The sequence below is a fragment of the Ornithodoros turicata genome, chromosome 2 (assembly GCF_037126465.1).
Source record: "Ornithodoros turicata isolate Travis chromosome 2, ASM3712646v1, whole genome shotgun sequence".
NCBI classification, from domain to species: Eukaryota; Metazoa; Arthropoda; class Arachnida; order Ixodida; family Argasidae; genus Ornithodoros; species Ornithodoros turicata.
This window is the reverse complement of record NC_088202.1, coordinates 4,277,131-4,349,219: the sequence shown is the minus strand read 5'-3', so window position 1 is coordinate 4,349,219 and position 72,089 is coordinate 4,277,131. Positions and strand designations below refer to the sequence as shown.

The following is a 72,089-nucleotide window of genomic DNA, read 5'->3' as shown; positions in this document are numbered from 1 at the left end:
TAGTAGTAGTATTTGTGTGAAGCTACGCAATTCCTGTCCTGCAAATAATTTAAACCATACGCTTCATCTGCCAGCGTGATGATCCCCTGAAAAGCAATTCACACTTGGCGGGAACTACTGGTTCTGAAACCTATCCCTGCCATGTGTAGCCATCAGGGAGGAAACCCAAGGGCTGCGGTGGAAAAGACAAACACACAGGGCTATGTTCTCACTGTCTATCAGCTGCTCTGGCTACTAAGAAGAACGTGTTCCAAATTAATATAACATGGCTTGACATTTTACGCCGGCGAAAGCTAACCAATAAAATTGGTAGTTAAATGTACAATATGTAAACACTTGCCATAACACGACAGTTTCCTTCCTGCATTCATGCGCTACCATTCAACCCACAGTGTTCTGAATTTTTTTATAGCATTACACGTCGTTTGACAGAACTTGAACAAGATTATATGGCACACGATAAAAGTAGAGTGAACAATGTGCAGAAAAAATGGCTAGGAAGCAAGCGAGCTGGTGAAGATGATGCATATGTAAAACCCCGAGACTAGGGAACACAAAGTGACGTGTTTGTGTCTGTCCTGTGTGTGTGTGTCCTGTGTTTGTGTGCAGTAATGCATGAAGGCCACTGCTAAGTTGTGTTGAGATACACCACTTTATGTTTGCTATGTCTAAATGAAACGTATCTGACCTGATCCAAATTAACCGTTCTGAGTCTGGAACACACAAAGAGAAAAATGCAACACACGCCACAACATTAACAGATAGGCAAGTGAGCTGTGGCAACCTCAATCTTGATACAAAGTCAACAAGTAATTCACCAAAAGTCAATGAGCGCCTGAAACGTAACATCTCTGACTGGTAGCAGGATGGTCCACGTTCAATTCCTGTAGTAGCTAGTACTGACTGGCTTTTTCATGAATTATTTGTTGAATTTTCGATGTGCTTGAGAACCATTCGGCAACCATTGTATCCTCATGAGGTGATGAGGGTTTGTCATTCCAAAGAGACTCCCTTTCTGGCATGTGTCCTTCTGGATGCTCATCACTGCAGAAAAAAAAAAGCATTTAATGACTAGAAATGGATAGTCGTATTTACTGTATAATGATTGTGCACAGCAGAAAGAAGACTTTTGCACAAAAGGCTGTACTTCTTGACGTCTAACATCAAGTTACAAAATTCCAGAATATATAAGACATGTTGTAAGGTAGAGCATAAGTAGAGTTGTTGAGTTGTCGAGTTGAGTTGAGGGGGGAGTTGTACCCCCTTTTTATTTTATTATATATGATTGTATAATTATTTTTATGTCTGTACCAACCCTCACTCTCTACATTACAACATGTTTTATATATTCTGGGATTTTGTAACTTCATGTTAGACATTAACAAGAGCAGCCTTGTGCACGAAAGTCTCGTCTCATTAAAATTTAGATGCTCTCAACAGTCTTCTTTCTGTTGTGAATCTCTATCGCAGCATACCTGCACATTGCTGTTCTACGTACTGTGACTTTGCAGTAAGAGTATGGACATTGGGTAAAAAGACTACACAGCACTGCTCAGGTATTTTTGCCTATCGAACAGTATGTCTGTATGTATGCAGTATGCACACAGTATTTGTGCACCGGACCCACTAAAAATGTAGTGAATGTGGCATTGCCCACGGTAATGCACCAAGTTCAACACAATTATTGTAGAATCCAGGTATTTTAGCTTACATGTCAAGCAAGTACCACATCCAGTGTGAAGTTGTGACAAATAAATAGTTTTAATTTTTCTTAGCTCTCAGAACACAGACAGTGAATTAATAAGAGTAGACAATGGTAACATGAATTCTGAGCTATTCTTAATTAAAGATTCACAGATAGTAAAGGCACCTTCCTCAACGGACGTTGATGACACTGAAAATTCTAAAACGTTATCAGAGGCGACATCAGCTTCTGTGTGTCAAAGGATTGTATGTCCAACAGTAATCCAGTTAACAGCAACAAAAATATGCAAAAGACAAATTAACTGAACTAATGTAACGTACCTTCTATATCAGACAGTGAAGCTTGTAACACCCCATCCCCAGGAACCAGTGTCCAAACAGCAAAAGTGCTTGAACTGGGAGATAGCAGCTAATCGGAATGGCGACCTTCGTTTTCCACCCTGAAAGCACAAGTTGTAGCTTTGAGGGCAGATTTAAAAGTGGTGTCAAGATGTCTGCATGTGAGTGCACATGAAAAGTTGAACATAGGTGAATACTCAAATTATAACATCACATTGTCATACCTGTTGGTGGAGGTAGACTGCAACTAATGTGTCATCAATTTCTTCATGCACCAGATGAAAGCCAGATCATGCTTCATTTCCGCCTTCAGCGTGCACCTGTGATAATTCAGAAGTTAGATTATCAATATTATTGTGTTGCTAATCGTGGTCATATCAGAGTAAGCGCACAGCTGCACAATCGATCCATTAAGCTTGCTACTTTTTATATTGAACCTCGACTTACCTTTTTTGCTCTCGTTTTTTGCCTGGATCCTCCGTGGCACGTTCAAAATGTTGTGCGTCGGGCACCTCAGATTTTCATCAGACGATTTCGTGCCCAGATTCCAAATTGACTCTGGAGTCGCGCGTAACCTATGATAACATTCGTGAACGAAATCCTTGCAGCGGAAATTAGCAGGCACCACTGTCAGCCAAGAGCTTCGTACTGCTTGGTCTTTTGGCAGCTTATAATAGGTAACACTTGAATGCTCCGATGAATTGTTCTAACAGCGTAGCACCGTCGCATCTTCGACAACTTCGCCGTGGCATATCACGTATCATATCGCTCCAGCCCATAAAAGGCAAGGTCAGAACAAGGATGTGCACTTTCCAAACGACGTCATGCCAAAAAAAATATTCACATGCTTTGTTTCCGGCTTAGCAACAACATAACAGCTGTTCGCTTATGTACGATGCACAGAGGACGAAACGAAAGAAGCCAAGCGGCCAAGCCAAGAGTCCATGCCAAGCCAAAGACAGATAAACCGAGAGCAGTGACGTCGGTGCGCCCGTGCGCAGGGTTTGCCGGCGGTCTGACGGCCGGGCGTGGGAACTAAAAAAACTGTTTTCTAAAAAACTACGAACAGTCGGAGCAAGATATTTCGCACACATATTCAGTGTTCGGTAATGAACACACAGCGCGAGTATCGCTCCGTTCTGCGGCACTTCAAAATCGGCATATCTGACCTTTAAGTAACCAAGTAACTGCGAGTTACGTTTCAGGCTGAAGAACTTCGTTATTAACTTAGTTACATTTTTCACACGGTAACTTAACTTTTAACGAGTTCTTTTTGGCGGGTAACTTCTCAATCTATGTGTATTACATAAGCCTGGTGATGATGTTGAGTGGTCTCACTTATTATTTTGAAAGAGCAGTGGTAGTTTAATGGTGTTGTGATTCTAAGGACCATGATGACCCTTTGGGGTGAAAATCGCTAATATGCACGGTGCTTTTTTTGTTGAATTTTATTGTAAAAGTGAACGTCATTAAGAATCGGACAAAGGAAATAGTCTTGCGATTCTTAAATAATAGGAGTCTTTGTCTTTGCCGCTGTCTTCCTTCAGTCAGGATGTGATGACGTCACGCAGTCTGTAGCAATGCATTGACCGTTACTGGAAAAAAGTGTAGCAATAGAAAAATGGTGTGTATTGTCCTGGATGGATTTATGATGAGCACTGTTTTTGAATAAGAGGAGTGCGTGTGCTTAGAAATAGTTTGATGTTAGTTTTCTGCTTTGTTCAAGTGTTTCTCTTTGCTTTTTTCCCCCTTGTTGTCTGACAAACATGCGCTGACATGTCCTGACCTGTTCTGTCATGGTTTCCTTCTACATGTAGTTTTTTTTCTTTTTGACAAGGAACATTCTTCACGATGTCGCTGGTGCTGCCTTGAATGGGAGTAGTGCTATTCTTAATAATTTTGCGGTTCATTTAGTTCAGAGAGTAACCGCAAGGGGGACAGGTGCATGGCTTTATCCAGTCGAAGAACAAAGCGACATTATTCAGTTTGGTGCCTGGCTCTCGGAAGGGATGGACATGTCTCGATTAGCTCGTTGTATGTAGGCATTGAAGGTGTTAGGATATTTTGTTCTTTTGCAAGCCTAATTTAGTAAGGCTTTGGGAATGAAATGCTTAATTCCTACAATACCTCTCATTTATGGTGTTTTTCTGCAATAGTTCCCTATGCAATCATTATAGTAGGAAATAATCTTCGGATAGTGATTCAATAAATAAATAAATAACAGGTCCCCTGTCTAGAGCGTACGCGTCCTTGAGCCACGCAGCTGCATGATGACGTAATACCGCGACATTATTGTTTCAGGTGGACATTGTCCAGAGGAGCATTAGTGAAAAAAAAAACAGGGTAGCCCTGAGACAATAGGATGACGTCACGACCAATGAGCACAGCCTGCAGGGGGCGCAAGGATTCACTTCTTTCTTGGACACTGGTGGGTGTGGACACGTTAATTTTGCTCCTAGCAATTGCGTTGGCCGTCAGTGGAAGAGCGTAGCTTCGGTGGGGTTCCGTCTGCCTCTGACGGGGTGTGGATGTGTGGTTCGTCACTGGTGAATGGTGTGTAACGATTGTGGTGGACTTTGTGACGAACGGATTTACAATGAGGGAATGCAGTGAACGTGAAAAATGATGGTGAGTGTCTTTTTCACTCTGTTCAAGTGTATCTGTGTTTGTTTTCCTCTGTTGCCCTGCAGTCGTACGATTTGTCCTGACGTGTCCTGACATGCCCCGACATGCATGCTTTCCTTTGTTGACGCTTTGTTTTTTTTTTCTTTTTTGACAAGGAACATTCTTGTCTTGACGATGTCGATAGTGCTGCTCTGAATGGGAATAGTGCTAGAACAATTCTTAATAATTTAGCGATTAAATTAGTTCAGAAATCAACCGCAAGAGGGACACATGCATGACTTTATAGAGGAGAAAAGACATTAAGATTCAGTTCCGTGCCTGGCTGTCGGATGGAGTAGACGCATCGTTCTGCGCCCCTTGTTACCCGTACTCTGTGTTGATTTGTTGAGTGCCTAGTCCTCTTATTAGCCATTGATCTAGTTACGTGTTAGGATATTTTGTTCTTTTGCAAGTCTCATTTAGTAAGACTTTAGAATTCGCAATAGTTTCCTATGCAATCGTTATAGAAGAATAAAGGAAATAATCTTGGGATAGTGATTCAATAAATAATAGGTCCCCTGTCTAGAGCATACGCGTCCTTGAGCCACGCAGGTGCATGATGACGTCATGCCATGGCTTCATTGCAGATTGACCTTGTCCAGTTGTGTCGACCGACCGTGTGAAAAAAAATCGGTGTAGCCTTGGGACAACGGGATGACGTCACGACCAATGAGCAACGTAAGAGGAGGGCGCAGGAATGCTCTTCTCTCTTGGCCTCTCGCAGGTGGTCGCCCCAGTTACGCAGTCGCTCCGCAGTACCCGCGCGTAGTGATGGGCGATAGTCATCCAAACACTATCGATAGTACTATCGATAGTTGAGACGACTACTCATTTAGCTATCGATAGTTTTGCTCAAAGCTATCGATAGTTTAAACTATCGATAGTAAGTTGGACGCAGCCCAAACCCGCTTGCTGCAAAAATGTAGAAGTGACTGCTCCAAGTTGTATTATCATCTAATCAAATACCTTTATTTATAGTTGCACATTATTGATATTTTTAGATAGTTTCGGACCGTTAGCATGAAAAAACCGATTACATAAAACAGAGGAGCTGTTCCGAAAAACAGACTGGAGCCTCTGTTCTGCTTAAACCAACAAAGCAGAAAAAGAGGTGTCCGTGGATTGTTGTGCGCTATGCGTTTGGCTAACATTAATCAGAGCAGTAGCGTACGCTGTCAAACTATCATTACTTTATGTTACTGTCATGGTAATACGGGTTTGTGACAATTAACGACCACTAATTCCTCCTCAGAAGGGCCCACAATATAGCATTGCACATGTATAATACTCCGATATTTCATATTTCATGAACTTGATAATTTATTTCCCGTGATCATTTTTCTTTCTTTCTTTTCTTTCCCCCCCCCCCCCCCCCCCCCCGAGGGGTAACAACCAATCAAGAGGGAAACTCGATAGTCGAACTAAATGCGAAAACGAGAATTTAGAAGGTTTTGTTTCCGATGAAAATATGTTCATCTTTTAAACTGCGTGTGACTAAACTGTCGATAGTTTGCATGAGCGAAATGCGAATTGAGACGGTTTCGTTTTTAAAAGAAAGATTATAAATTTTTGAATTCGTAATGAACAAAGTATTGAGAGTTTGCAGGAGCAAGACGCGAATCCAGAAAGTTTGGTTTTCAAAAGAAACCTTTTCAAATTTTCAATTTGAATCGAACAAACTATTGATAGCTTACAGGAGTGAAAGCGAATTCAGAAGGTTTCGTTTTGAAAGAAACATGCTAACATTTTAAATTCGCAGTGAGCGAACTATAGATACTTTGCAGGAGCGAAACCCGAATTCAAAAAGTTTAGTTTCCAAAAGAAAGCTGCTCAAATTTTCAATTTGGAGTGAAGAAACTGTTGATTGTTCGCAGGAGCAACATTTCAATTTAATTTCGGATTGGGTAAACAATTGATAGTTTCCAGGAGCGAAACGCGAATTCAGATGATATCGCGTCTTCAAAACAAACATTTAAATTTTTAGTCAACAAACTATTGGTAGTTTACAGCAGCGAAACGTACATTTCGCAGAATGTTTAGTTTTCAAAAGAAACAAGCTGTTAAATTCGGAGTGAATATTTTGGAGTGAATTGGTAAATACATAAAACTCAAACTCAATAAAGTATTGATAGTGTGCAAGAGCGAAATGCGAATTCAGAAGGTGTGCTGGATTGGCTTGGCTCAAGCGACGTGAAGCTCTGTGAAGTCCTGTCACGACACTATCGATAGTCCGGAAAACTATCGCGATACTATTGAAATTCCGGTTCACTCGATAGTTGGACAATCGATAGTCCAAAACTATCGATAGTATCGAATGTTTCGATAGTATCGCCCATCACTACCCGCGCGGCTCAGTTTGTGTCACGCTGTCGGATGGAGCAGCCGCATTGGTCTGCGCTCCTGTTGTGGTGAGCTGATTTGTTGTGTAACTATATATTGCTTTCGCCAACTTTGTCCCCGCTTTGTTTGCCATTTTCATGCCCGTGCACGTCGGGCGCTGGTTGCTGTTGTCCGGGCATCCCCGCCATTTTCTATCTTCTTCTGCCTTGGGAATGAGAGTAGCGCAGGCGTGATTCTTAATAATTTTGTCGTGAGATTAGTTAAATAAGTAACCGCTAGGGGGTGCAGCTGCGGGACTTTATACAGGAGAAAAAACCATTACGAGTCAGTTCTCTGCCTGGCTGTCGGATGGAGCAGTCGCATCGTTCTGCACTCCTGTTATGGTGGGATGATTTGTTGTGTAACTAATTCTTTTTGTTGATTGCTATTGATGGTTAGCATACTCTTGCTTTCCCAGCCTCTGTATTACGAGTGTTTTTCTCTTCGCATGTCTAGAGCTGTCCTAACCTGCCCAGACATGTCATGATGACATCACAGCTGACGTCACAGGATGTCCGGAACTTGTGGTCACAGCTGCGATGCTTTGCAACCTGCCTCTGTGCTCCGGCGATGGTCAGCGGCCGTTCGGGACCGATTTCTGCAAGATGGCGTCGTTGATCTTCAACTAAACTCCTTCTCTCCACTCTATCTATTTCTTTTTCTTTTTTATTGACTCTCGTAGTGCACAACGCTCAGATGGTCTGGACACGAGTTAGACGCTCCCCAATTAGTGTGGTGACACCCTGGAGGGTGCTGATTAATGTGGGGGGTCTCAATTAGCTCTAATTGCTAATTAAATCGTATTCAGGACAGTTGAGCGTTGTGCACTATGAGAGTCCAGTCATTTCTACTGACGACAGGTAACATTCGCTCGCGTCGGACATGTTGACATCCAAATGCCTTGCAGAGCTTACAGATGACGGCAGAAAAGCGTCCGGGTCCAGATTCTGGAGGCCGTGCCCTGATTGGTTCTCAGATAAATACGTTTCCACGCTTCTTGGGAGAGCGATTAGCGGAATACGCACAACATCCGGCGTCTGCTCTTGTCGTGTATTCCATCGAATAAGAGCCGAACAACTGCCCTATTTCGTGTGGGGTTTTGGATGGCGTGTTCAGCAGTCCATAAGGAATAAAATAACACTAAAGTTTCGGAACCGCCCGAAACGGATGCGACTGTCACTTTAACGGAACCCTCGATTTATGAATTCCTCGACCTGTGAAGGATTGTTCTGGGAACCAAGGCTGTTCATAAATCGAGGGTTGACTGTATAGGACAAATGCCTAAACATCCGGGCCCTACTAATTACGGGTCTTGTCTACACTTTGGGAGAGGGGATGATGTCCCAAGTACTCCTCTAAACCGTTTCGAACTACGCTCTAAATCTCACGCGGCTTGACTACCACTTATTCAGGAATGACAAAATTGCAAAAATGTCGCCGCTGAATTAGGGTGTTTCTACGCAGCTTTGAACCATGTCCTCGGTGTTCGGCTACAGGCTGTTCCCAGGAGTTTCTATTTTCCCTCGCATTCTTTCACACCCTCTCCCATGCTATGTACCACCTTTCCCCCACTTCGCCCATCTACCACGGAGGGTTGCCCCGCACGGCTGACAAAAAGCAACAACTTTATTAGAAGATGATGACTGCGGAGCTCCATCGCCAGGGGCGATACTTTACCCCACTGCTGGTGGTGATGCAGGGAATTAAATAATGAGCCCCTTCACAATAAGGACCGAAGTCCTGACAAAAATGTGTCCTGATAAGTCCTGATCGAATAAAGATCGAAGTCAAAGTTGGTGACAAAATGTACACAATATACAAACCAAATATCCACTTTATCTTCCAGTGTCACACCCCCACAACACAGATCGGTCCTGCGATCGTCCCTAGGATGTCAACCCCGGACGACGATGACATCCTCAGGAAGTTATCAACTGGTCCTCCCAGTGTTACCTCCGTGTTAAAGTGGGACACCCGGTTATATCACCTGCACATCCTCAGGGTGTCAACCTGGAACACTCGCAGGACCTTGTGAGGACAACTTCACCTGCACCCACCTGTACCTCATTTTTCTGCGTATGATTTATACGAAACCAGACGCCGTCAACTTCTCTTTTTCCATACATCTTGATTAACTTCCGCAATGCAATCTCGCTGTTTGTTTCTAGTACAATTCATAACGAACAACGAGCGCAGCGGTTTAAAGAGAAAGCAGACAGAATTATAAAAGACGCAGAAAAATAAATAAAAACCTTGTCAGGGGCACGAAGTCCGAGAAACCAATTCCGAAAGGTACTTCGACAGTGGCACTGTCTTAGTCAAGACAAAAGATGCGCATGGGGTTACAGATTGCTTAAATAGGTTTGGTGTGTGACGTCATCATCGGTACAAGGCACGCCACAGGCGGTTGTCGGTGAGTCAGGTACGGGGATATTCCAGAAGGTCAAGTCCGGGTGGTGAGGTCATTCTCCTTTGGTCCCTCTCGGTATTTGGGGAAAAACATTCCTGGGCAGGGTGAGTGCTGCTTCGGACTATGCTGAAAAAAAAAAAGAAGGAAGAAAAAGGAAAGAAAGTAACGGAAAGAAAGAAGCTCAACTAGGCGGCCAGATTTCTTACCGTTGACAGTGCTCCGAGATCTTCGTTAATGGTTGATTGGAATATGTGAATGCGATAGGATTCGCGTTGTTCTCTGCACCGATCTGAGCTAAAATTTGACTGGAGAATGAAAAGTGACACATTATTTAGGGAATGACCTGTTTTTTTTAATGACGAGAGACCGGGAGGTTTGGCTTTTTTGTAACGTCAGACCGGTGGTTGTTGAACCTGATCCGAAATGATGTTTTGGTCTGACCTACGTATTAGAATAAGATTGAGAAATGTGGATAGGACACACGGATCGTGGGGGGTATCAGAATATTTTGTAAACGCCCTTTCAGCTGCAGCAATGCCATCTTCGTGGGGGATGTTGGTATACAGAGATGAAACGTCTAGCGTGACTAGCAGACTGGAAGGAGTGACTAGCAGACTCCTTCCAGTCTGTTAGTCACGCTAGACGTTTCATCTCTGTATACCAACATCCCCCACGAAGATGGCATTGCTGCAGCTGAAAGGGCGTTTTCAAAATATTCTGATACCCCCCACGATCCGTGTGTCCTATCCACATTTCTCAATCTTATTCTCAAAAATAACAACTTTGAATTCCACGGTAAGCACTACTTGCAAGTCAATGGCACGGCTATGGGTACAAAAATGGCACCAAACTACGCAAATATTTTTATGGGAGCTCTAGAGGAGGAATTTCTGTCCAAGCGCGTAAAGAAGCCCACGCTTTACAAGCGGTTCCTCGACGACATCTTCATGGTGTGGCCACACTCAGAAGATGACCTAATCACATTTATCGGCGACTTTAACCAAGCACATCCGGCCATCAAGTTCACCCATTCGTATTCCGCTCTCACTGTCAACGTCTTAGATGTCCAGGTAAAGTTAACCAACGGAGTCTTGTCCACAAACCTGTTCCGTAAACCTACGGACTCTCAACAGCACCTAGCATTTAAAGTAGCACAGAAGTCATTTTTAACACCCAGTTTTCTTCCTATGAAACTGTTCAGTAGGCCAGTAAGATGCACCATGCGAAGTAGTTTACACTACAGAGTCATAATTATCGCAGAAATTGAAGTTAAAATACGCCGCAAAAAGCGACCGTGCGCAACGGTGGTGAAGAGCAGTACCAGCCTGTGATCTGCCTGGAACCTCACACTGACGCTATAAGGAGAACGCTAGCTGATTGGCCTAGAGAAATGTTGTCTGCTACTCCGCTGTCGTCCGCTACTCGGCTGTTCGGGGTTCTGATAAAGCCTTTCTCTTTGCTCGGTAATGCTTCGGCCGCTCCTTCTATCCCCAATTCTCCGGGAGAACTGGCAAAACAGGTTTACGGCGGCAAAGGGACAAGGCGCTGACCTCCACTGACCGGTGAACCAGAACGAGTCCCCTTATACCGTCATCGGTGACGTGTCATCATACCTCCTCATCCTCGTTATAGCTGGAGTGGCGAGTTAAGGGTGAACGCCCGGAGCTATGTTTATGGGAGTTTTTTTCTGGGAAACAAATTGCACACATCAAAACCTTTCGCGCTATTCGGTATAATGACACACACACTTTCATCAGGTGTCTTAATCTGAAATTTTTTTGGATGGCCCTCTGTACTCCTTTAACAGTTGTCACCCGCGTCATACTAAACTTGCCATCCCTTACAGCCAGGCACTTCGGTACAGGCGTATCTGTTCCAGTGACGACGACCTGAGCAGCAATCTAGCTGAACTTAAACAAACATTCATCGATCGCCAATTTCCACCTAATTTGGTTGATGATGCACTAAACAGAGCCCACAAAGTAGATCGCAAAGCCCTGTTCCAAAACCACAAACGCATGATTGATAATAGTTCCGTAAACCTCATTTTAACATTTAGCCGCAATATTCCAAGCGTTAACAGTATACTAAACCGTCACCATAGCATGCTTCTCCAATCAGAGCGCATGGGACAAATTTTCCCTCAGCCACCGCGGGTTACGTACAGGCGCGCACGCAACCTGCACGATAATCTAGTTAGCTCTAAGGTTAGCCAGCCAGCACATCCAGGAACCGGTTGCTGCCCGTGCGATGGTCGCAGGTGTCAAATATGCAAATTAATGCAAAGCGCCCAAGTACTTAAAAGCACTAATTCTAATTTTTCCGTCAAAATTAATGGTGACTTTGACTGTAATTCATCTAACGTCATTTATGTCATTCAGTGCTACATGTGCCAAGCACAATACGTAGGTCAGACCAAAACATCATTTCGGATCAGGTTCAACAACCACCGGTCTGACGTTACAAAAAAGCCAAACCTCCCGGTCTCTCGTCATTTCAAACAACCAGGTCATTCCCTAAATAATGTGTCACTTTTCATTCTCCAGTCAAATTTTATCTCAGATTGGTGCAGAGAACAATGCGAATCCTATCTCATTCACAAATTCCAATCAACCATTAACGAAGATCTCGGAGCATCAGGGCTGGGCACGATACTTCAAAAAGTATCTTCGATACCGATACTCGATACCCTCAAAAATTGTGTTTCCGATACCGATACAAAATACAGAACCGAAATTGATTTTCGATACAGATACGCGATACTGTATCGTCGATACTTCCATACATCCCTGGAATACCGAATATAATAAAGCTGGTAATATGATTAGGGAAGGAAATAAAATTTAGCCGTTATTTCTCGAACATTCAGTGTATTTTTATAGTGGACTGTTTCTCAAAGGGCTAAAACGTATCCCACCGCACGGATTTAATGAAGCTACTCTGTCTGATCAGCTAGCCTTGTTCGAACTTTAGATTGGGCTGAAGCCATGGGTATGTTGAAACGATCGCTTCCATAAGCAGCCTATAGCAAAAAACAATTCTTTAGGATAATCTTCATGCGTACCGGTCTGTGAGCACTAGACTATACATACGAATAAACCTGCAATTTTTTTCTGTTGCTTTTCGTTTGGTGCTGCAGTACTTACCCGGTAGCCTCTGACGTTGCTTTGTGCTAGAAGGTGCAAGCTCCGTGCGCTTGGGGAACGGAACTGCTATTTTGCCACCACTAGGATCATAGACGTTTGAAGTTGAACATTCTTCGTGAAAAGCTAGAAAGAAAACAACAAAAAGTAAAAGGGTTGATCGTTTTTATTCGGCAAAACATATCTGTTCCTTTTACTTGAAGGTTTTAAGTAAGAGCATTTGCTCAAACCGCCGGTCCGAAAGAGACCCGCGATGTGGGCGTGCTATAAGCGAGGCAAATGAGAAAAGCCTCTCTACAGGAGCAGACGAGCACGTCGCAGTGTTGTACTTTATGAAAGCGGATTTTATCAACGGATAAGAGTGAAGCATAGCCGCATCGACTCGAGGATCCTGGAGGTAGTTAAGAAACTCCAGTTTCACTAGCGCCTCTCGAGAACTACGGCTGGTAGTAGTGCTTGTCTCTCCAAATGAAAAGAGTGCATCTGTAGATGCATTTGACGCTGCCGGCGCTGATGACCCACTGACTCACGTGTGGAAGAATGCGGGGCCTTAGTCGTGCTGACGAAGTCAACAACAGCTTGTTCTGTAAGCTCCTGTGCATGCCGGCGGAGGTCTTCCATTTCTGCTGGCAACCACCGCAACTTAAAAAGGGGGTGAAGAACAGCAGCAACCGTTGCTTCCTTTGCACTGGGTTTCATGTGCAAAAGATGGTCGAACCTGCGGGTAAATCCATCCGTAACTGCATCCAAAAGTGGCTTGCAGTAGACGAGGTCTACATCAGCTTTTTCGTTAAGCTTTGATTTTACTGTCAGCAGAGTTGGCAGCAGTTCTCCGAAGAAGCAGTCAGCTTCACCTTGCGGTCGAGAAAAAGCAGAGGCGATGGGCTGCATGACGTCACAGTACTCAAGAAGAAAGACGAAGTCCCTTTTTGGAACACTTGCAGTCTGAGTGCAATGCATAGCTCTCGCAGTTTGTCTTTCGAGCGTGAATGTCTTTTATGCTATCATACAGAGAATTCCAGCGCGTCACACACGGTGTGTGCAGAGAATGTCCTAAGGTGTTCAGAATTGTTTCAGATGACTTGGGCCTTCGAACGCAGTTCCAAAGAGCTGAGCATTTCGACATGACAGATGTGTGAATGCGTTCAAAGGACGCTGTCGATAAGGCTACCTTGACATCAGAAACTGCAACAAGACTTAGTGTGTGACAAGCACAGCGGACATGACATGGCAAGGTTATTTCTGCATCCTTAAGGACAACAGGTTCTGCCGCCGACTGGAATGACAAGTCATCTGCGACTCCATCTGCCAGAAAAAAAGGAAACGCTCAGTTCAAATATTTTTCACAGGTTTCATAAGTATCGCTCGCTTTAGAAAACAAAAAAGTGGTTTATATTGCAGAATCCCGCGAAATGGGAATAGAAACTGTTTTGCTTTACTAGAAACCGTATTTAATAACGTTGGGCTCATTTTCTGACGTTTCGTCATTATAAATCAAGAGCCGAATATGTAAAAATTAAATGACCGGTCTTGGCGGCACAGTAGAAAATAAACCGGCGGATAACAAGGACAATCAATTGCTTATAACTCTATATACAGGGTGTGTGCTGTACATTTAATTTTACACTGTCTGCGGAAATGTGGGCATGTTATGGCATATTCATTTAATTGCAAGCAAATGATTTGCTTTGTACCGCTTACCCTCGCCGATGATTTCGGAGCATATGCCAAACTCCTTAAACGCTTTAACAAAGTTGCTGGCGTTGTCGGTGACTGTGGCTACAATCTTCCGACGTGAAATGTCGAAGGATTGTCTGACATCTTCAAGTAATTCTGCGACCCTGTCGTACGTGTGGCGTCCAGCAAACCTTCTGCAGGCCAGTGCCAGTGACCGCTGAGAGAGAGAGCCGGGATCGATCTAAAGAAACACACAGAGTGCACCTCGTGATTTAGCGCATGCTTTCACAGTTGTAGTATTTTTGTAGTAGAAAAAGTGCTTACTTACCCAGTGAACAGTGACCCCCATAAAGCTTCGGTGAGGTGTGGACCAGATGTCAGCGGTCGTCGCAACATAGTCTTGGGCAGACAGTTTCAGGCGTACGTCGTTCAACATTTTTTTCCCATTCTTCAACAATTCTCCGTCCTAGTGTTCGTCGCGAAATCACGCTGGTTCCCGGGCGCAAGCCTACAGGTAAGAAACAGACTGAGAACATGTCTAGTATGCACATTTAGAGCAGAGAGCATACCTGCGATGAGCGCTATGCAGCCTGGCTCCTCAACTGTCGATAGAGAATGGAGACCATTTACCACAAACCTAACAATTAGGTTACCCACCTCAGCTTGCGAAAGTTTACTCCCGGGAGAGCAAAACAGTTTTTTTTTGTACATTTTGTCGGCCGGGGTGTCAGCTTTCCTCCTTGCGGCTGTTTTTTTCCACCCTTCTCTGTACACTTCGAAATTTGTCCGCTCCTGGGGATGCACACGCTGAAATAAAATGATGCCCTTGTGTACCTGGTCGTTCGCAAAAGAGCATTTGCTGGAATATTTATAAGGAAACAGGTATTCCTTATCAAAAGTAAACTGTATCGTTGAGATGCATGAGAAAACACTGACACACTGAGTCACATAGTTATATCTACGAGTTGGACTTTTCGGTTTTTATTTTTTGAAAACTCGACGCAGATTTTTCTGTGTTTATTTCAGAACGCGAGTTTAGTCTTTCTTAATTTTTTTGGCTAAACGGAAAACTTTTTTTAAACGGCATCCGAATTTGACATGTTTTTATCGTTTTTCTTTTTTTCTTTTTTTTTTGTTTACACCGAAAAGTCCAGCGCCTGGTTCCATCTCATAAGTGGCAGTTGAAATCTCAAATCTTAAGAGCTTACAAACACCAAAACTACAAAAGTTTACACATACCTTTAGATGAAGCTTGAAATTCAAAGTTGAGGAGTAGGCGCCACTGATCGTCGTCTTACAAAACGAACACATGGCCTTGACTCGGTCTACATCAGACGACGTGGCAGTAAAATATTTTCCATCCAAGATGGCACACTGGTGTTCGTCAGCCATAGCTGTAGAACGGTCACCGTGCTCAAGCCGCCGTGTAGAGAGAGAGAAGAGATTTTTCTGGAACTAACTAGAAGGCGAGCGCGCCCCAGAGCACGGCCCAGGGCCTCCTCTCCCGGGGACCTCGGCGATGAAGCGCGCGCGCGGACGTAAGCTTCGAGCGAATTTATGGTCGACATGCCTACGCCGCTGCGGCCTGGCTTGTACTACCGCCTGCGCGAGCGCCGACGGCGCTAAGTCTCGCAACAGCCTCAATATTTGCGGATTTTCTTAGTATCGAGTATCGTTAAAATACACGATACACTAAAAATGTATTTTCGATACCGATACTCTCATTTTTGGCACGCGATACCTAATACCGATACACAAAATGTATCGAAAGATAGTATCGAAGATACTGCGGAGCACTGTCAACGGTAAGAAATCTGGCCGCCTAGTTGAGCTTCTTTCTTTCCGTTCCTTTCTTTCCTTTTTTTTTCAGGATAGTCCGAAGCAGGGACCAAAGGAGAATGACCTCACCACCCGGACTTGACCTTCTGGAATATTCCCGTACATGACTCACCGACAACTGCCTGTGGCGTGCCTTGTACCGATGATGACGTCACACACCAAACCTATTTAAGCAATCTGTAACCCCCTGCGCATCTTTTGTCCTGACGAAGACAGTGCCACTGTCGAAACGTCGACCCCGTTTCTCATTCAACTTTTAATTTCTGCCCATTAAATGAACTAGTGTTTGTAACTTCCCTAAAATCTGTTATCCGCCTCTTTTTCCATCCACAACTGTAAAAACTTCGTGGCCGTTTGACTTTTGTACTTCCGTCCACCTATATACAGGGTGTCCCACCGAAAAAGGGCCAGGGGCTAAAGCAAAAACGGAGTTCTATACACAAATGCAACCAACTGTACGTGCTTGGCAGTTGTGCGGTCTATCCAAAAAAAAAAAATTTTCATCGCCCCTTGTCAATTAATTAGCGGTAATTAATTTTCCAACTTTTTAATCATCGGTTTTAGCTCTCAGATGTTAATGAGGAGGGTGTAGTAGATGTCGAAAGACACACAACTGAAGTGGTTCGAGGTCGCTATAGCTTGTGGTTTCGTTTTTTCCCCAGCTTAAAAGTCCGGCAATCCGGCACCCTCGCGCGAGGATTCCAGCGCCCTCCGGCGTACATTGACTTTGATATTAGCACTTGGAGACCATCCTTGGGTCACTTCACACAAGAGCAAGATATTTCACCCGTTTCACGGCACATCTATCAGAGTGCACTGCAATCGTCGCACGCGGGCGCCGAATTATGGGAAGCGCTCTGTGGTGCGCGCGGCTTCAGAAACCAATTTTTAAACCCGGGAAAAAACTAAACCACAAGCCATATCAACCTCAAACCACTTCAGTTGCGTCTTTTTCGACATGTATTACAACTTCCTCATTGACATCTGAGACCTAAAACCGATAATGAAAAAGTTGTAAAATTAATTATATATGTTATATATACACAGCCATAGAAGCCATCTTAATCTGTAATTTTGAATTTCAAACACGTCTAGTCTCATTTACTTGTTTCTTTAATGGCTTTTTTCCTCTCATATATATATATATATATACTCATAGAACGATGCGACAGCACCAGAGGACACGTGTTTCGCCGTGTTTGCGGCTCGTCAGCCCTGGGTAGCTGCGCGGTTTTCCAATCCCGAACGATGCGCAGCTACCCAGGGCTGACGAGCTACAAACACGGCGAAACACGTGTCCTCTGGTGCTGTCGCATCGTTCTATGAGTATCTGTTTCTCTACGTGCAGCCATAGAAGCCATCTTAATCTGTAGGTTTGAATTTCAAAAACGTCTAGCCTCATTTACTTTATTTTTAAATGGCTTTTACCCCCTCGTTATAATTCACTGGCATGCACTGTGGCATTGAGGAGTGCTCAGTCACCCTCCCACGTGTATATCGCTCGCTGAGTGACCCTGGTTTTCCAATCCCGAACGATGCGCAGCTACCCAGGGCTGACGAGCTACAAACACGGCGAAACACGTGTCCTCTGGTGCTGTCGCATCGTTCTATGAGTATCTGTTTCTCTACGTGCAGCCATAGAAGCCATCTTAATCTGTAGTTTGAATTTCAAAAACGTCTAGCCTCATTTACTTATTTTTAAATGGCTTTTTTCCCCTCGTTATAATTCACTGGCTTGCACTGTGGCATTGAGGAGTGCTCAGTCACCCTCCCACGTGTATATCGCTCGCTGAGTGACCCTGGTTTTCCAATCCCGAACGATGCGCAGCTACCCAGGGCTGACGAGCTACAAACACGGCGAAACACGTGTCCTCTGGTGCTGTCGCATCGTTCTATGAGTATCTGTTTCTCTACGTGCAGCCATAGAAGCCATCTTAATCTGTAGGTTTGAATTTCAAAAACGTCTAGCCTCATTTATTTATTTTTAAATGGCTTTTACCCCCTCGTTATAATTCACTGGCTTGCACTGTGGCATTGAGGAGAGCTCAGTCACCCTCCCACGTGTATATCGCTCGCTGAGTGACCCTGGTTTTCCAATCCCGAACGATGCGCAGCTACCCAGGGCTGACGAGCCGCAAACACGGCGAAACACGTGTGCTCTGGTGCTGTCGCATCGTTCTAAGTTTGAATTTCAAACACGTCTAGCCTCATTTACTTATTTTCTAATGGCTTTTACCCCCTCTTTATATATATATATATCGCAGGGGAAAAAGTGTTGGAAAAAGCCGACAACCGACGCACCTTTTAAGGAGCATGCGCACTAGTGCATGCGCTCACGCACACATTCGTTCCTTTCTCATTAAACCTGCTTAGTTCATCCTGAACAGTCGCTAGTCTGTCAGTCTCCAATTACAACAGGTTATGGGCCCAGAACAGCTGTGGATTTCACTGTGTCACTAAGAAGTCAGCGTGGAGGACTTTCGGGACAGCCTGAAGAAGGATGGAGCGAACAAGTTTGCCATAGCTCGGCTGACTGATGGGAACTATCAGTCATGGAAATTCAAGATGAGGATGTTACTGATACGTGAAGAAACTTGGACCTATGTTTCTGACGACACGCCAGACAACCCGCCGGAAGCTTGGAGCGCGGGGGACCGCAAGGCCCAGAGCACCATATCTCTCTGCGTGGACGACACGCAGATTGTGCATATTTGCAATTGTTCGTCATCAAAGTCTATGTGGGAAGAGCTCCGTAATGTGCACGAACGGGCCAACTTGAGCAACAAGCTCTACCTTTGCGAAAGTTTACCAGTCGAAGATGGAGGAAGAGACGAAGACATGCAAGCGTATATTAGGCGCGTTTTTGGAATTGGTTCAACGCTTGAGGAGCATTGATCAAGAACCGACGGACTTTCAAAGTTGCCGCACTACTTCTCAGTGGACTTCCAGACAGCTATGAAACCCTGGTCACGGCCCTGGATGCTCGCTCGGAAAAAGACCTCACGATGGAATATATCAAGGGCATAGCCTGATGGACGAGTACAAGAGGAAAGAGAAGCTAATAGCTGCCACTAGCGAGTCTGAATCAGCACTTCGTTCACGTAAGCCAAGGAGAAAGAGGGGATTCCGTTCGAGTGCCGGCTGATTCGGGAGGAGTGCTTCTACTGTAAAAAGGCTCCGGGCCTTTCAGACCGGATTGCCCAGCCAGGAATGCAGAAAGGAAAGGAGCTCACGACAGAGTTGGCGCCAAACAGCGGTGCCAGGAAAGCTGCGTCGAGGCCATCTCGGTCCTCTTCAGAAGGCCGCCTTTCTTGCTGTGAGTCTCTCAGAGGGACTAGTACATTGACCTCTGGATCGACGAGCCATATGTACTGGAATCGACAGGGTTTTTTTGTTGGGGGGGGAAGAGCTTACGAAGAGAGTGCAGAAGTTATAATGTGGCGAAACGGACAACGAGTCCGGGCCTCAAGGTGTGGGAGACGGCATACTGTACTGCAGAATTAATGATTCACTGATTCAGAAAGTGCGAGTACAGAGGGCTCTCTACGTTCCGTCATTGGAGAGCAACCTACTTTCGGTCAACAAGATAACTCAGCAGGGGAACGTTGTGACCTTTCGAGAGGACCACTGCGTCGTTACAAGAGATGACCGCGTACTCGCTAGAGGTGAGGCTCACAAAGACCTTTATAAGCTTGTGATAGCCGATCCGGGAGCAGCCCGCGCTACGAGAGGTTCGAGTCATCACAGCCACCATGACTGCATTCACGTGTGGCATCACCGCCTCGGACACCGCAACCAGGCGGCAGTACAGAGGCTACAAAAGGAACGCTTGGCGGATGGAATTGTACTGAAGCAGTGCAAGGAACTGCTACCGTGTGCCAGCTGCATAAAAGGAAAGATGAAGCGTGCATCATTTCCTCAACAGACTTCGTCGAGGTCAGAACATCCCCTAGACTTAGTTCATACGGACGTCTGCGGACCAATGTCTGTGATGACACCAAGCAAGAGCAAGTATTTCATCACCTTCACAGACGACTTCACTGGGTACACCTTGGTATACTTGCTCAGATCTAAGGATGAAGTTCCTGAGATGGTGGAGGAGTACCTGGCGTACGTTTCCAACAAGTTTGGCGGATATCCAAAGATCCTGCGTGCTGACAACGGTACGGAGTACACTGGGGGTCGGGCACGGGAAATTCTCTGGCAGACGGGTATCGTACTTCAGTCATCAGTGCCATACAGTCCGCAACAGAATGGCGTCGCAGAGAGAAAGAATCGCACGCTCTGCGAAAGTGCTAGAAGTATGCTGTTCGGAGCGGCTTTGCCGAAGACGTACTGGGGTGAAGCTGTTCTCACGCATTGCTACCTTCAGAACAGGGTCCCAGGTCGAGCAGTAGACAGGACGCCATATGAGTTATGGAATGGTAGGAAGCCAAGCCTTGGTCATTTGAGGATCTTTGGGAGTAGGGCTTTCGTGCACGTCCCAAAGGAGCACCGCGAGAAGTGGGATGCCCATGCTACAGAAGGAACACTGGTCGGCTACAGTGATACACAGAAGGGGTACAGGATACGGATAGCCGGCACAAATATGGTTAAGACAGCCCGGAGCGTCGTCTTTGATGAAGGCCCTGTCATGGAAAGGTTCTGTCGCGAATCGGGATCACTGCTAGCACCTACACACCGACGCACCTCAGACGAACCCACCGCAGATCTGTCAAACTGCGAGTTTGGCCGGCCTTACAATGACATTAATTCGGCTGCAAGTGGGTCTTTAAGACTAAACGGGATAAACAGGGGAACGTGGAACGGTACAAAGCGAGGTTGGTCGCTCAAGGCTTCTCTCAGAAATACGTGGAAGACTATGATGCTACGTTTGCCCCAGCAGCGAAACTGACGACACTGCGTGTCCTCTTGACCATAGCGGCAGCGGAAAGGCTACTCGTTCGACATTTCGATGTCAAGACTGCATTCCTGAACGGTGACATAGAGGAGCATATATATATGAAGCAACCTGAAGGGTTTGGTACAGCAGGCGAGGAGCATCTAGTTTGCAGATTAAAAAAATCGCTGTACGGACTGAAGCAGGCAGCTAGAGCCTGGAACATAAAGGCCAACCAGATGCTTCTGGAGGAGGGATTCAAACGCAGTGACGCCGACCCCTGCCTGTATTCTCAAAGGATTGACGAGAAGCTCTTGTATGTTCTCCTATATGTGGACGACATGCTGATTTGTCATCCAGCTAATTCGGTCATTACCGACACCTGGAAAAGATTAAACAAGCACTTCGAATTGAAGGATCTTGGCTCCGTCAGTCATTACCTAGGGATTGAAATCGAGAGACCACGTGATGATTGCTACATGAGAGACTTAGTTGAGAAAAAGGTTGTCAAACTCCAGTACTGTCAAACTAGCGATATGGTCGCGGACATCTTTACCAAACCTCTTCCGAAACCACGGTTCGAGGGGCTCAGGGACCGTATGAGCATCGTTAAGGGCTGATTGTCGAGAGGGGGTGTTGGAAAAAGCCGACAACCGACGCACCTTTTAAGAAGCATGCGCACTAGTGCATGCGCTCACGCACACATTCGTTCCTTTCTCATTAAACCTGCTTAGTTCATCCTGAACAGTCGCTAGTCTGTCAGTCCCCAATTACAACAAAAAGCCATTAAAGAAACAAGTAAATGACACTAGACGTGTTTGAAATTCAAAATTACAGATTAAGATGGCTTCTATGGCTGCACGCAGAGAAACGGATACTCATGGAACGATTCGACAGCACCAGATGACACGTGTTTCGCCGTGTTTGCGGATCATCAGCTCTGGGTAGCTGCGCATCGTTCGGAATCGGCAAACCAGGGGTCACTCAGCGAGCGGTATACACCTGGGAGGGTGACTGAGCACTCCTCAATGCCACTGTGCAAGCCAGTGAATTATATTGCAGGGGGGAAAAGCCATTAAAGAAACAACTAAATGACACTAGACGTGGTTGAAATTCAAAATTACAGATTAAGATGGCTTCTATGGCTGCACGCAGAGAAACAGATACTCATGGAACGATGCGACAGCACCAGAGGACACGTGTTTCGCCGTGATTTGCGGCTCGTCAGCCCTGGGTAGCTGCGCATCGTTCGGAGTCGGCAAACCAGGGGTCGCTCAGCGATATCTAGTGTCGGAGAACGCTTTTGACGAGTGCCACAACACTTCCCTGTTTCGCCGCGTAAGATGGAGTTTATTTCACCGGACAAAGGGCACTGGAAACTCGTCTGGAATGAATATATCTATCGAAAACAAAATAATTTAACCAATGGATAAAGATGGTGCTGTGCGAAACGTGGACAGTGCAAAGGAACCGTGACCGAGCGGAACAACACATACGACGTAAGTGTTCAGCATAACCATCCACACGATCATGCGAATGTCACAGTGCTAAAGTCGCGCATCTACATGAGTCATGCGAGGAGCTTCACGAACGAGAATCCCGCTGCTATTGTGCCTGACAGCCTAAAGGGTCTCAGACCAGAGGACATAGCTCAAATGCCGAGCCAGGAAGCGCTGAGGAGGCCCACCCGGTATCAGCGATGCTTGTTGTACCCGGATAGCCCAAACGCCTCAACGAGGTAATTTTTACTGAGGAGTGGAAACTCTCTTCGGGACCCGAAGCGGAAACCTCTATGTTCTACGGCAGCAGTACGGAGTCACTATCAAGGCTTGTAGTGTTCGGAACCAGCAAATCAGGATCAAATTTGGATCAGTCAGCGGCAGCCCTTGCTACGAATCCATTGTACTTACTTGGGATATTGCCTGTTGTTACAGATCACATTGTCTATTGTTATCTGCAAGCAAACCAGTTGTCAACACGTGCATCAACATCAACACGTGCATCATTCCTCGAACCACGCCGATACGCCATCTCTCGGCAAAACGTCCTGGCGCACTGCTTAAAAGACTTTGAACTCTCGTCCGGAGCATCAGTCAGCGGCAGCCCTTGCTACGAATCCATTGTACTTACTTGGGATATTGCCTGTTGTTACAGGTGAGAGGCCAATTGATCTGAATTCTATTTTCTCCTCCTCATTTTCGCTGCCGCTGACTTGATCAATTTGTGGTATCTGTGCAATTTTGTACCGATCTTTTGCAAACATGAGCACGAAAATCGACAAACTACTCACTGAGATGTCGGCCAAACTCGACGCGCTGCCTGCCTTACGCAAGGATATGGACGACATCAAACTCTCAATTGAATTTATGAGTTCAGCTTCTGACAAATTTAAGAATGATCTATCAGAAATGGCGGTAACCGTTCACAAGGTTGCAGAAGAAAACAAACATCTGAAAATGGAAGTAAAGAAAATGAAAAGTGAACTGGATAGAAACCAGAATGAACTTTATGAGCTGCAGCAATACACCCGTAGTAATAACATTGAAATAAAGGGAGTTCCTTTTTGATCCAATGAATCAGTATTGTCGTTGATCCAAACAATGGCCTCCTATCTTGAGGTACCTCTATCTTCTGATGATATTGATGTTGCCCATCGTGTACCTTCGTCAGACCCGGAAAGGCCAAATATTGTTTGTAAATTTGTCAGTCGCACAAAAAGAGACAGTATCTTGTCGTCTGCCCGGCGGAAACGACCCACAACAAATGCGCTGGGGCTTGAAGTTAACTTTCCTATTTATGTGAACGAACATCTCTGCCCCTACTACAAAAAGTTGCTAGGGCAGGCGATACAAAGGAAAAAACAATACAACTGGCGATACGTATGGGTTAAACGAGGCACTATCTTTGCACGCAAGTCAGATAATGCTAAGGCATTCATTATCAAAGGAGAAGGTGATCTTGCGTTGATAAACTGACTCTATGACGCCGAATCTCCGTGTGCTTGACTGCAATGACTGCCTCACATATTAGACTAACTCATGTCAATATCAGAAGCCTACGGGCTAATATTGACTTGCTATCTTGTTTTTTGAGTTCGTATCCATATGATATTCTTTGTTTGACTGAAACTTGGCTATACGAAAATGAACATTATGCACTTCCTGGTTATTCCTTTGTTGGAGTGTCCCGGAAAACACGAGGTGGTGGAGTCGGGATTTATGTAAAGAACACTCTTAGTTACTCAGTTTGTACAGTACTTAATTTCAACATCAATAACGGCTGTGAGGCTCTGTTTATACAATTACTGAACAAAATTGTAGTGGGAGTTATTTACAAGTCTCCCAGCCTAAATGTCAACCATTTCCTTGAACAAGTTGAGGAGCTATTTACCCGGGTTCACCCAAGCGGGAACCGCACGTACATTTGTGGTGACCTTAATATTGATTGGTTAGATGTGGGGTCTTCTAATGCATTCCGTTTATTATTAAGTTCATACGGGTACAGAAACCTAGTTGCAGCGCCCACTCGCGTAGTCTCAGGGTCTGCCACTTTAATTGACTATATAATATCTGACGATAATAGTAGCGAGAACTACGCTGAAGTTGTGGAGGAATTAATTACCGATCACTTTCCTGTGAGCACTTTAATCCCTGTTACCATAACCGCACCTTCACACGCTCCAGTAAAACCCTCTCGACGGATTAATTACTCTCTGTTACGAGAGAAAATTGTCGGATTTTTTAGCCATACTCAGTATGAGGGTAATGCTGATGACATATGCCAGTCTGTCGTCTCACTAATTCAAAAAGCAATAAATGAGGCTAGTGTTCACACACGCGGTGGTTATTACGATAGGCCGTTATGCCCGTGGATGACAGCTCCATCAATTTTGAGAGAAAAAAATTATTGGGCACGTAAGTTCAAACGGGATAATCAAAATCAGCACTTCAAAAATAAATTTAGTTATTATCGTAATATCTCGGTTAAGATGATCCGAGAGCGTAAACGTGAATATTATTGTCAGTTAATACGGACAAGCAGTAATCCCCGTCTAGTATGGCGGATTATAAATGAGGCTATGGGAAAGAAATTGCCAAAGCAAGTACTGCCTACGACGACTGATGATCTGACCTTATTGTGCGAGCAGTTTAATGGGTTCTTTGTTAACTTGGGCTCTTCACGTGGAAACTACATTGGCAGTGTCCCATGTCATACTCATAATGACAATGAGAATACGTTTGCACTGTTCGGTGTTACTTGTGACGATATTCTCGAGGCTATAAATAAGTGTTCTGATAATACTTCGCCTGGCAGTGACAATATCACTATGAAGGTAATACGACAGAATAGAGATATCCTATGTCCAGTGCTGGCTACAGTCTTTAATTCTTCTATTGCTGAGGCTCGCTATCCAGCTATCTTGAAAAGTGCTAGAGTGGTACCAGTATATAAAAATGGCGACTATAATAATTTAACTAATTACCGCCCAATCTCCGTGTTAAGCGCGCTTAACATAATTTTCGAAAAAGTACTATTCTCTAGATTAACAACTTTCTTTGAAAAACACAATATAATCAGCCCAAACCAACATGGGTTTCGCAGGTCGAGGTCCACAGCTACTGCTGTACTTTCAGCAACTGAAATTATCAACAGTACTATTAATAGAGGTGAATACTGTGTTGGCATTTTTTTAGATTTGAAGAAGGCCTTTGATACAGTTCAACACAATATCCTCCTCGCTAAATTGTCTAAATATGGTATAAGAGGCCACTCTGTAGAGTTTTTCTCCAGTTACCTCAGCAATAGAACACAAACTGTATCTATTGCCGGGCACCACTCTTCGTCACTCCCAATACATACTGGCGTCCCCCAGGGCTCGGCCTTGGGACCTTTGTTCTTTATTTTGTATGTAAATGACTTCCCTAGTGGAATGTCTTCAAATTGCATTATGTATGCTGATGATACGGCGTTGTTTTTTACTAGCAAATGTATAGATACAATTCGAACCAACATTGCTTCTTTTATGCCATTGCTTCTCGAATGGTTAGAAAACAATGCCCTTGAGTTAAATATATCGAAGACAAAATACATAGTATTTCGTTCGCATCGTAAAAGTGTTGACTTATCAAAATTTAATATTATCATCAAGGGCTTACCCATCGAACGCCTTAATAGTATTAAGTACCTGGGTGTTGTGCTAGACTTCCATCTTAACTGGAAGCCACATATTTCACAAGTATGTTCTAAGTTATCTCAAGCGTGTGGTGCTTTGTACAGGGTGAGCAAAATCTTCCCTCTGGCTGTCTTAAGAACTCTGTATTTCTCATTAGTCCAATGTCACCTCTTATATTGCGTTGAATCATGGGGGCACACTTATAAAACTTACTTAAGACCCATTGAACTTCTTCAAAACCGTATAATTCGCACAATATTGAATGCACATCCTAGGCAATCATGTCTACCTTTGTATGAAACACTGCACATTCTGCCATTTAACACACTGTGTTTTGAAAGGACTGTATTGATGATAAGGAAATGTATTATTACTGAAGGGCTAGTTCTAGGTCTTCATCTTTCCTCTGTAACTCGCACCAGCCGCTCTGTGTTAGGGCATCATCTCTTAGTACAACAACAAGCGAATGAGCATGGGATGCGTACTTTACAATATCAAGGCGTAATTAAGTGGAATTCCTTACCACTATTTGTAATTTCATCTAGGAACTTTAAATTAACATTACATAGGCACTTACTTCACAGTACTGGTCTTGAATCAATATAGATAACACTGTTTAGGATTTTTTGTGACTATATTTTTAGTGTAGTAGTATTGGGGTTCAGTGTATACTGCTGTCATATATTTGTTTGACATGTTTCTACGGATCGCACTAGCTTCGGCTATGATCCGGATGGCCTTTCAGCCTTAATGTATCACTTTTATGCTGTCACTGAAATAAAAAAAAAAATGCTTGCAAAAGCTGGCGAGTATCAACACATGGTTCATGGACGGCAATTTCCAGCTGTTTCCAGGATGTGTCTTCATTTATACGTCATACACTTTCCTATAGAAGTGTGCGCAATTGCCTATAGGGGCTGCTTTTTTCATCTTACGCGAAGCACGTATAGAAAAATCCAGTCTTTGGGGCTGGTATCTCGATGAAGCGTTCCACGTGTTCATCGGAATGCTCGACGACCTGACTTTCCTCCCTTCCGTAGAGGTAAGGAGCGGACTCCGTATGCTGAAAGCGACCTCGCCCTCTGACACGGAGAATCTTGTGGATTACCTCGACAGCACATACGTGAATGGAGTGTTCAGGTCAAGTACCGATACTGTGGTCAGATTGAGGCGAGTACCACCACTGTTGCCACCAGAGAAGTTTGACTATGCATAACGTCACCTTACAAGGTGGCCCAAGAAAGAACAATTAAGCTGAGGCCTGGAACAGGAAACTCAATACAGTCGTAGGCTACAGTCACCCGTCCGTCTGGCGAGCCATTGACGCTCTGCGGGCAGACCATGCTGCTTTGGCCACCGTAATAGCGCAGCATGCCGTTGGTGTGCTGCCAACGAAACGATCAAAACGGTGCACCGTTCATCTGTAACAGCGTATTCGTGTGCTCTGCACGGACTATGTTGAAGGACGTAAGCCCATGGAGGAGTTTCTCCAGAGCGTCAGCTACACCATCAGATTTCAGTAAAACGTGTGCGGACACTGTAGTAATACATGTGGTAAATGCATCATATGTAATATAATAATAGCTGATGTATGTTTGTATGTTTCAGTATTTCTTAATTAACGAGATGAAAATACAGCACGTGTAATGCAACCACGTTCCTGCTTTGTGTGTGGTCTTTTATACATTTGCGCTTGTTGGCAACACAATCTTTCATACTATGCACACAGTGTCTTCCCCAAAGTGCCAATAATGGCGCACTAAAAGCTCCTAAGTCCTGAAATATGCATGCAATCATGAATTAAAACCTCTAAAGTACCTGCTATGAAAGCACGGCACCGAATACACAGAATCGAACATCCTCGTAATATGACCATTATGCTCGGGAATCATTCCGTCCCCATGTTAATCCTATGTGGCTCATACTCGTAAATATTTATTTTATTTATGGACATTCCTCAGAGGCCCCGATGGGGTGTTACTTGACAGGAAGTTTAGAAAAGTTTAAACAAGTATTGCATTACATACACCAGTACCCCCATTTGTCTACACACAATAATACACAACTATTCCACAACTACAGAAGTAGAGACACAACTAGCACACAGATATACGCAAAAATGCACGATTTATATGTTCAATATACATATACAGGGTGTTTCACTTAAAGTGATAAAAATTCTAACTGGCGACGTATTCGCCGGAGGATTGTGGGACTTTTCGGCAATTAACCCCGCCTGCTTGATTGCCGCAAAGAGGAGGGCATGGAAGGTGCGGGGAGAGGTGGAAGTGTTCCCGCCTCTTGTTTTACCTTTCTTTCCTCTGCTTTGGCCTTGATGCTGATGACAACCGTCTTATCATAAAAAGGCAAAACAAATAAAAGCGGGGACACTTCCTCCTCTAGACGCACATTTGGCATGCGCTACTTTTCGACAATCAAACACGCTCGGCTAAAGCGCGCGCGGCACAATTTTTTTCGACTATTTCTGTTGCGATACTAGAAGTATAAGTTGGGTGTCCAGACGACGACATTACCACCAGGACAGCGCCACCGTCGAGTGCGCCGACTTCACTCGCGAATTTTTTCCCGCACGCGATGGGTGGCGCTCGGGTGGAGGGCTGCTAGCGCGCTTACTTTTTCCGCCTGGGCCGACTTTCCTCGCAAGTTTTGCTTGCTACCACAGGTGTGCAGTAGGCGGTTTACATGCAAGCATAGACATGCAAAGTATAGCCATACACAAAGGTACAAGTAAAAATACATTTATTAAAGCGAATGCTGTAATGCCACTCTGTGAATGGGGAAAATCTGAAAATCACATGCTGCTGCCCTAAGCTAAGTGTTGTTCCTTCAGGACTGCCAGTAGCTTTTGTAGCTTGTCCAAAGATGTTGCCACCAGGTGTAGCCAATCACATAGCCCTGACGCTGCTGTCTTCCACGAAGATCACCAGTTGAAGTGCTGCGATGCAGTGATGGGCAAAGTATCTCAAAATTATACTTAAAGTAAAGTACCAAGTACCTGGCGTCATTAGTACTTCAAGTATAGTACTAAGTACCCAATTCCAAATGTACTTCAAGTAAAGTACAAAGTAATAGGCAAAGTACTTCAAGTATTCGTCAAGTACATTGCGAATTTAATTTGTAGCACTTTGCATTTCACTGTTTAGTATCTGTGTCTTGCTTTTTTGGCAAAACTTTAGCGAGCATTCTTGACAAATGCTCTAAAGCCGTAAAGTCCTAGGTTAAGTGCTAACCCGTGAATATGAACGTAATCAGATGACGTAGTTTGCAGTTACATGTAAAGAGGTAATCAGTCTGCTGTGCTGTGATTATGTATTATACCATGACTGATCCAAGATCACCCGTCTAGTGTGGTGTTCCGGTACTAATCGTCTGCTATAACAGGCTAGGAAATTTGAAGGAAAAAAAAGTACAAGCCAACAGAGATTATATATTTCTGGGCATTCCATGCTGTTTTTTGAAATACCACATATTTAAAAAAAGAATATGAAGAAAGTAAAAAAGGATGAGACAAATGTAAGCCATCATTTTTATATGACCGCAATCTGCAGCAATGTAATCCATGTGACCAATTAAAAAAAACATAAAATGTAAAAATGAAAGCATGTGTGTCTTTCAGAGTGTTCATCATGTAATACAATCACACATTGTGATATAAAATGATTATTAATTTCCAATGAAGGAAACAATAAAAAAAGCATAGAACCATGCATTGGGAGAACTGAAATGTCAGTTTTTTCTCCTTTCATTCATTTCATTTCCTCTGTGGGAGTAGCAGAATTCGTCAGGTGACGAATTCAATATCTTCCGGGTTTTTTTCTATAATAAAACTCAAATTCAAGAACTGAAATGACAATTGACCAAGTCATTGTGCTGCCGGTTGCAGTGTCATAATGTGTGCGTGTCTTTTCATTCCATTCGTTTTACATAATCATAGAAGCGTTTATACTTTTTCAACATTTCAAGCCCCTCAACAATAAATTTCCTTCAACAAATCACAAAAATCCTTTTTGGTAAAATGTCAGACTCGGACTCTTGGTACTGCATCCCACTAAAAGGGCTAAAATTACGTCAAGAAGTCGAAAACACGTAGATAGCGCTATCTGTGTGTTTTCGTTTTCTTGTTGTCATTTTAGCGCGTTTAGTAGGGTGCGTTTTTGATGCTCTTTTGTGATTTTTTGTCTGGAGTCCAAGTTTGGGTACTTGAGAACTTGATGAGAAAGTGCTCCGGAAAAAAGTACTTTAAGTACGGTACAAAATACAAAATTTAAAATGTACTTAAAGTAAAGTACAAGTACACAGAAATGTACTTAAAGTACTACTTGAGTACTTGGTACTTCAAGTACTGCCCATCACTGCTGCGATGCGTGAACGATGATATCAAGAACCATGGGGGTCCGGCTACATTGCTGCAGAAAAAAGTAGGCGATACGACAACTGCCTAGTAGCACATGCTGTGCCGGAAGCTAAGTGTTGTTCCTCCAGGACTACCAGTTACCTTTGTAGCTTGTCCAACAGTTGTAGCCAGTCACATAGCCCTGACGTTGCTGTCTTCCACGAAGATCACGAGTTGAAGTGCTGCGATGCGTGAACGATGATAGCAGGAACGATAGGGGTCCGGCTAGATTGCTTCAGAAAAAAGCAGGCCATGAGACAAATGTCTAGCCGCAAACTAAGTGTATTATTCGTGGGAACAAAAGTTTATTTCAGACTTTGAAGCCTAAATAGATGTGTACAGGAGTCGCCAAAAATTTCAAGACACACATTTTAATTTTTGTTTCATAGTTTCCTGATAGATATTCTCGCGGGATATGTATCCGTGGTGTGATACAGGAAGAACTGCCCGGCCACGTGTACCTCGGGCGAAAGCAGGTCACACAGCCACACGTTTGTTTTCGACATTTTTCAAACCAGGAAGTGGGGGTTGTACTACCATATGGTACACAGCTGCAACAATGCCAGCTTATTTTACATTGAGTTGCTCAGGAACGGTCTGCAGACGTTTCTAAAATGTCAACAGCAATGGAAGCTATAGCCGCCGCATTGATTTGTGTGGCCTTTTGGGACGGCGCCTATGGGGCGACATGTGGACCGAACGTCGCTCACGAAGTGAGAAATTTCGTTTCTCACGGAGCGAGTCGACCCGATCTGTCGAGGTATCAGGATATCGAAAGAGTAAGTGGGTAGCTCATACGCAATTCAACAGGCAGCCCCTAAACCTTAACAATTGATGTCATGCCTGAAGCATGACGTTGTATTATAGATATCGAGGTATTTCCAGAAGCTCCTTTAGCCAAACTAAAAATGAAAAAGACTTGTGGATATTGCCAAATCCTTTTGCCGTGTGTTACCTTAGGAGACCTACACGCTTCCCGACTCTAGTATTCTCGGCAATCATCTAAGTGTCATGTAATTTGTATCGATCTCACTTCTTCAAGAAATACAATATGCCCGTGTCCGAAAGTATTTGCTAAGGAACTTCTAAGAAGCATGCTAAGCATGTATTTTCAGTATTGTGGCGTCGCTACAAGCCTCTCAAAAAGGTACGTTTGCTTTGAACTTGCGATGACAACAACAACATAGATGAATTGATGATGATGATGATGTGGGATGTTTCCCTGCTTTGAGTGCACGACCCTACCCCACTCCAAAAAGGTTCACATGAAAGGATGAAGAGGGAAGGAAAACAAAACAAACCCCTACAGGTCTTGAAGGAGGCCGGTGGCCCTCAGAAAGGAAAGAAAAGCGCAAAGTGCACGACACTGATGCGCAGGGTTACTTTACTCCATGGGCCGAGAACTTTGCAGATGCTTCGCGATGAGAGAAAATTACGAAAGCGGAAAATATATGTTTTGCAGCCATTACGTATTGCAAGCGCGAGAAGCTGCAAACGTTATGCCCCAGTTATATACCCTTGCTCAGCTACATCGGAAAAATCTACACTAGATAACGAATTCTTAAGCTTACACGATTGCTTTATAATTCTGCCGACGTGTTCTTTCGCAGAAGAACTTTGAACATTCTCAAAAAAGTGGTGCTGGGTTGGGTTTCGCAAGTTCTGTAGCGTCTTCCAAAGTACCAAGTGGTGTGAAACGTGTACATTCTAAGAAAAAAAAAGGTTGCTAGGTGACTCCCTATGCTCATACTGAAACACACATATAACACACCACACGGAGTCATGTGACTCCCTTCGCCGAGGGAAATAGCTTTACCCTCATTGTTCCTTGAGAAGTCACCATCAAACACAGCACAACACACGACAACAAGCTGCTCCATCTAGCAACACGTTTGTGTTGGTAGATGGAGCACCTTGTTGTCATTTTGGGTTGTCGTTCCGTTGTCGTAGAGTAGTGTGTGTGTTGTGCTGTGTTCGTGTGATGGTGGCTCTTCAAATAACAACGATCTTTTACCAACAGGCCCAAATGAACCTTTTTAACACTCGAGTCGTATCCTAGCGGCTGTCCACTGAAGCACAGCCAGCGCCATCTATTGAATATTTAGGGAACCCTCTCTGGCGCCGCCAGGGTAACAGAGTATGCGTTAGTAAATGCGCCATTGCGGTGTCGATAGCTATACCCTCCCGTGGGGCTGTTTGACGTTTGGTATAGCCATATGACCCCATGACTTCAGATCAGTTTCTGCATGTTTATCATCATACTTTCGGTCATTTTTGTCGGTGGCGTGGTTTAGTTGGGCATGTATTATTGGTGCAGGTGCATGAATTTCCCGCAGATGTTTATTACCCTTTCACAAAAAAAAAAACTTTTCAGGACTGCTGCAGTTCAACTGCATTATGATAATAATACAAAAGAGCATGTGCATGCAAACTTTCAGTACACAAGTAAGTACTGGCTTCCAAGCGTTCATTACATAGTTTCCTGATATGCTACAGCGCTACCCTAGCGTTGGCTGGTGGTTGAGCTGCAACAACAACTTTATTTTGGCTTTGGAGAGTGGGGAGGTTCATCGCCACCGGCGATACTCTACCCCGTTGCTGGTGGGAATGTGGGGAATAAAATAACGAGCCCCTTCACAATAACGATCGAAGTCCCGATGGTGTCCAGAAATGTCAGAAGAGCTTTGAGCGCAGAGCGTTGCTGGGCTGGATTAGGCCACGGACCAAGCAATTTCGATAGGGAGAAGGGCGAGAGTCCAGTTGACGAAGAGAATCGGAGAGTGTGGTTCGAGAATGTTGAGCTGCAACTTCTTATTTTTGCCCCTGAAATCTTGAACGCAGCAGGGAATATTCCGTAAAAAATCGCGAAGTATCAAATAGCGAGCTAGTCCTCGTTGTGATGAAGTTATCTGATTTATGTTTCCAAATCGCTCACCTTCGGTCTATAGTGCGATAAATATATCGTCACCTTAATGCTCCTTGTAAATGGGAGAAAACATTTTTCACCGGAAATAGTTCCATTGCCCCTGACGATGAAACTCCCCAATCATCATAACTCAAATAAACTTGTTGTTTTGAATCGATTCAACTGTAGCTCAGGTTGTCGTCCCTTCTCCCCTTGTGAACGACCACCCATTCCTTTGTTCCTTCGTGTGTTTTTCAATCTCTGATACTAACCAGCCAATTCGAAGTTGTGCCGCAAGGGAAATCTAATAAGAAGAACACAGAAATGATACACACACGAGGGAAATGATGTAGGCACCAGCCAGCCACAACCGGTGACACCGTCGCCGCAGAAGAGGGTGGCGCGCCAGGCGTAAGTGACGTGGCACATAGCTACATCTGTGCCTCAGGATCAAAATGCACAGGGATGGCATTCAATGTATTGCTCCGTAGAAAAAAGCGTACTTCCGAACGCAATACATCCTGGACAGGTCCTGGTCGCACGACACACCAAACGTCAAGGCACGCGTGACCTAAAGATGGAGGCGCCCGTGATCGGCGGCCAGACCGTTTGTGAACAATGCTGCTGTTGCTTCCGTGCGACGTTTTGCATGTCTTTCGATCATGGTAATTATTTTTATCCGATAATCTCGCAGTAAAACGCGCAGTTGTGCACTTAAGGCACTTGTACGATTTCCAAGGCTGTGATGACGACCGCGCCTTAAAGGTCAGATATGCCGATTTTGAAGTGCCGCGGAACTGAGCGATACTCGCGCTGTGTGTTCATTACCGAACACTGATATGTGTGCGAAATATCTTCCTCCAACTGTTCGTAGTTTTTTAGAAAACAGTTTTTTTAGATCCCACGCCCGGCCGTCAGACTGTCGGCAAACCCTGCGCACGGGCGCACCGACGTCACTGCTCTCGGTTATCTGTCTTTGGCTTGGCATGGACTCTTGGCTTGGCCGCTTGGCTTCTTTCGTTTCGTCCTCTGTGCATCGTACATAAGCGAACAGCTGTTATGTTGTTGCTAAGCCGGAAACAAAGCATGTGAATATATATATATATATATATATTTGGCACGGCGTCGTTTGGAAGGTGCACTTCCTTGTCCTGACCTTGCCTTTTATGGGCTGGAGCGATATGATAACGTGATATGCCACGGCGAAGTTGTCGAAGATGCGACGGTGCTACGCTGTTAGAACATTCATCGGAGCATTCAAGTGTTACCTATTATAAGCTGCCACAAGACCAAGCAGTGCGAAGCTCTTGGCTGACAGTGGTGCCTGCTAATTTCCACTGCAAGGATTTCGTCCACGAATGTTATCATAGGTTACGCGCGACTCCAGAGGCAATTTGGAATCTCGGCACGAAATCGTCTGATGAAAATCTGAGGTGGCCGACGCACAACATTTTGAACGTGCCACGGAGGATCAAAGCAAACAACGAGAGCAAAAAAGGTAAGTCGAGGTTCAGATATAAAAAATAGCAAGCTTAATGAATCGATAGTGCAGCTGTCCTACTGCGCCTACTCTGATATAACCACGATTAGCAACACAATAGTATTGATAATCTAACTTCTGAATTATCACAGGTGCACTCTGAAGGCGGAAATGAAGCACGATCTGGCTTGCATCTGGTGCATGAAGAAATTGCTGACACGTTAGTTGCAGTCTACCAACACCAACAGGTATGACAATGTGGTGTTATAATTTGAGTATTCACCTATGTTCAACTTTTCATGTGCACTCACATGCAGACATCTTGACACCACATTTAAATCTGCCCTCAAAGTTACAACCTGTGCTTTCAGGGTGGAAAACAAAGGTCGCCATTCCGATTAGCTGCTATCTCCCAGTTCAAGCACTTTTGCTGTCTGGACACTGGTTCCTGTGGATGGGGTGTTACAAGCTTCACTGTCTGATATAGAAGGTACATTACATTAGTTCAGTTAATTTGTCTTTTGCACGTTTTTGTTACTGTTAGCTAGATTACTGTTGGACATACAATCCTTTGACACACCGAAGCTGATGTCGCCTCTGATAACGTTTTAGAATTTTCGGTGTCATCAACGTCCATTGAGGAAGGCGCCTTTACTATCTGTGAATCTTTAATTGAAGAATAGCCCAGAATTCATGTTAACATTGTCTACTCTTATTAATTCACTGTCTGTGTTCTGAGAGCTAAGAAAAATGGAAACTTTATTTGTCACAACTTCACACTGGATGTGGTACTGGCTTGACATGTAAGCTAAAATACCTGGATTCTACAATAATTGTGTTCAACTTGGTGCATTACCGTGGGCAATGCCACATTCACTACATTTTTAGTGGGTCCGGTGCACAAATACTGTGTGCATACTGCATACGTACATACTGTTCGATAGGCAAAAATACCTGAGCAGTGCTGTGTAGTCTTTTTACCCAAAGTCCATACTCTTACTGCAAAGTCACAGTACGTAGAACAGCAATGTGCAGGTATGCTGCGATAGAGATTCACAACAGAAAGAAGACTATTGAGAGCATCTAAATTTTAATGAGACGAGACTTTCGTGCACAAGGCTGCTCTTGTTAATGTCTAACATGAAGTTACAAAATCCCAGAATATATAAAACATGTTGTAATGTAGAGAGCGAGGGTTGGTACAGACATAAAAATAATTATACAATCATATAAAATAAAATAAAAAGGGGGTACAACTCCCCCCTCAACTCAACTCGACAACTCAATAACTCTACTTATTCTCTACCTAACAACATGTCATATATTCTAGAATTTTGTAACTTGATGTTAGACGTCAAGAAGTACAGCCTTCTGTGCGAAAGTCTTCTTACTGTTGTGCACAATCATTATACAGTAAATAAGACTATCCATTTCTTGTCATTAAATGCTTTTTTTTTCTTTTTTTCTATTTTCTGCAGTGATGAGCATCCATAAGGACACATGCCAGAAAGGGAGTCTCTTTGGGATGACAAACCCTCATCACCTCATGAGGAAACAATGGTTGACGAATTGTTCTCCAACACATCGAAACTTCAACAAATAATTCATGAAAAAGCCAGTCAGTGCTAGCACCAGGAATTGAACGTGGACCGTCCTGCTACCAGTCAGAGATGTTACATTTCAGGCGCTCATTGACTTTTGTTGAATTACTTGTTGACTTTGTCCCAAGGTGGAGCTCGCCACAGCTCATTTGCCTATCTGTTAATGTTTGTGGCATGTGTTGCGTTTTTCTCTTTGTGTGTTCCAGACTCAGAACGGTTAATTTGGATCAGGTCAGGTACGTTTCATTTAGACATGGCAAACATAAAGTGGTGTTTCTCAACACAACTTAGCAGTGGCCTTCATGCATTACTGCTACGGCCATTAAGCGTGAATGGAAAGCTGCACATTATGCATGATGTAAAACCCCAAGACTAGGGAACACGAAGGGACAGACACGAACACGTCCCTTTGTGTTCCCTAGTCTCGGGGTTTTACATATGCATCATCTTCACCAGCTCGCTTGCTTCCTAGCCATTTTTTCTGCACATTATGTTCATTCTACTTTTATTGTGTGCTATATAATCTTGTTCAAGTCCTGTCAAACGACGTGTAATGCTATAAAAAAATTCAGTACACTGTTTATGTGGGTTGAATGGTAGCGCATGAATGCAGGAAGGAAACTGTCATGTTATGGCAAGTGTTTACGTATTGTACATTTAACTAATAATTTTATTGGTTAGCTTTCGCCGGCGTATCATGTCAAACCATGTTATATTAATTTGGAACATGTTGTTCTTAGTAGCCAGAGCAGCTGATACACAGTGAGAACATAGCCCGTGTGTGTTTGTCTTTTCCACCGCAGCCCTTGGGTTTCCTCAATGATGGCTACACATATCAGGGATAGGTTTCAGAACCGGTAGTTCCCGCCAAGTGTGAATTGCTTTTCAGGGGATCATCACGCTGGCAGATGAAACATATGGTTTAAATTATTTGCAGGACAGGAATTGCGTAGCTTCCCACAAATACTACTACTTCGACGTAAGAGTGGTTTCAAATCTAGCTTTTTTGTGTTCCTGACATTATCGCACAAGATGTAAGTACTTTCCTTGTTGACATTAATATTTGCGCCAGGTCACAACATTGTTGATTGATGGAAAATGTAAATAAATATATTTATTTGCTTGCCAAACAATGCACAAATGTCTTCTTTTCTAGTGAGATATTCCCTGTTCACCAGACATAAATATGGAAAAGCTAGAGGGGCACAATGATGATAGAGTCTAGCGTTGCTTTTTGCCACTTCACATATATTCACTGTTATTCGTGTGCACATGTAGGAATAGGAAGGTAGAGCATGCGCATAAAAAATTTCGTATGCAGCCACACATATGGTTCAGAAGATTAATTAGATGATGTCCAAGCATATATAATTGTGCTTCATGTGTAATGGGTATGCTAACGGATTGTTTCCATGAAGCCTTTTCATTAATTTTTTTATGAATATGTTATTTTTATTTTATATAAATTTCATATTACATATTGTATACTTGTATTGTATACTTATATGTATTGTATTGAATACTTATAAATTAAAAACGCAAATTACAAGGCCTCTGTAAGAGTGCCCTTTGCAAATGGTTTGGTAACGTGTCTCTAACTGTAAAGGTAAGAGGCAATCGAGAATGTTGCAGACAAGGTTACAACTTACATATTGCTTATCATGTCCTACATACAAAGTGATTTGTACAATAATTCATGAGCACGGAATTAATTCTGAGGCTGGCCAGTGATGTCACCCAGGACGACAAGTCACATAATTGCCTCTAAGACTTTTAGACCCCATGGGCTGAGTTGTGAATTGAAAGAGCACTCTACAGAAGGATAAGGTGCACCTGATTTCTAGGATCTATGCTATGCCCTATCTTTTCAGGCACCACATTTATAAAAATACAATTTCTAAGTGGCAATATGTGCTCTGGTACTTCTTTTGCGTCTGCATAGTGTGCAACCACATGGATACTGGAGCTTTCGTGTGCATGTTTTTGTGCGATGGCGCTCATTACAAACAATATCCAGAGGTTAGACATAAAATGGAGTAGTTTGTAGCGTGCCACACAACGCAGCGTGACATGGGAGTGTGTGATTCAAAGAAAGCTTCTGGAAAATGCACAGAATCCCACAAAAAGTTTAAAATGTGATTTGTATTTCGTTTTACGTCTCTCGTCGTTACATACCATCGTCGACGCTGTTGCACATTGATAAATCGTACGTAAAACTTGTCCCATAGTAGTATGCGGTTTCTCAAATACATAGCACAATTTTTTCCTGCAGGAATAAAACGCTGTCGGCATTTTCTTGCTAACACGGCTGTCGAAACGTCAGTCTCTACAATGGGCAAGTGCTGTAAAAAGGCAACGCAGATGCGACTTGATACAAATTGTACGTGCTCACAAAACACAAACGACGAATTCTAGTCACAACATCGCACAGAGGTTGGTTCGCGAATCGGTTCGCACCTGCTGCAATGTTTACTTATCGCGGAACGGTGGAACCCGGCTGTCCGCCATCTTCAAGCACAGATACGTGAAGCCGCGAGAAGCCGTAGCTGAAATCCACTGACAAGTACGAAGGCGCGTACACGTCACAATGCCCGTTCGGGTGCATCTACGTCATAAAAATGGCTGCGCCCATGTGTGTTTCGGAATGAATTATCTATTTTTTTTACATGGTACTGTACCGAACTGAGAGAATGAAGGTGCATTTTGGGGAGAGTTGGATGTGGGCTTTCAGAATATCACAACCGTTTCGACTATTTGGGATATCGGCATAGCTGACCTTTAAGACCCACTGGGCCGATCCGATGTACTAATCTAATGAAAAATGGGCTACCATGCTGCGGGAGAAGCACCGAATAGTTTACGCTGGCAAAATACGTCCATCTCTTGGCTTTATGACGACGGAAATATGTCGGTAAGCGGCAAAACGACATGTAAGCAAAGTCACATGACCTCAAAATGACGTTTTGTATGACGTACGACCAGGACGAGATGGCAGCTTTGTCAAAAGCACCCGCATGAGGGTAGTTACAACAATGGCGGGTTTGTGTCACCCCTGTGTCAAAATGTGCCAACTGTGGACGTTTCTCCTCGAAGTGAAATCGATGAGACAGGTAAAGAGGAGAGGACGGCACGAGAGAGTCGACGGCATAAAAGGGGTCAAACTTGCAAACTACTCCCTAGACGCCTTCTTTTTTAAAGACGATAGCATTTATGAGCGAACCCTACAAATCTTTCGTGAGCACCACACAAGTGGTGCTACCATTGGCCGCCGCGTGGAGATCTCGCATTCCATCTCATCTAGATCAAGGGGTGTGCGCCGCCGCGACAACTTGTATGCGGACCACCGCCGCTGAGCAATAACGGTCGGCGCGCGGGTCAATAACCGTCAAAATCTGTGTCTCTATGTCTGTGTATTTTTGTCTGCGCTCGTGTATGTTAGCACTGCAAGGCAAGGTTTCGAAAAGACTGTGACAATTTTTTAACTAACGCAACATTATACCTGTCCTAACAGGATGCGAGCTCTACCAGTAGCTCTACAAAACGGAGCAGCGGCAACTCTGTGCTCACTTCAGTACAGCCGTGGTACTGTTAGCAGACAGGCATTCATGAATGCCTGTCTGCTAACAGTACCACGGTTGTACTCCTACTCGGCTCTGTACTCCATGGGTCAAGTTTTGTAGGTTGCAACTTCCAATACGCCTTATACATAAGTGATGCCACCTCTCGGCGCTTGTGAACCCTAGCGCCATATTTGAGTATTGTCTCCGCAACGTACGACGATCGAGGAGTTGAGTGCGCGGAGATTAGTAAGATTCTGACGTCTACAGACAGCTAGGAAACTTTCCTCGTTTGCCAAAAAGACTGACGAAGAGACTGGATGGTTCAGCGATATAGCTAAGCTTCCACTTGTCACCCAAGACGCTATACGTCGCTGCTACGACTTCAAAACAACGTCGGAGAAACACATGGAGCGCGGCTACAAGTTCACTACTGAGTCGTACGTCGAGCTGCAGTCCATGAAGACACCATCGTTGTTGGACAGGTACGAAGTGACTTTGAAGTCTTTCTTCGAGTTTATAAAGGGGAAAAAATGTCGTAACGGGATGTCGCTCCTGCTTTGGGCAGGACATGTATAATGAAACGTGGAAGTCATGTTCTTTTCATCTCATGTTCACGGGGCATTCTATTGTGTCTGCACGAGCTTTATACGTTGTCTCTTCTACCGCATTTTCCTAGTGAATATTCCGTCGGTTCTTGTAGTACAGTGCTCAGTAATGTTGAGTGTATATATATTTGTTTGTGATACACGAACCTCTATTACACAGCACGTGCGACCAGCGAGTGTACGCCATCAGTTGTGGGTGCTTCAGAAGCCAAAAGAAGACCGGTGCACCCTACTTGGTTAACATCAACCTATCCGAATCAGGTGAAGTTGACTGCGCTGCCTCTGCAACTGCACAGCAGGTTTGGGTGGGTGCTGAAATCATGCAGTTGGTGGCCCCAAATTCAAAGTTTGGGGCACAAGCAACCCCCACAAGACTTTTCTTGTACGGAGCTACCACGGCAGTGGGGAAGACCTCGGGCAGCCATGGCACCAGAAAGCCTAATGAATGTGAACTGTCGTCGAATCAGTGAAGGAGGGCTGGCAGACCCACTTTTGTGTAGACTCTACGACGTCAGGAAAAAGACAGACACATGCAGAGAAGAGATGTGCTGCAGTAACATTTGCACAGAAAATAAAAGGCCTTGTGAGCAGCACACTTACAGATATGATTGAGGGGGCAACAGACTGCACGTATGCAGATACCAAGTACAGAAGACCACCACAGAACAGCCTAGTGGCCGTACAGCAGAGCATTCTCCCACTTGGCTCTGAGTGCCTTGTTGGTGTAGAACCAGGAAATCCCACAGGCGATGTCACCATTCAGGAGTTCACACATTTCAAAGATTGCAAGCACTGGCTTCCAGAAATCAGCACACCTCCATCAGTTCTGACAGTAAGCCTGTTTTATTTTTTACGTATTCCCTTCACACTAGCAAATATCTAGTCTTGAATTTGTGATGATATCTAGATGTAAGGCACCATGGTAAACATCTTGCAGTGTGTAGCTAAACATGTTTGTGTATCTGTGCGTATGTCAGACAAGTGCAGTTCCACTACAGTAATCATTATCTTCAGAGCATACTCCTGTCTAATGAAGAAGTCCAACAACTTGAGAAGAATACCAGGCAGCAAGCTTGTTGCCAGGTGTGAAAGGATGCAAGGAGGGACCGGCTCACAGCATCACGCTTTGAAGCGTTTTGCAAAAGAAAGCAGCCATGGACAAACGTCGACCTGCGAAACCTCCTTCGACCAAAGGAGTTCACCTCGCCATCTGTACGCTACGGTATGGCGAATGAGTACAGTGCTCTGACACTACATGGGGAGACGTTATAGTCTACTTCCCATCTTGGGTAATAGTTACTAGAGTATATCTGTGCCGAGAATTCTGTGATGACATGGTAACAAAGCTCAATGAATTCTATTTCCTGTTTGCTCTTCCCTACCTAGAAGGATCCCTTTAGTTTATTCTGTTGTGCAATGTGTACATTTTGTATCATGGACTGTGCAACCCATAGTCAACCATCAATTTATGAATGATTCTTACATCAAGGTATGGAAGTATCGGAATAAGACACATTATAACTTTTTCTTTTTAATTTTATGTTAGCGCCGCGAAGCAACCGTGACTATAAGCGGCGTATGAAGTGGCCAGATGGAAAGGGGACAGCGGGTTAGTATGCCTCCTGAGCCGACATAGGGGAAACTGTCCAGACATTCATCTGGAAAGTCTTCGGAAAACCTCAGGCAGCACAGTCAGTGGTAGGATTATTATATCCATGTACGAAACAACGTAAGGTCGCTTAATTAGGAGATTTATTGTTTAAAAAGTTTGTATTCATACATCAGCTAATTTTTTCCCGTCTGACAATGGGACGCGGGGTAATAGGATGCAGTATGATTTTAGTGACACAGTCTTCTTGGTCAGTCCCTGAAGGATGCTTTCACAGTTCAGAAATCGGTAAATGCAACAGAAGGTTTTCATTCCAGGACAGAATAAGGGAACTCATGAATCGATGGCTGACTCGAAATGCATGACGTGTGCCACCACAGTTGTGTCATGTATATGTGTAATGTTATCACGTACGGTGTATATATGTGTTTTGTTTCATATTAATTTGTTGCCGTTTTGTAAACATTGTAAACAGATGACTTCACATTAAACTTCATATCACGTTTGTGTATTAGCATAGCAAGCCTGTACCATTTAATTGCAACAAAGCACCGACACTCACCCTAAACAATAGGCAATCCATTATTTATTACCAGGGTGTCGAACCGAAACGTTTTTCGTTCCGGTTTTCGTTCCGGTTACATCTTAAACGATCCGGTACCGGTTCTGCTCCGGAGTAAAAAAATAACGGTTCATACCGGTTTTTAACCGGTTCCGCTTCTGCTGGGAATATCCATCCCCACAAAAAAAAAAAAAAAAAAAGAAATCGGTGTTGCAAAATGTAAACCCGTTTATTCCGCATACATGGTATTTAATATTAATAGACAGCTGTGAAATTGGTAGCTCTGGTAGGTTATGGTTAATTGGTAGGTTACTGTCTCTTCAAATGGGCTTTCTCCTTTGTTGAAGCACATGCTACAAACGAACTTGTTTGGCGTGATGCCATACGTAAAGTACTTTCTTGCTGGGTTGGAGCGATCGCGTCCCATCCGAATGTCTGTTGCTACTGCCTAGCCAGCAAGCACCACCGCACGAGTACGACGCAAATCGAGGAACACTTTCACTCACAAACGCGCTCGACGGCTCCGTTTTATTTTCTTCGTGTCCTGTTCACAAAAGAGTTGCCACTTCGCACGGGCTTGCCCTCGCGTATACGTAGATGTATTCAACTTAGCTGCTCTCAAACAAGGGACGCGTTGCGCGACATTACCGATAGAGAGCCGTTATGCAGCCTCCTTGGGTCTCTGTTTTATTGAAGAGAGTTTGCGGGGATCAAATTAAAACGAACACTACGGCACATTGCTAGAGAGTCACATGTACCTCTAAGTCTGTGTGCGTGCGCGAACGATAAACCATTACAAAGGGAGCCTAAGGGTCATAGTATATCGACATACATTCCACCGTAACCGTAACCCTCGTATAGTATCCATGACATGACTTCAGAGCACACGACGTCTGTTTCATTCGCCTATCCGTAGTCCAAACCGGCGAAGTTTTTTCTTGGACCGAAAACCGTTAAATATAGTTTTCGGTTTCCCTCCTGAGCGAAAAAAACGTATACGGTTTCGATTCCGTTCCGGTTCGCACCAAAATAGCGGTTTTTTTCGGTTCCGGTTTTCGGTTCGCTCCGACACCCTGTTTATTACATACCTCTACTACACAATATTGCACAATATACCGGGTGTTTCAGTTAAATCCCCGTGCTAAATAGTTCGCGAACGGGTGCACCAGTTGAAAAACTTTCTTTTTTATAAGTATCTACTCGATACCGGCACCAAGCTGCGCACCGTGTGAACGAGTGGGAGGCGCTCATTATTTAAATAAAAATTCAAATGAGTTTCGTAAAAAAGCATAACTTCTAAAGCAGGGCGCTGGGGTTAAAATGATTACTACCCCTTTTGGGACCTTCAGTGGACACCTTTTTGAGAAAAATCTGCCACCGAAGCTGGTCATATGTTGCAGTAATTAATTGGTTTCGGTTTATATAATTTTGTCGCGGCTGATCGCGGTGAAGCGCAAAAGGACGCTCTTTCACTCCCTTATCCACCAATGAATTAGGTCGTTACACCAATGACTTACACCAGTGAATTAAGTCCTTTTGCGCTTCGCCGCAAGCAGCTGCGACAAAAATTCGGTAACCGAAACCAATTAATTACTGCAAGAAATAACCCGCTTCGGTGGCAGATTATTCTCTAAAAGGTGTCCAGTGAAGGTCCCAAAAGGGGTAGTACCCATTTTAATGTAGACGGCGCCCTACTCTAGAAGTTACGTTTTTTCAAGAAACTCATTTGAATTTTTATTTAAATAATCAGCGCCTCCCACTCATTCACACGGTGCGCAGCTTTTAGGTGGTGTCGGACAGATACTTGTAAAAAAGAAAGTTCTTCGATTGGTGCACCCGTTCGCGAATTATTTAGCCCGGGGATTTAATATATAATATAATATATATATATATATATATATATATATATATATATACACGAGCGGCGTTCAAGTCAAACCGGGACTTTCTGTCTCCTGAGTGTACAAATGGCTCGCGCGACTTCTTCATTTTCACACGTGACAGGCCTCCGCGTCCACCACATAGTGGTCCAAAGTTTGTGCAAAAGAGAAGACACGTGCTATAGACAAGATGGCAGACAACGAGGTGAGCGCGCGCATCGAACAGCGAATTGTCATGAAGTTTCTCGTGAAGAATGAAGGCGTAAAGTCATCTGAAATTCACAGAAGACTTCAGGCCCAGTATGGCCACGATACACTTAGCCGCAGCAAAGCGTTTGAGTGGTGGAAACGGTTCCGAGACGGCCGTACATCAGTGCAGGATGATCCCGGCCGGGGCGGCTCAGAGCCCAGTGTCAGAGTTCCTGAGAACATCCAACTTGTGGAGCGGCTGATCCTCAAGGACCGATGGATAATATGTCCCGAACTCGCTCGAAAGACGGACCTTTCTGTGGAAACGTTGAACACTACCACCAAAGGAGTCCTCCTCCTGCAGGACAATGCACGCCCGCATACCGCGCATCTCACGACACGCACCTTACAGGAACTTGGCTGGGAGTTGCTGCCACATCCCCCTTACAGTCCAGACCTCGCCCCTAGCGATTTCCATCTCTTCGGGCCACTGAAAGTGGCTTCCTTGGGTGCCGCCACTTCAGCTGCGACGACCAGGTCAAGAATGCGGTCCGATCATGGCTGCTACGCACTGGTAAGGATTTCTACGCTGCTGGCATCCAAGCCCTCGTGAAACGCTGGCACAAGTGCATACTGCAGCTGGAAATTATGCTGCAAAATAGTACTAATTTCTCGCCTGTAAGTTTGACCCGGTTTGACTTGAACGCCTTCCGTAATATATAATATTGCTATTCATATGACTTGATGATAGGGCTTTGCTAGTTGCAAAAAAGTGCGCACACAGTCCAGATTTGATTAGCAATGGGCCCAAGGGTGATTGGGATACGCCTGTCGACAATGTGGTACGTGTTAATGCATTGTATACGTCTTTCCACGTGAATTGTCAATGCCGCGATTTCTTGAGTAGCAATGACTTCTTCCTCAGTCAGCTTTCCATCCTTTGTGAATGGGGGAATGTTGAGGTTTCCACCCAAAGGTTCCAGGAGGTCACTGATTTTGAAGCCTTTGTCTGCCATGACTGAGTCTCTTCTCTCAAAGTCAAGTGACAAAAAAAAAAAAAACACTCCTTTTGACTAGCTCTTTGTCTGAAATGCAACCGGTGTAAAGTGGGGACACAAATGTGACGTTTCCATCTGGGGAGACACCAATCAGACATTTCATTGTGTTAGAGGATTTGTACGTCGAGTAAGTTTCAGACTGCAAGACAAATGAGGTGGGTACTTCGCACTTGAGTTCAGTAGCGTCAATTATCACTCTTGTACTTGGATACTTCTCCTTGAAGGTAGGTGGCATGTCTGCGTTGACGACTTGACGAGATGGCCACTGTGGCAGTCCTGTTAGCTTGAGGTAGAGAATGTTTATTCATACAGTGAGAATTCTGCTGACTGTTGCTTGAGTTATGTGGAATCTGTGCGCCAGATCTTTCTGGAAGAGTCCTACTTTGAGCCTTATGAGGGACATGAACAGTTGATTTTTGACAGATAGTGAACATGGCCTGCCCAGAGAGTAGTATTACGCTGTAGTCTAATACTCCGTAGCCCAATGACCATTGGTGCTTCTTTCGTCTTTTTTTTTCTTTTCCCTTCATTTTCCTTTTGACGAGGCAGTGGCGCAGCCAGCGGAGGATAGCTTAATTGCTGTTCTTCTACATACATAACTTTAACTTCATTCCCGTACCTCACATCTGAATGTCTCGCGTATGATGGGGTAGTGCTCTCCAGCGGTGAATCAACCCATGCCATAGTCCTGATTCATATGTTGTTGCTGGTTTAAAGAGGTACTTCGGAATGGTCGGTGAAAAAATTGCTGCATATCGTAGTTGGTGCATAACATCCACACTATACCTGCCATCAACTTTGTTTCTTTCTCGTGTGACGAATTATGCCTCAAATAAGCGTGCAATCAAACCGAAATAGGATTGTGGAGAGGAGTATCAAAAACTTTCCCTTCCGAAGGCCACCGCGTTATGTCACCCTGCATGGAGCGGACAAGTAGTATACCACGCCGGTCGTAGCCGCTGTGCTACATTCCCGTAACAAAACAATGGACGAAGATTGGGGATCAGATCACTCAGACAAGGATGAAAAAAAGACTAAAAGAAAATCTGCTTCCCTGAGAGTCAGAAATCAGCGCAGGAATGGTATGACTAATGCACAGTGACGTTGGCCGGGCAGAGAAGAAGAAGTACTTCCATCGACGTTCGATGGGAGCCAGACATTTTCAAATTTCGAAAGTCATTTTTATGATTCCCCCTTCGTTTTCAAGTGAGATATTTCACAACTGTGTTCAGTTCGTGTAAATGATTGTGGGAATACCGCAAGCTTGAAATCCATTTGATTCCGAAGTCTCCGAAGAGTCTTCGAAGAGCAAGCAAAGCTACGTGTTGAGTTATTTCGGAACTTTAGAAAGGGTGCGCCTACGGAAAACGGAGACGCGTTGCGGACGAGGATTTTCTAATGAGTGCCTGTGTCTCTGCAAGGACGCTGGTACCTCAAAGCCGTTTGAACGATATGTTCGCTTGCTTAAGAACATTAAAGGAGTACAGAGGGCCTTCCAAAAAAAAAAAAAAAAATCAGGTTAAAAGGTATGATGAAAGTGTGTGTGTCATTTTACAGAATAGAGCGAAAGGTTTTGATACGTGAAATTTGGTTTCCAGAAAAAAAAATCACATAAACAGGGCTCCGCGCGTTCAGCCGTAACTCCCCACTCCGGGTATAAAGAGGGGGAGGAGGTATGATGCCGCGTCACCGATGGCGTTATAGTGAGAACTCGTCCTGGTTCGCCGGTCAGTGGGGGTCAGCGCCTTGTCCCTTTGCCGCCGTAAACCAGTTTTGCCAGTTCTCCCTAAGAACTGGGGATAGAAGGAGCAGCCGAATCATGACCGAGCCAATAGCAATGCTTTTTCAGAACCCCGAACAGCCGAGTAGCAGACAGCATTTCTCTGAACCAATCAGCTCGCGTTCTCCTTATAGCGTCAGCGCGAGGTTCCAGGCAGATCACAGGCTGGTATACTGCTCTCCACCGCCGTTGCGTACGGTCGCTTTTTGCGGTGTACTTTAAATTCAATTTCTGCGATAATTATGACTCCGTGGTGTGAATTATTTCGCATGGTGCATTTTACTGGTCTACTTAACAGTTTTATAGGAAGAAAACAGGGTGTTAAAAATGACTTCTGTGCTACTTTAAAGGTAACTTTGTTGCTGCGTATGGCATCTGTTTGACGCCCACAAGGTTAAAGGCGATCCTGGTGACCCTAAAATTACGATATATGAGATATATCGTTCTCTGCGCCGCCGCCGTGTGTAAACACGCGCTGCCCACTGACGCCGCAGCCGCGGAAGGACAAAGTGACCTGCGCTCCGCCGCCGGTACAAAGGGCCTCGGCGCACACCTCTACCTAGATGAGAACCGCTGTGAGAGAAGGTGCTGCTTCAGATGTCGCAACCAGCGGCAACCATGCCGCATGAGCGCAAGCAGTTGTCGGGTCTGGAAGTCCCGTACGTTGCTGCATGGACTGCAAGATGTGACGGCATTATTTATAACGTTTCTAATGGAATCGTCTGTAGCATCCGCACAACAGCACGTCGGACAAGCACCTACGGAGCTACGGAGCCAGCCATGCACGTTGCCGAAGATCCATAAGGGTTGAAAAGCCGCCTCAACGTATTTTCGATTAGTTTGTTTCAAAGTATGTTGTACAAATCTGTCTTTAATATCCGCATAACAAAGTTGCGGCAAAAACTGGTGCTCAGAACTCTCGTGGCAATGCCATCTATGAGTTCATCGGAGAGACGAAAACCGTGGCGGCTTAACATTCAAGCGGTGAGCTCATAAATACTATCGGATTCCAACGACAATCTGCACAGCAATTTTTCTTTCAAAGAGCATGTGGCAACAGCCTGGAGCACCTGTAGTGTAACGTGTGGGCATGCCTCTGGTGATATCGATTTGCTAGCTCACCATGCGTGGCGCTGCAAGGGATCACCATTGGCTGGCCGCAGACAGTTTTTCACGTTCCACGCGGAACGTGACATCCGCAAGAGGCATTGTGTTAGTAAAACACAAGTAAAGTACTCCAGCGCCACAAAGGCAGCGGTTTTCACGGACATGCGTGGTGTTCCATACGTTTCCCTCATACAACAAGGAGAAAGGGCAATGTTTGCCCGTAATATCCCAACTTAATAGCCTAACACCCCAGTTCTTTCATAAATTGTCATTCCTTAATTAAGATTCCGCACCCGTGAAATTCCGCACCAGTTTTTCTGTTAGTGCTTCTGCCCGGCATGATTTTCAATATTTCAATTTCGGTATTTCAATATTTCTTTTTTCTTTTTTTCAAGTTCGCTAGCCCTACGCGTGTACCAGTGTTTCGGCAGGACTGAAGGGCAGTCCTCAATATGCAAATTTGTTCGCATTTTGAGTAAATACCTAAGCATATACAATATTTATTCTTTCTGTAGTTTGGTATTTAAAATATTTTAAATACGAGTCGAATTCTGAACTTGCATTCGAACTCTGTCTTAAATATTTATATATGCTTTATATATGCATTATATATGTTATGTTATATGTTTATACGTTAATCCTCTATAACCCCCTGAAATATGTTTTATACCTTTACCCCTCTATCATGCATTGCATTTCAATGTTTTTAATTTTATCAACAGGAAGCCAACATGCTTAGTCGGCCAAGTGCGCCCTTACTTCATCCTATATTCCACGTGTCGCATGCCGTGCGGAATAGCAAGCCGGCGTCCCGTTTGGCTGACCTTTCCCCTATTTTTCCCCTTTCCTTTCTTCTAATTTTTTTATGTTTCAGTTTTCTTTTATTCATTGTTAGTGCCGCGAAGCAACTGTGACCGTGAGTGGCATACAGATGTGAGCAAGTGGAGAGAGGAAAGCAGAAAGACGGGTTAATATTCGTCCTAGGCCGACTTGAGGGGGAACTGTGCCGACACTCGTTTGGAAAGTCTACCGGTAAACCCAGGGAAACCTCTAGAGAGCACAGTCGGAGGCAGCATTCGAACACAAACGTCCCACGACCACGTTCAGCACGACCTTGGCTAGCAACGAGCGGGTGCTTTCACCGACTCGGCCATGCCTTTCGTAGCTGCGCAATGGAACGCATGCAACTGCCCATTCGTGCAATTGCAGTTGTGAAGCTAAACTCCTTTATATTGTTAATAGCGGGATACTAGGCGGTTCTGTTACTTTTACGGTTATTGACATATTTAAAACGCAGTTACGAAATGTCTCGGCTGAAAACTGTGCGGACGTTACAAAAATTGCGTTTGAAATGTGAGAAGGACGTGTTTCAGGCAACCCTGTGCGGCCGTCCTGCGTCACTGGGTGTGCGTTTTCTTGACGTGTGCTTGTGTATTTCAACGCGTTATAGTTTTCTCGTTCTTTCTGCAACAGTGAGTGAAAAGAGAGGTGACGCGAGGTGTTGCTTCAAAAGTTCCGGCAACAAGTCGATTTCTCCGTCGGGTGTCGCTTTTTTTCCCTTCCCGATCTCTCGCTGGATTTCGTCGCCACCGACGCTCCATGGATCCAGTTCGGCGGATCGTCCTATCGGTTTTCCTCGACATCACGCGCACATATGATACCTTCTCGCACATTTCTGTGCTGCACGCCTTGCGCTCGTTTGGGGTATCCCGTCGGCTCTTCATCTGGCTCCAAGACTTCCTTACGGACTGAACTGTTGCTGTCCGCACGTCCCAAGGCCAAAGCCCTCAGCATCCTGTCCATCAAGGAGTCCCCCAAGGAAGTATTATCAGTCCGACACTCTTTAATGTGGTGGTGGCCGGCCTATAATCAGTAATTCCTCGCAAAGGGCTCCGTGCATACAGGTGACGTCGCCCTTTGGACAGTAGGAAAATCACGCCCAGCCATACAGCGCCGCGTGCAGCTCGCTTTAAATAATGTACATACGTACCTCACGCACCTTGGGATGGACCTTTCACCCGAAAAGTGCGTCGAGCTCCCTTTCACGCACAAAGCTATGACCAATTTCCCTCTTTAGTTGGTGCCAAGAAGCTTGAGCAGGTACCCTTCCACAGCTTCCTTGGCGTGGTAATCGACTCGGACTTGCGCTGGGCTCGCCACATTAAACACCTTGAAACTAAAGTGCAGCGATGGCTACCCGCAATTTAACATCTTTCTGGCTCAGGATGGGGCTGTGATCAGCGTTCCCTGCTCGCAGTTCACGCGGCGTTGGTGAGGACGACTGTGCTTTACAGTTTTCCTATTCTGCACAGGACATAAACAACATCATTAAATACCCTTCGGTCCCTGTTTGCTCGAAGCCTTCGTCTCTGCCTCGGAGTTCCAAGAATGGCTGAAACACGGCAAGTACTGGCTGAAGCTGGTGAACTCCCGGTTGAGGTTCTACGTGAACGTGAAACGGCTCGGCACTTCCTACGTTTGCGTGCTCACATTTCCCTCCACCCGCTCCTCATGAAAATTAGATACCGCCCCGAAAGCGACTTCTATCGAGTAGTGCAGAAGACACGCCCGACTTTCACTGGCTTCATATCTAAGGACATTATACCGCCGGAAGCCCCCTGGTCTCTACCGGTACCGCCGACTTTCGTAAGCCTTCCGAACCTCCTGGAAAAAAGAGATCAGGTCCCTCCTCCGAGCCCATCCTCCGAGCCAAGTCCTCCGAGCCCATTTTCATGCTCTGGTAGACGAGAAGTTTTCTACGTTTACGGCAGCATATACAGATGGCGCATCCCACAACAAAAAAGTCCGCCTCCGCATTCGTCATACCATCTGAAGGCGTAGTGCAAGGACGACGCCTTTCACATCCAACCTCCTCAACAGCTGCGGAACTTTATGCCATCCTTTGCACTTCTGCAAAGGATGGCAATCTGCACTTCAAGCTATTGAAAATTCCGGCATACGCGGCCCATACGCACCCCTAGTCGCACGTCTAGATGTGTTAATGGCTTACCACACTGTCTACGCAGCAGGCCACAGGCTAGTTCTCCAGTGGGTTCCAGGCCATTGTGGTGTCGTGGGGAACGAGCAGGCCGACAGCGCCGCAGAAGCAGCGCTCTCGTATCGGACACGGACCAGTATTGCTCTGCTGAGAGGAGACCGCCGTTCCATTCTGCGACGCCTCGTGACACCCTTGGCTTCCCGCCAATGGACAACCGACATTCTCCCCCCATCTATGTTGAGCAGAGTTGGTCCAACGCTCGCTTTCCGCATGCCACGAAACACCTCTCGTCAAGATGCATTAATCCAACGAATGCGACTCGATGTGGCCTTTACAGCTCAGTGGCGTTACCGCTTGAGACAAGTTGACTCTCCCACCTGCTGCCACTGTGGTGCTCTTGAGGATCTGGAGCACATTCTTCTTCATTGTCCCCACTACCAACCTTCCCGAACCGCACTCTCCGAGTCTCTTATTCAGCTGGACTCTCACCCCTTCTCCCTGTCGAAATTGCTTGGTCCCTGGCCCAATCCAGCCCAGCAACGATCTACGCTCAAAGCTCTTTTGACATTTCTGGACACCATCGGACTTCGATCGTTATTGTGAAGGGGCTCATAATTTTATTCCCCACATTCCCACCAGCAATGGGGTAGAGTATCGGCTCTGGCGATCAACCTCCCCACTCTCCATCTCAAAATAAAGCTGTTGTTGTTCGCTTCTCGAAAGATTAATAGCGTTGCCTTGAGTGGGAGGCAGCACTCCGAAAAACTGGAATCGCGTGGAATGATTCGACAGAGTAGAATATGTTTCGACCATTTCAAATCTGAGAGGTTCGACATAGTGTTGGCGCGCCACGCTGTTCCTACGCTCTTCCCAGGTACTCCTATGCCAACTCGACGTGGCGCGTACCCAAAAGGAGACTCAAACAGGTATGCAATACACAATGTGGTGTTGATATTACCTCCTTTGATAATCGACACAAGTCTGATACAACTAAAAAGATATGGATTGCAGATGAGGTTCTGAAGGAAGACTCGTCATACGTGGCGAACACCCGTGCAACGCGGACGTTACAGTCCGCGTCCACCTGGGGCTCAACAGAAACTTCGTCGCGCTTGTCCGATTCAAATTGAAAGCATACAGGGTAGGGTTGGAACGATATCGATATTCTTATCGATATTATCGATAATGTAAAATATGGATATTTATCGATAACAATATTGATATTCACATTGATACCGATATCGATATGCATGCTGATAGAAATATCAGTAATTCGGCGGCGGCGGCGCGGGGACAGCACATGAAAAAAAGAGTGGGTCAACGAGTTTGTCGAGCGAGTCAAACTTGAAGGCTTTTCCCCTCTCCCTCTTGATTTGGCTTTGAACATGATGCCGATGTTTCCTGTAAACGAAAGAACGAGACATTGGAATGTGTAGAACGAGTTCACCGAGCGCACAACGTACACGACAGTCGAAACCGAGGATTTTCTGTCGCTGGCGTGGCTCCGTATTCGCAAACATCCACTTTTCAAGGAAAAAAGGAGGAGGAGGCAGGCAAGCTGGTGCGGATACGAAGAGGGCGACATCCCTAAACTCGCCTAAATCCCATGCACTATTTGTCCCCCAATCTTTATGTCACGATAATTGAGGACGTATCCTCATTGATCCTTGTAATCCACGTTGTTCGTCACCGTCTTCATCACGTGCCTCAGCGGTAATACGGATGAAATATAATAAAACAAGGGCAACTTTCTCCAATTGTTCAAGTAATGGCGTGACGGCTTTTCAAACATCGATATATCGATATTTGTTTTAAAGATATCGATATATGGACAAAATATCGATGTATATATAAATAATAATTAATCGGTATAAATATCGATTTTATCGATTACATTATTGCGATGTTTATCGATATCGAAAGTTTTGATATTTTTGCGTCCTTACTACAGGGTCGTAGTGGCCTGAACTCATGACGGAACGCTCCTCCTCAACCGCTATGATTGGCGGCGGCACACTCCCACTTCTGCTGCTTCTCCAAACCCGATGACGTCATACGCCGGCTTCATGCGGAAGCTCTGGGAAAGAGAAAATTTGGCCGTCTCCTCCCGTGACTGTGGTTTCTGTGTAGATTAACGGATGTTTCCGCATAATACGTCTCGTAAGAAAGAAACACTGCCCATAGCGGGTATTTGGGGGCCAATATGTACCAAAACCGTCCCCCAACAATTTGTTTTTAGAAGATCGTTCCGAAGTATCTCATTTAAGGCGGCTTTGAGGAACATGTCTTAATCAGGTGCAGGTTTCCCAAAGGACGAACCCAACGGTGATTAGAAATGTGTATTGTAACACCCTCTACGAGGTGTCACGCGTTTAGGATTATGTAGTGCTCTGGCTACCATTGAAATGATGACTCTGTCTTGCATGGAGTATACTGGAACATCTGCTTACCTGCTTACCTGGGCGATGTTATCGTTTATTCATCGAGTACAGCTCACCCCTTTCTCTGCAGTATTTCACAGCATTGCTTCGGCCGCACTCCAGCCAAACCGGAATTCGTGATAATTCGGTTAGCAGGAGATAAAAGTGCTTGGTCACCTCGTATCAATGATAGATTTCTGCACATGCAGACGAAATCCGCATAGTTTCAGCATCACCAGCGTTGCCGACGAACACCAAACAGCTACGTACCTTCCTCGGACTTTGCCCCTTCGGCGTTTCATCCGCCGACTGTGTGACCACGCCAATCCACTTACGTTAGTTCTTCGCATTGATATTATTTTTGACGGGGCTCCATAGTGCGAACAGGTTATCCCCAACCTAAAGGCTGCTTTCACGTCAGCTCCTGTCCTCTCCCACTTTGGTCAACGACTCGTCACCGGAATGCGTGCTTATGCCAGCGGCACCGTGCTCCCACAGCGTCATCCCGATTCTCTCTATAGAGTCTGCTTAGAGTAGAATTACTCCGCAGTTAGAAGCACTCCCTAGAAGTGATGTGGGCAGCAACCAAATTCCGTCCATGCTTGTATGGAAAACCTTTTTACATCGCGACCGATCGCAATGCACATGTTGACTCTGCGCCTTGAAGGATGCTTCCGGACGTCTCAGAGCCGTAGGGCTTATTGCCTAGTTCCAAGTGAAATAAGCGGTGTATGATGTGTGGCGGAGGGTGACGACACTGTAAAAAAAGATAAGAACCTTTGTCTGCTGATGTGGCTTGAGCCAGATTCCAGCCAGATCCGTGCTCAGTCATCACTGTCATTGAGTACGGACATATCGTCATGGCGTTACTGTCATTAAATGGTAGCGTCTCTCCCCCTACGGACGCCTTGATTCCTCTTCTTGTAACAGATACATCGGCCACACAACTGGTTCTGCAGTTGAAGGACGTGGCATAGCGGGTGACAGCTCCGCACCAGTCAGTTGACGACTACGTACTACTCAGTACTCAGTACGACTACGTGCCGCAGGGTATGCATGTCCAGCTGTATTGCTGTGGCGGGCAGCATAGACGACGGCTGACGAGTCGTACAGGATGCGCGTGTTCGTCTTCTCTGAAAGTTCTACACGCATCCATTACATCGGCGATGTAGACAGTCAGGAGGCGACAGGAGTCAGGATGAGTCAGGATGAGGACAGTCAGATTCGAATGCCTTTCATCCGCGATACCTTTTTTGACGATATTTATATGTTCTTACCTTGATATATTGGGGTCTAAGCGGTCGCAAAGGGATTGCTTTTCCATGTACGCTGCATAACTCTCTCGCGACCCCTGACGTTGTACGGAAAGTCTGCGTGCAGTATGCGCGTTACGGGTCGTTGACATGCGCAATAAGTCCCGAAAGCGACTTTGAAAGATGGTCCAGTTTTCAGACTCTCATTCGTGGTTGTCCTGTCTTCGAGCTCAATATCTGGGTTTCCTGCTCTCGAGAATACTGGGAGATCCCGTTGACATGCGATAGGTATGGTGGGGCTTCGATGCGTAACGAACGGTCGTGGTGAGATGGAGTTTACGTGGATCGATTCCCCTCCGATCCAATCCGATCACGTCAATCCCCCTCCCCAACAACAACAACAACTTTATTTTCGGCCTTGGAGAGTGGGGAGTTTCATCGCAACAGGCGATACTCTACCCCAGTGCTTGGTGGAATGGGGGGAATAAATCCCCCCTCCCCACTCGTGGTATTGGCTGCGCCTTCTTGCATCCTGAGATGTTGCCTGCCGGAACCTAAGCTCCGCAGTGATACTGGCGATGAGCTACCAAATGTTACGGAATAGATGACAAACAGGTACGAGGGACCAGAGCACACCTCTATCAAACTGATGACATGAGAAACTGATGAGTTCGAGGAACACGTTTTAATCGGAGGAATGTTCGCCATAGGATGATTCCGCGAGGAATGTGGGTGAATATGAAGGTGACGAATACGGCAATAGTGACGATAATGGTGAATACGAAGCTATTTCGTCCAAACGATACGTTTTTGCAGTTATGACCAAGTACCTGATATACGTACGTATATGTTAAATGCTTTCTGAGTACTTGATACTCTACTCTAAATACCTTGGTTTGTGAGTGTTCGTCATAGTCATGTCTTTATTTGGTTAGTATTTTCATTTCGATTTAAATTGCATTCGAAATGTCTTGTACGTGCCTGTAGACCTACGCATCCAACATCTAAGTCATATGACATTTTCTGTGTTGCAGTGCTATGCATCTCCATCAACCTACTACGGCTACCAGAACAATTTCTATTCTGATGCAGTCTGCTTCATTAACAAGGTGTACGGTGTCGAAAACAAACGTGTACTTATGGACTACGCGTACTTGAGAAGGGGTCATATGTGAGTATTAGACCAATTTAAGGCGGTAATCCTGTATTTTTGACAGCTTCATCTTCTGACGTTGAGCATAAAATCGTGCACACCACATGCTCACGAAATTCCTAAATAGGAATAGACCTGATCCTTACAAAGCGCAATTATTGCTCATATCAAAGTATTCCCAGACAGCCATAGACATCTAACGGAGAGAGGCTAGAAGGAAAGGCGGGGCGAGGATCGGAGGAAAGCAAAGAACTTGAACGGGGCTCTTCCGTCTCTGAATGTAGGCACTCGGAGGAAGCCATATTGAATCGGCCGAGGGAACGCCACGTATTTTTAGCCCGTGAAAGCAGGCGCAATTCCGAAAACTGTTGGCAACACTCGCTTCGCTGCTTCCGTTGGCTATGGATTTTGTCAGTGTCCGCCCCTGTCCAGGCTTGTAGCCAAGGCTGGTCGTGCTGGTCGAGGCAGCGGGGTAGCGGGGGAAACGTCGTCCCCATGCAGCGCCCGAGTAGTGTCCGTGTTTCTTCGTGTCTGTCTTTTTTTTTTTTCATTCAAATATTAGCGTTTCATGGATTAGGGCTATGTGTTACTGTTCCAAAAACTTTTTTTGCATTATGTTTGGCGTATGCTTACTGGATTCTGTTTTGCATGCGCCGTGGAAACATCAGCTGCTTCAATATGGCGCTCCTCTCGCCCATACGTTCCGGTTTCGGAGGTTTCATTCTAGCATACCCTTTAAGATTTCTATGCAGACAGCACTTTCGGTGTCGGCATATGCCGGAACATAAGCCGGCACACGAGTGTTCGTGCACGTACTGAACGTAACCTTCCCGAGATGTTTCTCAATCTCATCATCCAACACAAGGGGAAAAAATTGGAAGCCATTCGTCCATAACCAAACTTGCGTAAAGAATGAAAGAAAAGAGGGAAAATGTTCAGGTTGATATACAGCTCATCATGGGGGTAAGGTATGCTCCCACGACAAAGCCGTGAACCATACATGAATCAGCAATTACATTTCGTTTGACAGAGAATAATTCGCCGACAGAAAGTAATCATATTTAGATGCTTCTGGGCATAGTCTTTACTGCTGATGAGCGATGTACGTTCATGCTACTGCAGTATAGCTGTATTCCATCATATGTAATGATAATATGCATATTTGTGGTATATCGATCGACACCTGTTCACCCAGAATACACGCTTAAATTCAATTTAGTATGAACCTAATGCACGGCCAGATAGACAGCAAAGCAGGTTATGGGTTCGGGCACATGGAAACATTGCTTAGCGTTTTGTTGATTTCAAAGAAGAGAGCGAAAAAGAGCAAAAGTGTAAGGAGAGCTCAGAAGTCTCCCACATGATTATTGTTGTACCTACAGACGTCCACTTTACTTTGTGTTACTTTAGAGCTGGAGTTATAACATTTATACATGGACCACGTCAAAGTAGTTAATTAAATAAAAAAATTCAGTACTGCCTTGTTTGTTTTTGTGGACGACAGTTTCCGTATCAAGGTACACGTGTGCAAATATATTCCTGACACGCTAAAGGTTACTTCCAGATAGCACGTTAGGAGAATGAGGAACCTAAAATCGAGAATGAAATATTAGTTCACCGAAACTCTGTATGCTGGACATGCATGCGGAGCAGTGTGGAACAGTTGAGCATTACGTATCCGCCTACCACGTCATGCCGTGTACACTTCTAGCACAAATGTTAGCGAAAAACGGGAACATATTCATTTTTCTATGATACCATAACCGCAAGTGGGACATGTTCAGAGGTTTGGACGAATGCGCTGGTAACGACTCATCGCGGTAGTTTCAGTGTTTTTGGAAAGGAGTTCCCTCATTGGGCATTTCTTTGGTACACTTCTGTGATGTAATACGGTGGCGTCGTGTTTGACTTCACGCTAAGTTACCTAGCTCTTACAAGCACCATCACTCGTCAACTGAACTCTGCCAGTTCCATAGTGTATAGCCTCCAGTTTCAATTGGGAAACATCGCTCCTAACCAGATACAGACTTCCTTCCAATATACTTATACTTCGTCATATCTCTCCTTTTGTGCAGCGTCAAGCGATACCAGCAGTTGGGTACACTGAGCTCAGACCCTGGATACAACGTCAGCAATATTAACAACTTTCCATGTGAGTAAAGACAATGAAAATATCATTTCATACATGGGATTTCATGTGTGAGGCCCTGCACGCAAATATCGCGGATGATTTTACGGTGCTGCACATCGTGTGCTTCCGGACGGTCACCTGAACCTTGTTGCAATTAGGGATCAATCATATGGGAACAGATGTATGCGGTTCGTGACATGAAAAGAAAAAAAAAAACTCTGAAGGTGTAAAATCAATTACGGTTATTGTGGCATCACGGTCGTCGTTGATCCCCGATGCCAGAAGAGCCTCTGGTTTTTAATAGCGACTATTGCCTTCAAAATGGTAGTTCCTATTGACAGCAATAGGTAGCCCTATCACTCGACTGCGCGACAAATACTACTCCTTTGAAATACGAGTATGTCTAAACTAGTTTGCGCGCTATACACAACTTCACGAATACTGTTGAGAATTACATGTAGAGTGTTTGAAGGGATAATTGATTCTTCAAGCATCAATTAGCAGAATTGTGTCGCTATAGGTAGTGCATTGTGCTGCCGAGTCACGGCTTCACTTTGCACTGGCTTGAGTGTTACGGTTTTTTGCTACGGCTGGTACAATCGTCGCTTTCACAAATCTTTGCAAAGCAGATGGACCACCACGTCAACTTAACAGATATTTTCATGATGCATCGTTCAATTTAGTCTGAACAAATCAAATATTGCGGATTCTTGTAGAAAAAATTTAAGCAATAGTTGTGCACATGTTAGGTGAATAGACGACTTCGGAAAATCCCAGTGCTCTTTGCGCACGCATTGCATCCTCCGCGCTTGCTGAGTGGTTGAACACAGAATAATCCTTCACGTTTCGGTTTCGCTGACTTTGACACGTTGTGGACAATGGACCGGTAGGGGAGAAATCGAAGCAGCTAGGAGGCCACCTGTTTCTTTCGTATTAGTGAACTCCCCATTCAAAGCGGAACTTCTGCGTCCGTTTGTTTGAATTTTTACTCACCCGTATGCCTTAAGTGCAGCATATCTGGAAAGCATGCCACGCGAACAATGGAATGATTTCGTACGACCTCAAGTGACGTGAAGTGAATAAAAAAAAAGAAATAAACGTGTATTTGCGATAACTGCTGCTGTGCTTAAATTCTACGATCATATTAGTGTAACCGAATGACATTATTCAAATAATACATTGTAGTGTAAAATGTTGTAATAGTGTAAATGTTGTGTGGTTTACAAAAGGGTTGCTTTTCAAAAAGTCTGGGTCTCTAGATCGACCTTCTGTGTTCAGAAAGTTTGTTTCCGCGGTTAAGAACTTGTAAAGTTGAGTTTAGGATGTCCGTCATAAACATCTCCTTTCTACCATGCAACTGCAGACCCAGGTGAAAGCTCTCCCTTACGGGCCCTGTACTTCAAGTGCGGCAGTTGCGTCATTTGGAATCCCATCGCACCAGGCCGTGAGTACTCGACGTGTTATTTCTAATGTGTGTTTCTGAGTAGGGCCATACACTTTTAAACAATAGAGATATCTTATCTGATGGGGCAGATGTCGTCAGAGCTGGGAACATGCTGGGTGACACGACAGTTCTGGTCCGATGAAGATCCTTGGTCCTATATCCCACGTAGCAATCACGTCATAGGAAAACGCCCACCACTTGCAGATGAAGCTGAGCTAAATCTTCCTTAATCGGACGAACTGAATACAAACTAGTTTAGTAAGGAATAGCAAGCCGTCCTTTCTGGCTGACTTTTCCTGTGAAAATAAATAGACCGCACCCCGCACCCCAGTGAAGCGCTTAAGGGTTGTTCCCGATACTCATGGGTACTTCCGTGACGGATTGCCTCCAACCCCTCCCCCCATCTCTAGTGCAAGAACACTCGACTTCGCTCTTACAGTTATGGTCGTCAACTGTATCAAACAAACAAGGACCGGCAAAAGGGAGGGACAGGCGCAATATAGTTTACAAAAGGGAAATATTCCTCCCACAAGAGCTCCACATCGGCGAAAGCCTCGGGCTCGTTACAATTGTAGTTGTCCATAACGTTCAGAAAACATATCTGCTGGAGCGCGGGAAGGGAATCCGTCGACAGTTTCAGGAAAAGTCATTCCACCATCGTATATATACTATCCTTGTCCTTTTGTTCTCACCCACCCCCACTCCCCTCCTCATTTTCTTCTTTTGCTAATGAGGACAAGGTCGCATGGGAGACTCTTCCATAGGGGTGTCGTTTTCAGAAACTACGGATTCAAAAAACTAGCCGTTAAAAATGATGAAGGTAAATTTTAATAGTATGGTCTTGGCGAAGAGAAATAAAACTAGGTGGTAGTAGGTAATTTCACGATCCTACCAATCAAGATAAATACATCGGTGAAGCTTTCAACGGACCTGCGTTGTGCGTCCGTCTAGTGTGGTCCATCTGAGTTCTTTCTTTTTTTTTTTTTTTTGCACAGCGTCACCCTTTATTTCATGATGTTACATATGTGGTACATACCGGTTCCATCCCTAAAATCTAAATGTAAGTGGAAGAGCCTAAGTTCGCGAACTGTGTCATATTCCTAAGATCGTCTAACGACACTGTGCTAAGGTGCAGCCATTTCTTGTGCCATTTGTGAAGCCAGGAATTCAAAGAAGACGAAGAAGTAGTACGTACGTGAGGCAGAATAATTGATATTTGACGTGAAAAACCTGTGTCTAGAGGGGTTATACATTTTCTGTGTTCTTCTACATGTCTTTTGGAGCATATCAAACTGATTATTTCATTCCCCGCATCACCATCATCAATGGGGTAGAGTATCGCCACTGACGATGAAACTCCCCATCCATCATCTCAAAATGAAGTCGTTGTTGTTGTTACTCTTTTATTTTTGGCATTGTTCCTTCTGTTATTATGTGTCACGTTTCGGCATGTATGATGATACTCTATGCAGTTATGCGAGTAGTTCTTCGATAGAATTCCCCAGTCTTTCGGTGCTTTTTACGTTTTGTGTAGTATTCTTCAAGCGGGTTTGCAGTGAATGGGAACTGGTATTTTGCCGGATCAACCGTCATGGCTGCATTTTGCCCTTCTTCTTTTTTCTTTACTCATTTTTCATTTCCCTTTTTTCCCTATGGAAAACTACAGTGGTCGATCCAATTTCTGACGGCGGGGTGGACCAATACTGGAAAAAACACCTTGCGTTGCTGCTTCTTATCAACAACGCCAAATGTGCACGAGTACACCTTGTTCTGGCTACAGATGTTGAGATGGTACCTAGTGCATGTACTTCACAAAAGTAATCAAACATGTCTGCGAACAGCAGTGTCACAGAACGCTGATTACTTTAGAGGACAAGACAGAAAATTGCATGCACGCGCCACAGACACGAAAATCATTTTGTCCATGACGTAGACCCTCGAAGCTGGGGAACAAAATTGGACGCGCACGTACACATTTTTTTTTGTCGTTCTCGGCGAGGCTCATCAATGCCCATGCACATATAAGACAATTGTTGTTCCTCACGCTGAGTTTGACCTACGTGGTACCCCACACCGTCTTACGCGATGGTTCAAATTAGGCAAGTGTAAAAACGGATGACCCAATAAATGACACGTTACTCTCGTTATATAGTAATGCATCGAGACGCCGGCTATAGGTAAATAGACTCTACCTCAGCAACGGGTCACTACATAGGTAGAAGTCCATACGAAATGCCATCAATCATTTTCGTTTCTTTTCCTTTTCGTCTTTTGGTCTTTTCTTTCATTTTCCTGTTGTAGAAAGAAAGAAAGGAAATTTCTGCGGTGCACGTCGCTGGCAAACGTCCACCAACACGGCCCTTCCTATAGAGAACCTACATTTCGGCTTGCTTTACAATTCCAGGAGATTGGCTTAACTTCAGGAAACACACTAGAGGCGGCAACTCAACAAAAGAGCGTACATAGTGGCCTCCACTGTATTACATTTCTCGATAAAATACTCATCTGGAACAACGCATAATGTACTCATAGGCGGTGAGAATTAACATATGTCTGCACAAATGCATGCATGCATCAATATATTTAACAGCAGCGTACCGTGCACTAAGGTCACTGGGACTGTCAAATATGAACATTCCCCCTTTAACAGCAGCGTACCGTGCACTAAGGTCACTGGGACTGTCAAATATGAACATTCCCCCTTGCCCCTGTTCGTGTTCTTCGACAGACGAACAATATTCAGTAGAACCTAGGTAAAAGATGCAAGCCAGCTGGCCTAAATTAGGTGTGTGCCACATTAGTCTGAGGTGCAGATAGTCTGGCCGTACAGAGATTGAACAGTGCAAGTCCTCGATCAGGGTAATACCGCCGACAATATGCATTCTGACATATGAGCATTGCAACTCATTCTCTCCTGCTTAGTTTCGTTCACTCATAGGTTCGGGATTTTTACCGTGTTGATGCTCGTCAATCTACAAATAGATTGAATCGATTGAAATATTTTTTCTGTTCTATTCCTTCCAGCGGGTACTTGCTACCTTGATGTGGTGGATCCCGAGAATGTGGACCCGTGTTGCCTGGAGATGTACGACTATCTCTGTGGCCCAATCAAGGCCATCGGCTACGATAGGTACAGGTGTTCTGAAGTCTACAGCGGAGTGTAGTAGAAGCTACAAAGCTGCTGAAGAATCATTTTCTCAGAAATAAAATGGATGGTATGCGAAAACCTCATATACTGCAGATCTAATCGAAACCCAGTTCATACGTTAAAGAGATCATGAAAGGATATTTGACAAGCCTGCGATCATAATGATGATGATGATGATTGTTTTTTTATGGCGCACAAGCGACGAAGGTCATAACTTTACTGAAGTATTCACCCTGTCAAATATGAAGTTGAAAATTATTCAAACAACGAAAATATTCGATATTAACCACGCTCGTGAACGGCGACTGCTACGACCCGCCAACGAGGCGAACTGGCCGTGACATCATACACAGGGAATGTTGCCGATACGCGGACGGTCTTTTGCGAGCAAATTGCAAAATTTGCAAGCCAGCTTGCAAACTTCGCCATGCAATATGTTTTAATTTGACCAGGAGCTAAGAGAGCATCTAATCATTGACACAGAATCCTATCGGATTTGTTATGTGTATGATACGCGCCTTATCGTATCATGTTGTTTACCTTGACGGTATCAAGGTGGAGGTATGGGGGCGTGTACCGCTTCCGTCAGAGTGCTATTTAAGTGTTATCGACGGAGAATAAAGTTTCTTTTCCCCGGCTCGCAACCGGCCTCGAGGTACGCTCTTGCTGTGTCGAGCCGTCCTGACGGGACGACACATAACATGGTTCAGAACCAGCTGGAAAGACTTAGTCACGCCCAAAGTCCACGGAAACTACGCGACTCCAGCATGGCCAACGCAGAAGTATCTGCAACAACGTCAGCAGCGCTGACAACCTCTTTCCGGATGGACCCACAGGAGCCCTTCAACTTTTCGTCGCCGAATGAGTGGACAGTCTGGAGGAGACGTTTCCAACGCTTCCACACGGTTTCGGCCCTCAGTCGGCAATCGGAACTACAGCAGGTGGACGCATTAGTCTACATCATGGGGCGACAAGCTGAAGACGTCTTTCAGACATTTGAGCTCACGTCGGAACAAGCTTCGAACTTCGATCATGTGCTAGAAAAGTATTTTCTCCCTCGGAGGCATGTCATATATGAACGTGCCGTGTTCAACAGCAAAGTGCAACCAGAAGCAGAATCAGTTGATGATTTTGAGGATTTGAGGATTTTGCGGATGACTGGCGGAGACATGTGAGTACGGTGGCCTGAACGAAGAGCTGGTACGTGACCGTTTTGTGGTTGAACTTCGAGATAAACGACTTTCGGAGAAGCTGCAGTTAGATTCGACGCATGGGAAAAAGCTTTGACAACGGCAAGCCAATACGAGAGCGTAAAGCTTCAACAAGCAGAAATGCACCCAGTCGCCGATGATGCTGAGCTTTCTCGTATCGCTATCAAGCGCGACAAGACTCTTGCCAAGACTTCAAGGGCGCCGGAAGCACACATTCAACAGCCTTCTTCAGCCAATGGCCGTAAGTTGAACTCCAGCAAGCAACGAACGTGCGCATGGTGTGGACGCACTTCTCACCCTAGAACCTACAGCCCAGCAAAGAACTCGACGTGTAATAAGTGTCACAAACGAGGTCACTTTGCTGCTGTTTGTCGTTCAGGAAGACCATCAGTCGCAGTGCAGGGGTTCCTCGGAATCGCATCATCATCTACACCATCATCGAAATGGGACCGTAACATTTCTGTTAACGGGGTTCCCGTACCATTTCGGATAGATACGGGAGCAGATGAATCCGTCATATCAGAAACATGTCTCAAGAGACACTTTTCAGAACTAACTTTGCGCCCGCCTCATCGCACTCTATGTGGGCCCGATGGAAAGCAACTGGAAGTAGTCGGGGTGACAACACTGAACATTGTCTGTCAGGATAGGGCGTCCGAGCAGAACGTCTTCGTCATCCGGAATCGGAAGAAAAACCTGCTAGGCAAGCCGGCAATTGAAAAGCTACGTTTACTTGGGCAGCTGGGCAGCGTCGAAGCGAACCCAAGGGATCCGAAAGGAGACTACCCACATCTATTCCGGACTTGGAATACTGCATGGCGATTATCATATCCGTCTGAAACCGGAAGCCATACCTTTTGCGGTAACGTCGCCAAGAAGGGTTCCGCTGCCTTTATATGACTCAACACGCCAGGAGTTGAAAGACATGGAACGTCTAGGGGTAATATCAAGAGTCCAAGAGCCGACCGAATGGTGCGCGCCAATGGTCATACTACCTAAGAAAAACGACAAAGAGCGTGTTTGCGTCGACCTCACGGAACTGAACCGCTTTGTTTTAAGAGAATGGCACCCCATTCCTTCCCCATTCCTGGGACGATTGTCGGGGGCAACGGTGTTTTCAAGGCTTGATGCCAATGCCGGATTCTGGCAAGTTCCGCTAAGCCACAACAGTCGCCTACTCACGACCTTCATAACCCCTTTGGCCGGTTCTGCTTCAATAGACTCCTGTTTGGAATTTCATCAGCGCCCGAACATTTCCAGAGGCGTATGTCGGAAATCCTTGAGGGACTCCCGGAAGTAATATGTCACATGGATGATGTGCTCGTCTTCGGTTCAACGCAGCCAGGCCACGACGCAAGTCTCCATGAAGTACTGAACCGTCTAACACGGACAGGGATGACTCTAAGTCCCGAAAAGTGCATCTTCGGAGTGGACACGATCGACTTTCTGGGAAACACGATTAGCAAGGATGGCGTATGTCCAAACGGAAGAGCTCTGGCAGCCATCAAGAACATCGCCGCCCCAACCTCGAAAACCGAGCTGAGACGACTCTTGGGCTTGGCCACATACTTGGGTCGTTTTGTTCCACGCATGGCGGACCTTCTAGCACCGCTCACTTTGATGCTAAGCAGTAAACAAGAGTTTGTATAGCAAAAACCACAGCAAGAAGCCTTTTCACGATGGAAGAGTATCCTGTCTTCGGCTCCGGTGCTGGGAGTTTATGACGTTAACAGAGAAACAGTGGTCTCTGCGGACGCATCCTCGTATGGCCTGGGAGCCGTCCTCCTCCAAAACAAGACGACGGGTCGCCAGTGGCGATCGCCTACGCTTCGAGAACCCTCTCATAAACAGAGCGCCGCTACGCACAAATTGAAAAAGAAGGCTTGGCCCTCGCCTGGGCATGTGAGAAATTCCAAGAATACCTCATAGGGAAAGAGTTTCGCCTTGAAACCGACCACAAACCCCTCGTCGGGATCCTAAGTACGAAGTTCTTGGATGAGCTCACGCTACGGCTTCAACGGATCAGGATGAGCCTGATGAGATACTCGTACACTGTCGCATACGTCCCTAGCAAGGAGCAGGTCGCTGCAGATGCGCTTTCCCGCAATCCACTCCGATATGCAGGCCCTTCGACACTGGAGCAAGAACTTCACGGCTACGTCAATCTGCTCGAGAAAACCCTCCCGACGTCAACGAGTCTGAAGGCCATCGCCACGGAGCAAACAAAGGACAGAACTTGCCAGACGCTGGTTAGGTTCAGCACTCAAGGATGGCCATCTCGGCGTGACCTAAATCCGGAACTAAAAGACTTCTGGGAATATAGGGACGCCATCGCCTTCGAGAACTCCTTGCTGATGTATAAAGGTAGAATTGTCGTACCCCTATCATATCAGAAGTACATCTTACAACAGATCCACTTGGGGCATCAAGGCATCGTAAAATGTAAAGCGAGGGCGAGGGACAGTGTCTGGTGGCCCGGCATAGGACATGATATCGGTACTTTGTTGCCCTGTCAGCAGTTGCCCTGCGTGTAAGGAGCACGCACTGAATAGGAAGGAACCGTGTTTGACGACGAAATTCCCCCGAAGACCGTGGCAGACGGTCGCTATGGATCTTTTCTTCATCAAGGGCCGTTGGTGGTTGGCTGTGACCGACTATTACTCACGATTTCCTGAAATCGCCCCGTTAAGAAGCACCTCATCGGAAACAGTGATCGAACACTGTAAGTCCATCTTCGCTCGCCATGGTATTCCTGACGAGGTAATCTCTGACGACGGACCCCAGTTTTCTGATGCGCAGTCATCAGCATTTAAGAACTTTGCCGCCACATACAAATTTCGTCACACTACATCGAGTCCGCGTTACCCCCAGAGTAACGGCCTCGCGGAGGCGGCAGTGAAAATCTTCAAGAATTCCTTGAAGGAAACAGATGATCCCTATGAGTCGCTCTTAGCATACCGGACATCTCCCCTGGCCAACGGTTACAGCCCTTCGGAACTTCTGATGGGCCGCAAGTTGCGCACTACTATCCCAATCTCCCCTGAAGTACTTTTGCCCAAGACGCCGAACTACGATGACCTGAGGAAGCGGTAGAAGCTGTTCAAGTTCAAACAAGCCACCTGGTACAACACCCGACATGGTGTGCGACATCTACCACGAGTCGAAGTTGGAGATAGGGCATGGATAATAGACCTTAAACGCCAAGGAGTCGTCAAAAGTAAAGCTACAACTCCTAGATCGTTCTGGGTAGCTACGAGGGGCAAAGAAGTACGTCGAACGCGGACCGATCTTGTACCGTATAAGAAAGGCACCTCTAACAGTGACGATGCCCTCTCCGTGACAAGTGATACTTCAGTTTCTCGCCAAGGAACCCCGAGTTCAGCCATGGGATTGCCTGATTCAACGAAGCATGCACAGGGACAGCAAGTGAAGCAAGCGACCGTGCCAGTCACTGAGAACCTTGATGTCATGTGTTCAAATGACTCCCACAGGCACACGAAGAGCGGACGATGTATTAAGCCGCCTGATAGATTTGGGTTCTGATTGTATTTCACATCTACAAAGTAGAGATGTTTTTCGATTTGTTTAATAGTACATGGTGAATGTAAACAGTGTCAGCGTTTCCACTTAGCTTTGGAGGGAAAGGGGGATGTATGATACGCGCCTTATCGTATCATTTTGTTTACCTTGATGGTATCAAGGTGGAGGTATGGGGGCGTGTACCGGTTCCGTCAGAGTGCTATTTAAGTGTTACCGACGGAGAATAAAGTTTCTTTTCCCCGGCTCGAAACCGGCCTCACGGTACGCTCTTGTTACGTCGAGCCGTCCTGACGGGACGACACATAACATAATGTAGCCGTTGATTGTCAGCATGGCCAGGCCCCCATAGCTCCCCCTCTTCGCGGCTCTAAAAAAATGTTTGCACGTCATAAACACGTGGTATTACACCGTCAGGCATCATAGTTGATACCCATTGGCCGAAGGACATTGCGCGCTCCGCTATTGGTTGGCAAAGTTTCAAAAGATCATTCTTTCGCGGGCTCCCTGTCTGGCGGGCAGTTACGAGAAGAGAAGGGAGAGAAGTGGCAGCGGACAGCGGCGTCTCGCGTCTCCACAGTTACCACCGTGTGACGGCATTGTTCGAAGAGAAGTCCCAGATTTGTTTGTGTGTCAGAGTGACTCAGCGCGTGTTGTGATGTTTCCCGACACAAGTATCCTACGTACGAACAGTCTCTCGAGTTCAGAACTGGAATGCAATGGTGAGCTGACGCCTGAGGAACACTTGTGAGCGCCGTCGCATTTTCAAATGCAGTCACAACGGAGACAGGATTCGGGGTCCGTGCGACAAGCATTGCTCGCTTCGTTGAAACCTTCGCACTGCAACCAACGAAAGGAGATGCTCACCGTGAAATCGCATGCACTCGTGTGAGCGTCGCTCACTTCTGGGAGTAGAGTGTGTGTGTGTTTTTCGAGTTCGAACTTGGTCAACGAACGCAACGATTTTGACCAGACTCTGTACGCTCGGTGAATATTTGTGTCAGACTATTGAATCAGTACGATGTTTCAAATAAATGTGTATTGTGTCAAAAATTTGCCTAGTTGTTCTGGAATACGGTATAACGAGCGTCGGGCATGAAAACCAGTAAAAGTAAAAGCCGATGGTAGCCAGCGGTAGCCAGTACCGGGCCGAAAAGCGAGCCAAACTGAGAGACTCCGGATTGGGCGAATGGTAGGCATCATAGTTCATTTTCATTGGTTGCATGTCCAGTGTTGCCTGAATTACCCCAAACTATGGGCTCTATGGGGAGCTGTGGGAGCCTGGCATGGCTACCGGAGCACGTTTGCGCTTCCTCGTCAGAAAATGTCTGTGTCGGTGGCCTTTTGGGAGCTGCTGGGTACGGAACGATTCCTAGACGCTGTGTGCGTCGCATAATCTATTCCTCCATCGCTGACAATTTCCATATTGCCATATTTCTACTGATTTCGACGACAGGTATACTACGTCGTTGTTGTCCAAACCTAAAGGATGAACCAACGTGGTCTCGTGGTGTGTGCTCCAGGCCGTCCACAGTTGGCTGGGAGGACTGGACGTTGATGACGTAAGCCCGCTTCGAAGGGATGTATCCGGCGGTCACGCCCTGCTATTTTAACTGCACCTCCAGTGCACTGAATACGGTTTAGAGCGTATGGGCGTATATAGTTAGGAATCATTGGAACCCTTTCCGGTAAAGTACACGGAATTTGCGAAAATCGTGTCATGGTCCCTTTAATACAACGTATACGGATGTTAAAGGGGTGAAGAAACAATATAAGACACGTGTTTTAGTGGAAATTGCACATTTCGTCTTTACTTTGGCTACCCGCCTCTGGCTACCCTCCAACGGACCGCCGACATACTACCCCCCGCAATGCTGAGCAAAGTTGACGCAGCGCTCGCTTTCCGCATGCTAGCACATATCTCTCGTCAAGACACCGCATTAGTTCATCGAATGCGCCTCGACGTGACCTTCACAGCACAGTGGCGGTACCGCTTGAGACAAGTTAACTCTCCCCACTACAGTCACTGCGGTGCTGTTGAAGATCTCGTGCACATTCTTCTCCATTGCCCACACTACCACCCTTCCCGCTCTGTACTCTCCGCCTCCCTCAACGAGCTAGACTCCCGTCCCCTCTCCCTCACCAAATTGCTTGGCCCCTGGCCGCATCCAGCTCACCAACGCTCTGTCCTCAAGGCTCTCTTCGCCTTTTTGGACGCCACAGGACTTCGATCCTCACTGCAACGGGACCCATTTCTTCATTCCCTACTTCACCTCCAACTATGGGGTAGAGTATCTCCCCCGGCGATGAAACTCCCCACCCATCATCCTGAAATAAAGTTTTGTTTGTTTTACTTCTTTTTTTCTTTTTTTGCCCGTGTTTGTCCCGGATCTTCCAGGACTACGTGCACAACGTTTTCAAAAAAGAAAAAGAAGAAGAAGAGAAAACAGAGAGGGATAATCCCGAAATCCTGTTCTCTGTGCATTAAGTTGATGGGTGAGGTGATCCACTCGTGTGATCCCTGTTCATCTTATGTTTAATTTAATTTAATTTTAATTAATTATTTACAAAATTATTTAATTTTTATTACGCATACCACCAGCACGGAAGCTTAGAATTTCTTGGAGAATGAAGTCAGCAGGAGACTCCAGGAGACTACCTGTTTTAGCTATGCTACATGGAGTTCTTCCATGCCACGGCGACCTCAGCCACGTCATCCTGGCTTGTGGGCAATACCACCACGAGCGTGCCCTTATGGAACTCTCTATGCAACGCATTGACAAGCGGCCGTTCAACCTAGCGAAGATCCTCGGTCCGTGGTCGAACGCTGCTCACCAGACGCAGGGCCTTCGTCTTCTGGCGGAGTACTTGTGCTCCACCGGTCTGGCGACGGCTCTTTGAAAGCCTCATCATCATCCCTTCATCCTCCCCCAATGCGAAATAGGGCAGTGTACCGCCTCAGCGGCGGTGAATCGCCCACCCCATCATCATCCAATGTATGTGTGTGTGTGTGTGTGTTCCATGCCGATTAGACTTTCCACGTCTAGATCCTATGGAAAGGCACAATCGGTTTTGAATAATTTGGAATCAATCTCTTGTGTTTTGAAAGGCAAACCGCATTGTTGCACTGTTGCGTTTCTAGAAAGTTGTGAAAATAAACTTTTCTGTTTTGAAAAATAAAGTTATTGCTGCATTGTTCCATGTGTTGGAGAAAATGAATATCTCATGGTGGGTTGTCTATATTGAAGTAATCAATTGACCCGGAAATGCTTACTAAAAAAAGCAATGCTTCCTTCGTATGATAGGTCGATTTGTTTAAAAAAAGATTTGTGGTGTTGGCAACCAAGGTGCCAACGGTGAACAGATGAATGGACTGTACGAATTGGCTTCCTGTCAATGGACATCTGACATTCTCCTCCTATATATAGTGAGAAATGTTGATCTAAAACTTGGCTTCCGGATGCCACAGAACACTTCTCGCCAAGATGGTGCCTTAATTAATCGAATGTGACTGAATGTGGCATTTGCAGCTCAGTGGCATTACCACTTGAGGCAAGTTGCTCAGATGCTGTCAGTGTGGTGCAGTAGAAGACGTAGAACATATTTTTCGTCATTGCCTTCACTTCCAACCTTTCCATGCTACCTTTTTCGGATCTCTAAATAATCTGGACTTCTGCTCCCTGTCTCTAAAATTGCTTGGCCCATGGCTAAACCGAGCCCACGAATGCGAGCCCTCGAAGCTCTTTTGACCTTTTTGATCCGTAGGACATTATTTCCTTTCTCACACCACCATCAGCTGTGGGGTAGAGTACTGCCCTGACGATGAAACTCCCTGTT

At 45.3% G+C, this 72,089-nt stretch overlaps 2 protein-coding genes and 1 long non-coding RNA gene across 3 annotated transcripts; all 3 read left to right on the top strand.

Annotated features, from left to right (window-relative positions):
• The first annotated feature begins 34,505 nt into the window (after nt 1-34,505).
• LOC135383011 (uncharacterized) lies at nt 34,506-37,399 on the top strand. The gene is made up of 4 exons (XR_010419604.1): nt 34,506-35,024; nt 35,159-35,254; nt 35,378-35,496; nt 36,485-37,399. It is a non-coding gene; the product is annotated as an uncharacterized LOC135383011 (long non-coding RNA).
• A 27,436-nt stretch (nt 37,400-64,835) lies between these two features.
• On the top strand, nt 64,836-67,249 carry LOC135384254 (uncharacterized). The gene is made up of 3 exons (XM_064613464.1): nt 64,836-64,956; nt 66,109-66,345; nt 66,567-67,249. The coding sequence occupies exons 1-3, from the start codon at nt 64,836-64,838 to the stop codon at nt 67,247-67,249; spliced, it is 1,041 nt and encodes a 346-aa protein (XP_064469534.1).
• A 73-nt stretch (nt 67,250-67,322) lies between these two features.
• On the top strand, nt 67,323-67,808 carry LOC135384253 (uncharacterized protein K02A2.6-like). The gene has a single exon (XM_064613463.1). It carries the CDS (start codon nt 67,323-67,325, stop codon nt 67,806-67,808), a length of 486 nt encoding a protein of 161 aa, XP_064469533.1.
• The last annotated feature ends 4,281 nt before the right edge of the window (nt 67,809-72,089 follow it).

What these genes read in the sequence shown, in the direction of transcription:
- LOC135384254 (XM_064613464.1), top strand. Translation starts at nt 64,836, where the DNA reads ATGCACCCAGTCGCCGATGATGCTGAGCTTTCTCGTATCGCTATCAAG. An exon ending in GCCTTCTTCAGCCAATGGCC is followed by an intron (nt 64,957 to 66,108) that starts GTAAGTTGAACT and finishes TAACACGGACAG; the next exon opens with GGATGACTCTAAGTCCCGAA. An exon ending in GCTCACTTTGATGCTAAGCA is followed by an intron (nt 66,346 to 66,566) that starts GTAAACAAGAGT and finishes TCTCATAAACAG; the next exon opens with AGCGCCGCTACGCACAAATT.
- LOC135384253 (XM_064613463.1), top strand. Translation starts at nt 67,323, where the DNA reads ATGGATCTTTTCTTCATCAAGGGCCGTTGGTGGTTGGCTGTGACCGAC.